Below are 72,089 nucleotides of genomic sequence, written 5' to 3'. Positions count from 1 at the left end.
TGACGGCATTATAAGTACGCAGGAATTTATCTACATATAATGATGCAGTAGTTTCGACAAAATTGGAAACCGATGCCGTAATCACTATATGCAGCAACAATACACAGGCATGTATGTACTACAAAGAAAATATACGATGCCTGACTGAGCGATTGATACTAAGATTAGCAGAATCAGAAAAGATGAAATAGTAATCTTAAAATGAAACAACACGAGACAAAGTGTAATTATTCTTTCTTTCTTTCTCTCTCTCTCTCTCTCTCTCTCTCTCTCTCACTCACTCGCTCACTAATGATATCTTTTTCTCGCTTTCTATCTCTCTCTCTCTATATATATGTGTGTGTGTGAGTGTGTGTGTGTGTGTGTGTGCGCGCGCGTTCTATCAATATTGCATCTCTCAATTTATGTAGGAAACTAATTTGAATAGAAATGTGTGAGTTGAATCAATATTTTGACCAATAGCGTAAACTATAACGAGACATTTTTGAATTATTCTAAGCAGAATTTTTAAAAATATTATATGTTTAGTTGCGATATGTGTCCCTTCTACTGTGTAGCACGGATTATCACACCTTAAATTTAATAACAAAAAAAAACATATAAAATACTTCTGCATTTTTAAAGCGATGTTAACTATTGTGCCATAATGAATATTATTGATAAAATATTAATGCGTTTTAGAAGTAATCGCAAAAACAATTTTATTAACTAATCGGAATAGATGTTTCTTATTTCATTTTACGTTAGTGTAAAGTCTGAAAAATAAGTGACTCTATTCAGAATGCGGTAACACTATATTTCGACATGAGAAACACAGATATCTGTGTATTCGAGTTTCTCCTATGCTTCACTGATATTGAGTTAAAGAAGTGAAGGATATTACTTTTCTGTTTTTTTTTAAGTTACTAGATAACTATATTTTAGTATATCTTTTCTGTAGTCTCTAAACCCTGTATATTTATTGAGCAGATATTACTCTAAACCCTGTATATTTATTGAGCAGATATTACTTTTCTGTTTTTTTTAAGTTACTAGATAACTATATTTTAGTATATCTTTTCTGTAGTCTCTAAACCCTGTATATTTATTGGGCAATATTTTTTTAAATTTTGAAATTGCTATTAGACGCAGGTAAATGAAATTCCATTCACTGGAAGGGCATAACAAGATTCCTTATTTACCTAATTTTTGTGAGATTTGAAGAAATATTTTGAAAGTTATGTTAATGTATCTATTTCAGGTAATTTTAAGGCTGGGTCACTTTATTGCAAGAGTATTACAATATTTCCAGTAATGAAACAATATTCTAACTTCATATTGTATTTATATGAAATAAAGAATATATCCTGTAACAATATTAATAAAAAATAAAATTACATTATTTTGTTTAAGGAAATACTTATTCATCCAATACTTCCATACTTCAAAATCAACTGATGAAGACAATTGGCAGATTTGAGATTATGTGATTTCATCAAAAACTTTTAAAAAATCTTCCTCCAAATTTCATCCTCGACGAAAATTGAACACCTCCTTCATAAACTTTCATTTTTATTATTGACCAGGGCTGCTCAGTTGGTGTTATATCTGGAGACCAAAGTGGTTATGTCATCAGATTTTCTCCACTAACTCTTAATGAGAAGGTATGGTGTCGTAGCACAAAAATAAATGTGCCGTGACGCGCCAATGAAAAGTCACAAATGCTCATTTAAAAATAAAATATAAGACTGGCTAGTCAGATTGACATATTTTGGTACTCCCAATTGCTCAATTAGTTTATAGCAGATTATTTCAGCCCAAATCATAACACTTCAACCTCCCTGTTGACGACAGAATCGATGAGGGGTAGGGATCCAAGAGGACTCAAAACTTTGGCGCACCCATCAGATCCATCAAGGATTGCTCTGGCCTCATCGGTAAAAAGAACATTTTCAAAGCTAGTTTTTATGTATTTTTGAGCGCAAGCCAGACGTTTTTCCTTATGAATATGGTTTAAAATAGGTATTGCTATGCGCTTAATGCTTCTGGAAATTTCGTTTTAAGACATTGCAGCGTGTCTTTCTGGACACGGATGGTATCCCAGCCTTGTCAAATATAGCATCTTTGTTGCTGTCCGGCTGCTATATAAGCTGACGGCGAATTTATCTACCATCGCGAGAAAAACTGACTTTCTTGTGTTGTTGTCCGTCCTTACTTTGATGTTTGGATTTTCACCGAATGAAGATAATGTTCTTCGATCTCTTTCAAGCTCCTTGGCGAGATCTACGAGTGATAAATCTTCTGCAAGGCCTAGAACAACACGTTCCTCTTCACTAGCTGTCAATCGACACTTTTTAGGCATTTTGGAGAAGACCAGCAATAAAGTGACACATACTTGAAATTACCAGATATAGAAAAATTAGCATAATTTTCAAAATGTTTGTTCAAATTTCAACAAAAATCAGTGAAATAAGGCACCTTGTAAGGCCTTTCCAGTGTACTAAATTTAATTTATAAATTTAGTGTACTAAATTTAATTAATAAAAATTTTACTTATAATACCTGGTGTTGTATTAGCCTTGGTCTTGCTATATCCGTTTTTTATTCTCGATAGAGGAAGTTTATAAGGAATATCAAATATGAATATCCCAGTCATGTAAAACTTATATACAGCACCTAGCATTTTTAAATATTCACACATCTCGTACTGAACAAGATCAAAGTCACTTAATATTTATTATCTCACTAGAGCCAATGTGTTTCAATGTGATTTTATTAATAAAAATAAATTATATATCGCAATGTCTATTTTAGCAAATAAACTACTTGCTACTCAACGAACTATTATTTCCGTTATATTAATTAGCGCGCAAAACGTTTAATTAAAAAGTACTAAACTATAGTGTTCACATTTTGACGTGAGATCTTCCCAGTCACTCTCGTGCAGTTTACAAGCAATCATTAAATTGTATGGATCAAACTGCGTATCAATGTGTAGAATTCTTCTGACTGGTCAATGAGACAATCTCAAAGCCAAAGCACTTGTGTGAGCTGAACGGTAGAAGACTATGTAACAGAAGGTCTAACAGCTCGAATAATGTGTGGCTTTCGAGCCCTTGAAGCATTCCTTAAAGTGGCTTTCTTTTAATGTCGAACCTATAATTCTTTAATTTTCACCCCATAGATGTATTGATTTTCTATCTGAAAGCGCATCAAACCGATCAAACGTGCAATGAATTTGAAAAGCTCACTGTGTAGCAGTTACGGATTCAACATTTTTCAAAACCATTTCTACAACAAAAACAGGATGCGCACCAATCCAAAATGTATCATTGATGAGACCCCTAAAAAATGGTAAGTCATAAGTTAAAAGAAAGCGTGATTGCTACTAGCAAAAGTATATTAGCAACATATACTTGCCAGTTTAAAATGTTGGAGGAATTTCTGTTTATATTTGTCAGTATTTGGAGAGCACATATCGAGAGTGTTTATTTTTATGGACTCGAAATAATTGAAGAAATCGAAATGGAGTGATGAACGATTATTATTGTTAATAATAGTGTATGGGATTCACGAGTGAGTGAGTATGTGAATAAAGAGTAGAGAGAGAAGCTAAATGATTAATTCATTGCCATACTCTTTAGCTAGATATGCTGAATAGAGTCTGTGTTAATTTTTGATAATATTTTCAAGTTAAATGCAAGTTTAACGACGCACTTTCTTTATTAAGTTGTTAAGTGAAAGTACAGAAAACTTACAAAACACTTCTTCGCCGTGTTTAGACTGGTTTTCTCAATAATAACGTTATTATTTTATCGCATCCGTATTTTACATAAGAACGCACTATTTTTATTACGTGGTAAAGTCCGATGGTTTTAGCGCGCACCAGTACTTCGAATATTTATAAAAGTGTGTGCATAATGAAATATATGCAATTATAAAAATAATAAAGAAAAATATTATAGATTAATGCTTAAGGATTACTTGCTATACATAGTAGAATGAAATATGTCATTGAACCTAACATATCCATTAATTTTGCATTAAATATTTGAGATAAATCTATTGCATATATGTATTGGCGCAGTTTATGTATCAATGAATTTAGTTTTTTAAAAGCTGTTTTTGTAAAAGCACTATATAATATTCCTTGGTTTACAATTTCCTCCTCATCGCTAATTTTGATTTGGTGGCTGATATTCTGTTTCCTTAAATAATATTCTTCATCTGAGCCCAAAGTTGTGCAATGGATTTAGAATAATCAATTCCAAATGAAAGTTTCTGAGACTTGAATGTTCAATTCCCAGTGTGAGCAACACTAAAACTATAATGACGAGATACTTCAAACGTATATATAGGCTTACTACCTGAACGAAATAGGCTACCCTTGCAGATTTAATAAATGATTCTCATTACAAAGACGCATGGGAATAAACTCTGCTGATACGTTTTAAGAATAACACCCAAGCTAATAAAAGTATTACGAACAATACTAATAATACAATCATTCTGAAAACCTCCGAAAACTAAAAATAAAAAATAATGCATAAATATTACCGTATTTCATTAGATTATTGTATACTTTAGGTGTGAATATAGAAATCGTTGATTGCATTTTGTGAAAGATGTTGAGTAACGGGTTACACTTTTCATTGATCTGTTATAATTGGTGTCTGACTTCCATAGTGCACAATGGAAATCTTGAAGAGAGAGTTTACAATATGCGTCTGAAATGAATGGTATTCTATGGTCGTCAAAAATGAATAGTTACAATATTTAATGAATAATTTCCAAATATTAGCTTTGTAGACAATATTCACTAATCAGTTACAACGAATAATTCTCGACGTTTTTGTAGAATTTATTATTTTAGAAAATACCCTAAAACTAACCGCTAAACTTCTCATCTATATAACCTATAAGAGTGAAATTGTCTATGTGTATATCTGTGTGTGCATATTTCCCTACAAAACTACCCTGTAAAGTTACAATCTCGAGATTTGCCATAAGGGGTATTGAGATTTCAGGAAAACTTTTTAATCAGTTTTCGGCCAGAAATTTGAGTGTCTAGGATATAATTTTTAAAAACTCTACTTAACTCCTCCGCCAATGTTGGGTCTTAGCATTTGCAATTTTAGATGTAGGTTACTTGTATGCTAAATGTGTCGCTTCTAGTCAATACTAGAACACTATATGTGTGCAAAATGACATTCGTTAGTCATATGAAATCAAAGAATTTAATTTGAAATTTTTCACGCACACATGGGCATTATTATCAATGCTAAATAAAATAGCGCCCGCATTTTTCTTTCATTTATAAGCAGGAAATTCGTTTCAGAATCGATATCCATCAGTGGATAGGCTTTGGGTGGTTTCCGTGTTTGCTATTCTGATTTGACGTGAATTCACGTCAAAATTTGAATTCATGTTTTTTCAGCTGTTTTCTTTTTCTTGGGTAAGTAATAAAAGATGATACATAATTGAATGACAAGTGGAGTAAATGAAATTTGGAAACACGTCTCTTCTGCGAAAACATTGGAAATATTTCCATGGTAATTATGTGACGATTACCCATTGTATTTTAATTTACCCGATTTTTTTTAATAAAATCAATGTTTTATTTTACAATTTGATTCTTTTTGCAAAATAGTTATTACTATCTTACTTTATTTTTTGGTTCCCCGGCAAAATGAAGGTAGCCACGCGAAATTCATTCCTTTCTGTTCGTCCGTTCGTCCATTTGATTGTCTTCACTTTTCTCAATAACTACGTCTTAGAATTTTTGAAACTTTGCAAAAAATATTAAACATGATATGAGTAAAAATGTAACAGAAGGTATTTTCCGGGAAAACCCGGTTGCCCTCCTAAGGATTCCTTTTGGTTTGAAATGGCCAAACTTTATACTTTTGTTCGTATTAAAAAAATTGATGCCTTGGATTTTTATAAAACTTTCTGAAAAGTTGTAACTAAATAATCAACGTCAGACGAACAAAACTCAACTGTCACCATAATAAGTTACTTCAGGCAAAACTCTTCACAACACTTATATTAAAATGAAAACATAGAAAATGACGAAAAAATAATTGCGATAATATTCACTATTTCTCATATAGAAAGTATCATTATTATTTCTTTAAACCTATAGAAAAACACAAAATGCTTATAATTTATTAGAAGATCAAGTTTTCTATATGGATTCATTCCGAGTTGCAGAGTTTGTTTCAGTCGCCATTTCTTTTCTCCCTAATCGTCACCACTTGAAATGGTTATATCTGCAGCCTACAAATATAAATGTTTTATTCGATTTCGTTGAGTAAATGAATGGAATGATTTATATAGAGATTAATGCACATGAACCTTTAATATAAAATTAAAAACACTCTTTTCTTCAGGCCATACTGGAATATGTACGACATAAAAAAGGCTGTGTAATCGAAAATGAGTCATCCTAAATTAATCAATACGTGAGTCATAGAGCAAGGCAAATGTAACGTAGTATATTTTAATATAGCAAGCAGTCATGCCAGCAAGATGTGTCAATCATAAACTTACTACTAAAACAACACGTCACGGACGGGTTATTGATAAGTCATAAACATTTTTACAAAGGTTAACGATCGTTGCATTTTTATCGACAACTAGTATTCGTAAAATAATTCGGAACACAAAAATGAGACGAGTTGAATCAGGAAAAGCTTAAGGAAAATTCAGAAAATAAAATTACTACTAAACGTTTAAGGATGTAATAGTAGAATCACACAACTTATTATAAGGAACAATTTGCAGTTATTTGTATATAAGTAAATATATGAACGGTCGAATTATCACTCAAAAGATTGCGTGAAAAACGCATACTTTTTCTTCAATTGCAGATTAGACCGTTTTTATATGGTGAGATAAAGCGAGGAAGCAAATAGTAAGCACGAGATCCACCCTAGAATTAGAATAATTTCATACACAATCTTTCACTCTAAAAATGTCAACTAAGGGAATTTACTTCAAGGTCATTAGAAATCATAAGTATATATTTTATATAAAAACTTCATTTATTCACTAAATTGAATGATTTTAAATGAATGTATATTTCAGTAAACCATATAAGCTAACAGCGAATGTGAACACTGCCGAAGCATATTTTCTCTCTTTTTTTAAGGAAAGTGTTCACTCGTATACATTGTATATTACCAATGAGTTAAGCGTAAATGAACATTAACTTAACTGAAATCTCTTAGAGTTAATTTGAGTATTTTATGCTCTTCTATGACTATGAAATCTTACAGATGTAACTGTTTAAACTATTTGCTGTTTAATACAAATATATAATAGCGTAACTAATTCCTTGTCTTCATTAATGATATTACACATAACCGTATACAGTCATGTTATCTCTATCATTTCCTTTCATCAGCATCGCCTATAATAACCGATTATGGTTCGTATTAAGAAAATTAAGCAGGAGTAAATAAGATAGTTCTGTATAATAAATAATATAGATGATTTGTGTAGGTATTTAAAATAATTATTAAACACGTCACACGAGTAGTCCAGTACTTAAATGGTAAAAGAAAACTTTAGAGAATATTAAACTTAATTAATTAATATAATCTCCAAAAAAGCGATACACTAATTACCATATTTCTCTTTTCAAGGATTTGCGTAGAAAATAAGCTTCAGATTGCAATATTATTTCTTCTTTTTTGTAAGATATATTTCCCTATGTGTTCCAATATATTAAGCTAATACTCTTTGTAAAAGACCACCAATCTCTATGGAATATACCTACAAAATATAATAAGTGCAGAACGAATTTTTAGTGCAATCCATGTCATGTTTTAGTCGTTATAATCAGTTTATGATACAGTATATTGTCCTGTTAAAAATAATTGCTTTTTTTCTGTGGTTGTTTTATGGTCATTTATGTAAAACATATTAATAATACTATATGATATTATCTATTATTTCTTCTTTCTTCTTAAAAAATCATTGAAATAAAAAACCTTATATTCCTAATACATTGGTTATAGGTACGTGCAAAATGAATGCCGATGCTCAAAATAAATAAACATGTTGACCCCTCCCATAACATACAAATTCACCATAAATAAGGCAATTAATCAATTTTAATGAAATTTTCAGTATTTATCAAATGATGATCACAGAATATATTGAATGCATTAATTTTATTTAAATCTTAGTGAAAATGTATTCTTTTCTTTAAATCTAAGTGAAAATGTATTATTTTTATTTAGATCTTAGTGAAAATGTATTATTTTATTTAAATGTTAGTGAACATGTATTATTTTATTTAAATGTTAGTGAAAATGTACTATTTTTATTTAAATGTTTGTGAAAATGTATTATTTTTATTTAAATGTTAGTGAAAATGTACTATTTTTTAAATTTTAGTGATAGTATAATATGTTTATTTAAATGTTAGTGAAAAGGTAATCTTTTTATTTAAATCTTAGTGATAATGTATTATTTTTATTGAAATGTTAGTGAAAATGTATTATTTTATTAAAATCTTAGTGTAAATGTAATCTTTTTATTTAAATGTTAGTGAAAATGTATTATTTTTATTTAAATGTTAGTGAAAATGTATTATTTTATTTAAATCTTAGTGAAAATGTACTATTTTTATTTAAATCTTAGTGAAAATGTATTATTTTTATTTAAATGTTAGTGAAAATGTATTATTTTATTTAAATCTTAGTGAAAATGTATTATTTTTTTAATCTTAGTGATAATGTATTATTTTTATTGAAATGTTAGTGAAAATGTATTATTTTATTAAAATGTTAGTGAAAATGTAATCTTTTTATTTAAATGTTAGTGAAAATGTATTATTTTATTTAAATCTTAGTGAAAATGTATTATTTTATTAAAATCTTAGCGAAAATGTAATCTTTTTATTTAAATCTTAGTGAAAATGTATTATTTTTATTTAAATGTTAGTGAAAATGTATTATTTTATTTGAATCTTAGTGAAAATGTATTATTTTTTAAATATTAGTGATAATGTATTATTTTTATTGAAATGTTAGTGAAAATGTATTATTTTATTAAAATCTTAGTGAAAATGTAATGTTTTTATTTAAATCCTAGTGAAAATGTATTATTTTTATTTAAATGTTAGTGAAAATGTACTATTTTTATTTATATGTTAGTGAAAATGTACTATTTTTATTTATATGTTAGTGAAAATGTACTATTTTTATTTATATGTTAGTGAAAATGTACTATTTTTATTGAAATGTTAGTGAAAATGTATTATTTTATTTAAATCTTAGTGAAAATGTACTATTTTTATTTAAATCCTAGTGAAAATGTATTATTTTTATTTAAATGTTAGTGAAAATGTATTATTTTATTTAAATGTTAGTGAAAATGTATTATTTTTATTTAAATGTTAGTGAAAATGTATTATTTTTTAAGTCTTAGTGATAATGTATTATTTTTATTTAAATGTTAGTGAAAATGTATTATTTTATTAAAATCTTAGTGAAAATGTATTATTTTTATTTAAATGTTAGTGAAAATGTATTATTTTATTTACATGTTAGTGAAAATGTATTATTTTTATTTAAATCTTAGTGAAAATGTATTATTTTTATTTAAATCTTAGTGAAAATGTATTATTTTTATTTAAATGTTAGTGAAAATGTATTATTTTATTTAAATCTTAGTGAAAATGTACTATTTTTATTTAAATCTTAGTGAAAATGTAATCTTTTTTATTTAAATGTTAGTGAAACGTATTATTTTTATTTAAATGCTAGTGAAAATATATTATTTTTTAAATGTTAGTGAAAATGTATTATTTTATTTAAATGTTAGTGAAAATGTATTACATTTTTAATCTTATTTATAATGTAATATTTTTATTTAAATGTAATCTTTCTATTTAAATCTTAGTGAAAATGTATTATTTTATTTAAACAAAACGTTTACTAAAGTAAAAAAAATGAATGTATTTATTTTTGATTTTTATTAAAAGAAAACATCGCAAATATAATAATTGAAAATTATTTAATTTTTACATGAGCATTAGGATAAAATCCCATAAAGTTTTTAATAATGAACTTAATATAACTGGAAGAAAAATTAATTTCCCGAACTACCGATATTATCATTGGATTAAGCATTGTTTTTATTATATTTTCACATCATTATTTCTGATTTTTTAAAAATTACAGGTTTTGCATAATTTTTATATGTAAGATTTTGATATTTTCCTCGCTTACCTGAATGTGAAACTTTAGGAGTAACGTAATTTTTATATAATAATGATAATACTTTTAAAAAAATAAATTTAAAATAGGAACATAGAAAAATAATTAAATGTAAAAACGGTGAAAATTTTTATAAACTTTAAAAATACGAATGTACGGATACACGTCTGGGGAAAAAAGGAAACTAGCTTCCCTCATCCTCCTTCTTTTAGTACATGACGTCATGTTCACAGTCTTTCGACTGGGTCAAATTTTGGGCTTCCGTATATTCCGTGTTTACAAGACTTTCGTTTGCTGCGTTTTGTGAACCGTTAGAATAACTCGATTTTGTGGATAATTAATTTGTTTTGTACCAACAAGGTGTTTTTATTTAATTATATATCTTAGGAATTTACTTTACTAATTATCTTTGCAATAGCCCCAGAAAACTAATATATATATATATTTCAAATGAGTTTTACAATTAGTTTACTTAACTTCAAAATGTATCTGAATTAGTTAGCTCGCCGTGAAAATATTTTTCATAACTTTTTTCACGTGTACTAATATTTTTCCTGTCGGAAAGTAAGTTTATCCTTTCAAATATAATCAAAAAGTAGTCGGGAACCTACAAAATCTTTCGCTTTGAGAATTAGGCATCCCTATCTTTATCCGCCCATTTTATCCTTTACCTATTTAGTAAAAAACTAGCTTGCTGGGTTTTCCGGATTTCTACCTGCTACTCTACTTATCTGATTTCAGATTGTCGGAGTATAATCCTGTTTGATAATTTCTCGCATATTGGTGGAAGCAAATATTTGCAAACAAAACTAAATTGTCCATAGGCCGTTGTTCTTATTGACAATGAGACAAACGCAACAATTACTTAACAAATATTTTATATTATTGAAATAGTCATTCAAAATAGTGTGGACATTGCTTTTTTAATACTTTTGCTATCCCCGCCAACTTTACGATTGATCAAATAGAGGCTGCTGGGACACCTGTTAAAATTTGGTGACAAAAACTTTTAGTGTCATTTGTACGTGCGTCCGCGATTACAGTCAGCGTACTACTACCTCTGAACGGTTGTTTTTGACAGAATAATGTCAGTATGAAACTTATCAAGCACAATGCTATCAAGGACACATAACAAAAAGCAATGATTTATCGACACCCGGATTCAGGTTATTTCGTTGTGTAAAATTTGTTTCAGTTAAATGAAGAGCATTAAATAATTGTCTTAATCTGTTACACTTTGGAGAGCGAATATTTCATAAATAAATATGTGCGTTTTCCTATATTATTGAAAGCATCTATCTGTCCTCTCCAGACCAATTGAATGATATGTTAAAATAGTTTGGGTTTAATATTTTGGGGTAATAACTGACTATAATAAACTAAATAGATATTCCGATTTGCGTGGGAATCATGTACCAAATGCGTAATAAATACGGTTTTTATTTTTTGAGATAAGGATTGGTTAATATTATTTCAGCGTCATTTGTATGTGCGTCCGCGATTACAGTCAGCCTACTACAACCTCTGAAAGTTGTTTATGACAGAGTAAATCATAATATTAATCTGATTTAAGAAATTGTTTTTGCATAACAATATAGCAAACGATTTTTATGTAATATTTAAAGGAACCCAACATGTTATAAGAGAGTACGTCGTAAGGAACAGAAGACAAGTAATACTCCATCTCTTTTTATTTAACAATGGCATTTATTTTTTAAGCTTTCCGGAATAACTTGATTCCGAACGTACTCCTCGACTATGACGTCTGTCTGCTCGAACATCGTTTCGAACTTGCTCTGAAACGTGCTCCCAAGCGTGCTGCACATTATCGTATGTCTTTGCACACGCTCTATTTATAATCGATTTAATCGCACATGGCTCGGCATTTGCATAAAGGCTGGAAAAGTGGGATTGAAAAGCTAGCGCTTTCTAGTGGAATAGCACTGAATACTGCTTGGGCAGCTACGTTTATATTCCCTGTGAGAAGGCTTCAGATGATTATCGATAAATTAAGCTGTTCTCAAAAGGTGAGACAGTAAAGCTTTGAGGATATACTCCGTAAAACTATAAAAGATTAGCCCCAGAAAACTAGAGAACAAGCCATCTTAAAACTGGCTTAGCATCTACCGGTCTGGTTTTTTGAGGAGTTAAGTAGAAACAATTTTATATTGTTCAAGTCATAACAGATAAATTAATCCTGGTTGTTATAATTTAAATTATGTTAGGCTGTCAAAAATATTACAGAACTTGAAAAGGATATATACTATGCAAAAACAAGAAACACTACAATTAAGAGTTCGGAATTTGTTTTCGTCTTGTAAACTTGAAATTCCAATCAAAAAATAATATTTAAATGCATTATTTACCCCACGTAAAATGTTTATGTAAGAATACTTATACTAGTGTGATTAAACAAAGCTGGAATTTTCAGCTACAAGCAGACTAATTGTTCCCATAATTATGCTCTAACATTATGAATTTAAGCTCATTTAAATATGTCAAATGATTGATTATGTTTCACAGTAACCGAGAATAATATGTTTGACCGTTGTAAGAGCAGTTTATGTTTGCATAAATAGCCTACGTTTGTCGGGCATATTACAAAATACAAACAATCCGTCAGATTCTCGTCATCTGCAAAAATTTAGCTACAATGACAGCTGTAGATTTAAAACGTCAGCATAATTGGATTAGCGTGCACACACAATACCTTACTAAATACCCACTTTGATCATTTTAGAAAATGTAAGTCGGGCTATGAAAGCGTGTGTGACACCATCGTGTAAAACTTCTCTCAAAACGCTATGGTTTCCATCTATCCCGAGGCTGTGGTTGTCCGACGGTATATCTATTCATTCCCCCATCTGTCCCAAACTACGATCTGTCTTTAGTTATGCAATGCTATTCACCCCTCGGCACTCGCCAATATATGGGAGAAATGTCACGGCAAAAGAGTGAAAATCCACGGCACAAAACGTTGAGGTTGGCGATCGTTGCGCCACGTGGGTTTGCCACAGTAATGCTTTCAATGATAAGAAAGAAGAATATCAGAACCTTACTTGCTGTTCTTCAATATTATTTTACTTTGTCAATAGTGGATGCGAATTGAAATCTTGTCATACACTTGTAATATTCTTCGTCCCATAAAGTTACAAATTTTCCCGAGTGAATAGCAGCACTATCATTTTGATAGATGACATTTTCGTCTGGATATATTTCACTGACCAGAATACAAAACTGTTCGTCCGAAATTTACAAATAATCTTGAATATTGATTCTTCCACGCATGAAAACTATAAGAACAGCGTATTTCTAATACATAGGCATGCGAAGGCATTACCGCTGCACCTTCGTGTCTAACAATTTAAAGATATCAGTTTGGATTAAGGCTTCTTCTGTTCGTTTCAAAACACACACGGCCAGATATTGGGAATAAAGTAAATGATTATTCATGTAATAAAATAGCATTCTTCTACTCCCATGGAGAAGCATTTTTTACCTTTTCTCATATCTGTAAACAATTTGCAACCTTCGTGTTCGGAAACGGTTGTTTTCTTATGGCAGCTATCATATAAGCATGTCAAGCTTGCGGCAAACTGTTTTTGTAGAAATGGCTTATTCCGGTGATTGTTAAGCTTTGCTGTAATTTTAGATTCCGTAGTTGTAAATCTTTACTATATTTCTACGATATCTTTTAGAGAGCTTTCTTTCAGAATTTTGTGTAAATGAGTAGATGTTCTCCTTTTTCATAAGTTGCCATCGTCTTTGAGACAGTTTCTATTGATACGCCTGCTATTCAGCCACTTTTGTAACGTCTGAACTTACTATACGACCACCAACAATCAATCGTCTTTAGAAATCTAAAATACCTACCATTTTATATATATATATTATTCCTTATTGGAATTTTTTTTTTTTTTTAGATGAGCATTGTATGTTAATTTTTTATTTTATTTCGGACTACTAGTCTCATCTTATCTTTTTTTATTTGGTGCACAACGTTTCGGCCAACTTCCTCTGGCCTTCGTCAGGTGGTAACCGCGACGGATAGGAACTTCGAATCTCCTAACTGCATTCTCAGCCATCACTGTCATCCGTAGTTGTTGTCGTCTCACCACATTTTTGACCAATTACCTCTGGCACGCTTTGGGTGGGATTGAAACCGCTATCTTCAGACACTGTTTATCTGGAACCGTAGAGATTCAACGTCTCTATCAACTGCACAACGCGCCCCGAAGGGCGATCAAGGTTGGATTCTTTGATCTTATAAATCCACATTTATTTTATTATCTGATCTTCCATAGTCGGGTCCGTACCGATTGGTATATATATATATTATTCCGTATTGGAATTTTTTATTTTTTTAGATGAGCATTGTATGTTAATTTTTTATTTTATTTCGGACTACTAGTCTCATCTTATCTTTTTTATTTGGTGCACAACGTTTCGGCCAACTTCCTCTGGCCTTCGTCAGGTGGTAACCGCGACGGATAGGAACTTCGAATCTCCTAACTGCATTCTCAGCCATCACTGCCATCCGTAGTTGTTGTCGTCTCACCACATTTTTGACCAATTACCTCTGGCAGGCTTTGGGTGGGATTGAAACCGCTATCTTAAGACAATGTTTATCTGGAACCGTAGAGATTCAACGTCTCTAGCAACTGCGCCACGGGCCCCGAAGGGCGATCAAGGTTGGATTCCTTGATCTTATAAATCCACATTTATTTTATTATCTGATCTTCCATAGTCGGGTCCGTACCGATTGATATATATATATATATATATATTATTCCTTATTGGAATTTTTTATTTTTTTAGATGAGCATTGTATGTTAATTTTTTATTTTATTTCGGACTACTAGTCTTATCTTATCTTTTTTATTTGGTGCACAACATTGGTCAAAAATGTGGTGAGACGACAACAACTACGGATGGCAGTGATGGCTGAGAATGCAGTTAGGAGATTCGAAGTTCCTATCCGTCGCGGTTACCACCTGGCGAAGGCCAGAGGAAGTTGGCCGAAACGTTGTGCACCAAATAAAAAAGATAAGATGAGACTAGTAGTCCGAAATAAAATAAAAAATTAACCTACCATTTTATTTTTCTTACTAATATGCACTATTTGAAATGCAAGAATAAACTTACCCAATAACTTTAAACAAACGATAATTTTTTTGTTTTTAAATTCATACAGGTGTTTCAAATTTGATGCAAACATCTACAAGTTGGTTGCATTACTTTGTCTAACCTCTGTATTAAAGCATTCTCTTCGAAATCAAGTTGGAGATGACTTCGCCTATTGTCACAGAAGGCACGTTGTGCGTATTTTGTATTCAGCGTTAGTGTCATGGAACGTATTTAACTCATCTCCAATCTCTGCTCATCCTTGTGAAACAAACAAACTCTAACTCGTCTATCACAACTGCAAAGAACATTACTTTTTTCTCTGTGTGTCTATTATCAAATAGATTTTCCATGAACATATTGTATTCCCAAGAATTTCTCATTGATTTACAAATTACCGTAAGAGCATTTATTTGCAGATTACTGCATAGCTGCTTTCAAACTCAGTAACAGAACATGATTGTCATAAAGTTCCCCAAAATAGTCAAACGCCGTCTTCACGTTTATCTAATTCAATCTTCTCATTATATTTTTCAACATTCTAAGAGTCTAGCGAACTAATTTACACTCATGATAAAGTGCATACAGTTTTTATAAATAGTTACTCATTGATAAAGCAAAAGCAATTCTTTCTGAGTAAATTATAATATATATATATATATATATATATATATATATATATATATATATATATATGTTTGTTTTCGTTCTTTCAAATGCTCGCCTGTGATCTTTAACACATGATTTATACTCTTCCGGTTATTATAGCCCAACGAGAAAGGGTGATAGAAGACAGCGTTGCAAAAATAACAGAGATTTTAAAATGCAGGGGAAAAATCATAGTTGTGCTACTTACTTTTTTCTCTATCAAGGAATCAACAAGATATCATCGTATTTGATTTCATTCCATATAACAAAATATGTTTGGCACATAGAAATATGTTTATAACAAATGAATTACTAGTTGAAGTCAACTTATAGGTCTGAATGGATATCCTGGATAATAAGTTTATACTGAAGGTAATTATGTGCACATTGTAGCCCTTACCATCGCAAAGTGGCTCCAATGTAATGACCAATATTGATTATTTCAGCGCCAGTTGTAATCGCTTTCAGATTAATAATCGACATGTATCGAGGTAACTTGGTTTAAAATGTTTCCCGCCAAAACATAAAATGTATTGTTGCAACATGTAATAGACAGTTGCGGCTGGGTTAACTTCTTGTAATACTGTTGTCTATGTTCGCGTTTTTATCGCGAGTGTGAGAATTAAAATAAATTATCTCATACTTTTTTAATATATACAGAAAATCTTCTAAAGTTCAAAGCGAAAAAGCTGAAAGCAATGCAATATTTTAATTTATGAATTAAATTGATTACAATGAATTTCTATTTGATCCTAGACATATGAGCCATCAAATATATTGTTATAAGATTAATAAACAACATAACCTATTGAGATATTGTATGTAAACCAATCAACCCTCTTAAAAGAAGACGGTGTGTCATAGAATAATCTCTGGGGAGCTTAGTAAAATACGTCTTTCACCCACCTTTCACACAGCCACAAAGTATTGTGTAAGAATGAGCCAGAAAACATAAACTAAACATTGATCGTTACTGATAGCACAATTTTGACGATGCACGGTGGCTGCATTTCCTTGCATCAATAAAACTGGGATATTTCTACAATTTAGAATAACGGTCTGCTCAGACAAAACGAGTCGAATGATCACTATTTTCAGATCTCTTTTGCTTAAAAAGATGACCATTTACGACAATTTACTGTCTCCAGATATGTCTTTGTTGTTGATTATACAAGAGATACTTTTAGACGATAATGAGATTTTTAGTCCTATTAGAAAGAGGACTGGCAAAGTATCGGTCAAGCGCTGTCACTAACCGCTTCGGCGCCAGATTCAATCAGAAACATGAGTGTCTCACTTCGTAAACACTTGTTTCCATATCAACGCCTACAACGAATTCGACGATGGCCGTTTTTCTGTGTCGCTTGCGTCATTAGCAATTGAATTTTTGTATATTGCTGTCTTTGTAAGTAAGATTTCTTTCTTTTTTTTGTATTTTCTACATGAAACGAATCGATGGCTGGTAGAGAAGGAAAGAAAAATATTCTGTTTCATATCTCATATGACAAGATATATAAAACAAACTACGTTTGCAAGAAATACAAAACTTTAAAAGATAAGACAGATCAGTTCATTATAAAATCAATTTGACTATTTCACATATGCAAATAAGTATTATTACTTGAATGCATGTATATATACATATATAGAGATGTACGCATAAGGCATAATAACGTTGACACACGGTTTAACATTAGATCATCGAAGTTAAGTAACATTAAGTCTTGTCAGTACTAGAATGGGTGACCATTAAGGAATTTTAGGTGTTATACGTACTCTCTGCTTATCTCGGCATTGTTTCCAGTCATATTGGACTTCTCCTTTCTACTGGACTCGATCAGTGTTGATTCAGCAGAGGTTAGAGTGTGTTTGTGCAACCTTTGCCTTAAAATTACACGAGAAACCACCCTTATGGGGTATTCATTATATTTCTAGACTGAACACACGTGTATATACAGAATATATTCTTAAAATATTATATATATTTACATAGAATATAACTCTACTATGAATTATTTGTTTAAAACCAAAAGTAAAACAATTATACCCAGCTTATTTACATAATTTCACTTAGGTATTTGAACAGTCGTATTCTTCCGTCAACTGTAATTCGTAGTAAAAGATTACGAGATAAAAACGGTTGGAACACTTGTTTATTTCTATCACCAGTAAAAGCACCCTACAGTTTATTTGATAGACATTATGCCAATTACAAGATGTAATGGTAGAAAATAAACAAGGAAAGCAGCTCGAATTCAGAATTTCGAACGGCATTTGAGAGATTTATTAAAAAGCATACTTAATAAAGGAGATATGTAACTTCTTTTTAAACCATGTATATATAAACGTCTATCAAAACACTCCTGCGCCATATTGGGGCACTGCAAATTATGGACCAGATTTACGTATAATAATCTGAGAATAGGTTACGTTTCATTTAAAGAAATTAAAACTTCAATAATACTGAGGGAATTTGTTTCAGTGTGTTAATTATTGATATTACATGTAAAACTTAAACATGCATATAAAAAAGTTCATATATGCCTTTAGACTAATATTCACTGCGTACATTTACTGTGATCACAGAGGTTACAAAAATATCACAGTGCCTATATATATATATGTATGTATGTATGTATATATATATGTATGTATATATATATGTATGTATATATATGTACATATATGTATATATATGTATGTATATATATATATATATATACTCTAAAACTATTTTACCCAATAAAATGTAGACAAGTATATTTCATTTTGAACAACGTGGCTACAAAATATTCTAAGGTTTTGCAATACATAAAAAGAGTTACTCTTTACAATTAAGACGTTCTTGTTTCGACACATGCATATGCATTGTACATGCGTATTGTTTAAGTCCTGAAATATATCAGCCATGCATCAAGAGCTAGAAATGGCGCGATATTTATTTCAATTCGATTTTACCTGACATTTCTGCCCAATCGCTATTGATTATATCCTTTCCTATACGCGATGAAAATAGAATATAATAGAATGTAAAACATATAAGCATAAAAACCGTAGTATGGTCTGATGTGTTCGACTCGAAATCACAGTGAATTAGTAATTTAATTTCGAGCAACGCCGAATAACTCTTCTAGTTAATTAATTGTCAGTTTTTAATTCTATTTTCTTACGTTTCATCTTTTTTATATTCATTTCCTCTTTTTACTATATTTCACTTACCCTCTTTTTAAATGTTTTTGTTGCTAAGAGTGAGAATTTCACTATGGCTTATCGTGTTATTATTCACATATATCTTTTTTACTTTGCCATCGATTTTCTTTTCTTTTAATGTTTATTACCGGGGTTTCTTCTTCTCTCTACTCTTATCTTTTTTTTCTGTATTTTCCTTTTGTATGTAACATTTCTTTTAACTCTTGTCGAGTACACCAGCACTTTCGTAAAAGAAACAAAAACTCAATAAAATTGGAATAATGGCGTCCAGTCAGCAATAATTGACGATAATGAGCTAAGAAACAATCCCAATAAGAGCGTTACACCAACTGGCCTCATTATTGAACGACTGTTCAGTCGGATTTCCGTTTCCGGTGTTCTGTAGGCGGCTAATAAAGCGACAAAATGGCGTCACCGGAGTTAATTTTCTATCAAATTTACAAGAAAAAGAAAGATACATTTATCAAAAAAATACATTTGAAATTGAGGATGGCTTATTTAATTCAATAGTAATTATTAATGTCTTATGATTTAGATCGTCTCTTTTTTCTGTATTGGATTTATCTAAATATTTAGATAAAGTCTGAAACTGTATCATTTCGAATGTTGTATTATATATGCGTGATTTGCTGGCTTAACTTTGTATAGCATAGCGCATCACTAGAAAGATACGTATAAAAATTACTAGATATATAAATGGATAAATGGATAAAGGTAAACTAAAGGTGAGTTACAAAGTGTATTCAATAAGTTTCAAGACGTTTGTGTACAAGAATTTCAAATTATCGTATAGGCTTACAAATTCAATGTTTTATTGCTGTACATCGTATGAGATAACTGATCAATTTTTATGATGTATGGTTCAAACAAACAAATAGAAGTGGAATGAGAATGCACCCTACTAAAGCCTAATTTTCGCAGGGTTTTAATTTCGAAAATGCAATCTGGACGTGAAGACATTTAAGAGGAACGGCATACAATAAAATTGTTTTAAATTTAGGAAAAATGTCATAGAAACGCCAGGAATGCTTTAGACTTCTTTGGAGCCATCTTGTATGAATCGGGAATCTACTTTTGTGTGGTATAGATATATATATATATATATATATATATATATATATATATATATATATATATATATATATGTATATCTGGCGCATCTTCTATTAGCTGTCCCTTCTTTGATAAGGTCCAAAAAAAGAGTGTTCAAGCTTAGAGGTCCCACTTTGTCAAGTTGGCTCCATCTGCTGTCATATGGCCGCAATGCATCATCTCTGTGTCGGTTTTACAGATGTTTGAATAGAAGGTGCTCTGGGAAATTTGTTGATATTGCGCCCCCGACGTACATATAACCGATAAACCCGCTTAGTAACATAATCTCACCCCTTCACTGTTGAGGTCCCAAAATGCGAGAAGGATTTCTCATCTATTATTTTTTTCTCGAAGAGCTAGACTTTGGAATTTCCCTCCTGCTACCTACTTCCATGAATGTATTGATATGCACAGGTTAAAATTCAACCTAACTGAACATGTTTTCAAGGGATGGTCCACGTAATAGTCCCTTACGAGGGGTGTGCAATAACTAATGCTCCTGGCCCACTTACAGTTGTCTGATCTAGCTGGAATTTTGCATGTGCAATGATTTATACATCTAAGGGTAATGTGACAAATTACAGCTCTGAACTAATAGTAGTTTCTGTTTTACAGGTGTTTGAACTGAGCAAGGTGTGAAATGGAGCCTGTTGAATGTCGAGAAGTGATCCGGTTTTTGTATTTGAAAGGACGCACACCACAGGAGACTTTTGATGACATGAAAGAAACTTATGGTGATAATGTCCCATCATATGACCTTGTAAAACGCTTGCATACTGAATTCAAACATGGCCGGAAGTCTGTGGAAACAGCTCCCAGACATAGTCGCCCCCTTCTGTCATTGATGAGGCATCTGTCCGTCAAGTTGACACTGCCATTTTGGAAGATAGGCGCATTAGAATTCGGTAAATAGCCAAAGATGTCAAGATTAGTACAAGTTCTGTGGAAACTATTATTCATGACCATTTGCATATGCATAAGGTGCCTGTCAGTTGGATTCACAGGCTGCTCACAACATTCCAGAAGCGAGAACGCTTCGAGTGCTTGATGATGAATTTGGGGATGTGACAAGAAGATGAGTCAAAGTTTTTCAAAAGATTGATTACACAGGATGAAACCTGATGATCCAGAAACAAAAACCCAGTCAATGCAGTGGAAGCACTTGGGCTCACCACCTCCAAAGAAGGCAAGGGCGCAGCCCTCCGCTGGTAAAGTGATGCTCACAGTGTTCTGGCACCAGGACGAAGTAGTGATGAGAGATTTCCTGGCACAGACTACCACAATTACAGAACCCGATTATGCTTCACTTTTGAGGAAATTAAGGGAAGCTATCAAAATCAAGAGGCGGGGCAAGATCAGCAAAGGTACCATTCTCCTGCAGGACAACGCTCCGGTGCACAACTCGCATGTCGCCAGATTAAAAGCACGGGCGTGGGGTTATGAAATCCTTCCCGATCCTCCCAACTCTTTGACCTTACTTCATCTGACTTTCACCTCTTCTCAGCAGTGAAGTTGTTTTTGAAAGGAAAACGTTTCCCAGATGATGCAGCCTTGATTTCTTAAGTCACGTCGTGGTTGGAGGACCAACCTGTGATGTTCTTCAAAAACGGTCTCCAAAGCTGCACCAAACGATGGGAGAAATGCATAATTTTGTGTGATTCTTATGCAGAGAAAGACTAATAGCTGTGTCAAGTTTCGTTGCTCTACTGCTATGGGAAGTGGGTCAGGGGCATTACTTATTGCACGCCCCTCGTAAGTCCAGGTAGACTCATATATATATATATATATATATATATATATATATATATATATATATATATATATATATATAAATATGTGTGTATACATATATATGTGTGTGTATTTATATATATATATATATATATTTATATATATATAAATATATATATATTTATATGTATTTATATATATTTATATATATATGTATATATATTTATATATATACTAGCAAAAGTGGCCGTTGTTGATTGGGTTCAAAAACAGCCTACGGACAATGGACTCTGATTTATGAAAGTATGATAGGTTATAAAAAAAAACAGTTGTAAAGAGTTAGCATCGAATTTGGGGGTATCAGAACCAAAGCAAAATATGATGGAAGTAAAAATAAAATAAATACACCCCATAATTTATTATACCATACCTCTTCTCACTGAAACACTTATCACAATATTCTCTGGATCTATATTAAAAAAAACTTGTTAAACTTTGAGGCATATTTCCATTCTATGTAGGTCAGGCGCAAACGAACACCCCATAATTTTATAATACCATATTTTTTAAAACTGAAACATAATTAACAAAGTATACTTACGCAGATGGATATGAAATGTCTTTATTAAAGTGTGTGCCTATTTCATTCTATAGAGGCCAGGCGCGAGCGCAGACCCCACAATTTTATTATACCATCCCAATTTAAGTTAAAAAAATACTTATCAAAGTATTATTATGTACATCTATATCTAAAACACTTGTAAACGTTTTTGTTTTTTTTTAATTTTTATTTTCATACTTTGTGGACCAGGCGCGTACGCAGACCCCAGAATTTTAATGAATAATCATTATGCCAGATCAAACATACGCATTCGTTTCGATACAACTTCTATGATTATATGTGATGAGTTTTCCATAATAGTCAACTATATAGGAACATATTCGTTACCAGCCACACACACAGACGTTCAGCTTTAAATTATATATATATATATATATATATATATATTTATATATATTTATACATAAATATATATATATATATTCATATGTTTATATATATGTATTTATATATATATTTATTTATATAAATATTTATATATCTATTTATATATATATATATATTTATATTTATATATATTCATATCTATATTTATAGATATCCATATATATTTATATATATTTATATATATTTATATATATATGTGTATTTATATATATAAATATAAATATATTAATACATATAAGTATATTTATATAAATATATATATAAATATATATTTCTAAATATATATATATATATATATATATATATATATATATATATATTTGAAAATCTTTCGAGGTGTACAGAATTTAATGATGACTAAATACAGACCAATGTATATAATGATTATTTAAAAAATAAAAAATGAAAATAAAAAGCCAGATAATCAGCTTTCGATCCTCGCTCAACAGAGCCAAATCGAGGACAATACGATTAAAAAAAAATAAATAAAGTCATGAATATGGCAAGGAGAAGGAAAAAAAAGTATCAAAAATAAACAGGGGAAACAAAATTACATGGAGACTACATTAAGTCCGAAAAGATTTTCTTTTTGCTTGCAAAGAGAAGGTCTCATCGACTTAATATAAATAGTCTCTAGAATTTTTAAATGATACGGAGAGTGCGACCTGCTCACTGCTTTACTTCGATATAAGGCGTCAGCACAAATATTAATCGTCTCTAAGAAAGGAATGCATGTAAAAAGACTAGAAATATCAAAGGAACACATAAATTTTTTGAATGAGTGTAATGTTTCATAAAGTTAGCAAAGCTAAAAGAGTCTTTAATGCAAAATGAACTGAAACGTTCCAAAACTGGTTCTAAAATACTTGTCAACCATTTTGCTAAATTATTTTGACAGGACCCAATCATCGATAGTATGGGTCTCAACAGTACCCCCTCTTTATGGTCTTAGACAATCCATACAATCGGGGGCGTATGGAACCCGTGGGACGAATTAAATTAGAAATGGAAGTGGGAAGAACACCACTTTTAACCCATTTTACAATTTGCTTTTGGAACTTTGTCTCGATAGCAATAGTAGAATGATGAGTATCTACCGGACCTAATTAAACAAATTTAGACGTGACCCCCCAGGATGGTCATCATGTTATTGACATAATCCTGATGATCCATTATGACTAGCCAGAACGTTTATCGGGTTTTGTGATGACTAAAGATTTATTATGACGAAGTGCTTTAATTGTACGATAATGTTCACTTCGCCATTTTGCTTCACAAAACGAATTTGACAACGAGACTTATTTGACAACGAGACGAATGCGGATGCTTTTTTGTGTCTCTTAATAACGTTCATCCAGTTTACGGTAGATAAGGAAACGAATTCTACTCTTTTGTTCGTAGATGTACGTGTGTCTAAGACATTTTTGTGTTTTCTTACTTCGGTGTATCGTAAACCAACCTTTACGGGTCTCTATACTCGCTGGGACTCTTTCTGCCCTATAAACTTTAAAAATAATTTAATTAAGCCTTTAACACATAGGGCCTTGATTATTTGTTCTAAAGTTAATCTGGATGACGAACTTATATTTATTACAAGGATCCTCTGTAATAATGGTTACCCATTGGATATTGTTGAAACTACTATTAATAAGAAAGTTTCCAATTTCTATAAACTTAAAAAATTACTGTTAATAGATGTCCTGTTTACCTACGTCTACCTTGGCTGGGTAACATTAGTGGCCGTTTTGCTAAGCAATTTTCTGTGTCTGTACAACATTGTTATTTTACATCTAATCCACGTGTTGTTTTTTCAACCAGCCTATGTTGCCGTCTATTCGCAAAGATGTTCTCCCCCCCATAATAATTCTCTTATTTATTTATTTAAATGTAGTTGAAGTGCGCACTATGTTGGGCGAACATCGCAAAGATTAGATTTCCGTTTGAAACAGCATGTGCCTTCGAAAATTCGTTATGCAAATTTCTCGCTGTCGGGTGGTTTGATAATACGTATGGTTCTGCGATTTGCGACCACCTTATAAATAACCATGCGTGTGCCACGAATTTCAGTGTCGACATGTTCACTATTTTGAGCAGGTCGCACTCTCCATATCATTTAAAAATTCTAGATACTATTTATATTAAGTCGATGAGACCTTCTCTTTGCAAGCAAAAAGAAAATATTCTCGGACTTAATTTAAACTCTATGTAATTTTGTTTCCCCTGTTTATTTTTGATAATTTTTTCTCCTTCCACTTGCCATATTCATGACTTTATTTATTTATTATTTTTTAATCGTATTGTCATCGATTTGGCTCTGTTGAGCGAGGATCGAAACCTGGTTAGCTGGCCTTTTATTTTCATTTTTTATTTTTTAAATAATTATTATGTATATTGGGCTGTATTTAGCACTCATATATATATATATATATATATATATATATATATATATATATATATATATATAAATATATATAAATAAATGAAGAACTAGCTAACACTGGGAAATATTTTTTGTACTTTTTAATTCTCTCTAATTGTGTACAGCTGTTATATTCTTCACTGCTTAATCGAGAAATAGCACCCGTTTCTCTCCGTATATTTAAAAAACAGATCTTGTGACAAAATCAATTATATTATTTTTTATGTTATCAGCTGCTTTTTGTCAACAAATTCTATTCTAAATATACTTTTAAGGAAAAAAATGTTTTCAAAATATATTGATAGAAACACCGACTACTGTACCGTGAATGGTTTATATTGATAAAAGTAGTTGCATGTTGCTTCATTACTTTTAAAACATCATGGCTTGAATTTCCGTTTTTCTTAACTCTTGGAACGCTCAATAGTGTTAAATTCTTTATTCAGATTCCAACTTTTATTCCCCAACATGACTGCGTACTATCGACACTAGTGATTAGGCTCTATCGCTTTCAGGATGTTATAAATCTTTTCTCTTGACCATCACTCATTGATCTTTAGTACAAAATACATCTATTTATATGTGAAAATAGGTAGTTCATCTTAACACTCTTCTTGCACTCCAGTTATCTTATTAGTTTCTGGCATTATTATAACCAAAAAAAGTATTCATTTCCGTAACAATTGCATTCCAAGCTTCCAGCTCTACTTCGTTTTCAAACTCTGGATCTCTGATGAGCTCTCTTAAATGGGGATCGGCAACGATGCTAGCTTTTAACTTCTTAGAGAAGACTGGTACAAGTAAGTGAAGCAACCACCATCCTTGTCCAAGCTTTCGTTAACTGTTTGATTAAGCCGAACTTGATGTGCAGCGGTGGGAAGAGTATTCTGTCTTTTTCCAGCATGGGTTCGTTGATGACAATTCTTTCTTTGCAAGACACATATTCCTCCCACACAATACATTTCAGTTTTCGCATATGCTGAGTACCATCTTTTGGTAAGATTTCGAGGTTTTATGACTACAAACTGATTAGTTTTCGGCATAATCAACCTGAAATATGGAGCTTAATTACTATTTATCATTAAAATAATAATTTCCCATCGAAACGTGGCATTTTACTCAAATTAACTTGTAAAGAGTTCCAGATATTTGTTCGTGTAAAGAAAAACATAACAATTTTTTTGAAAAACTTCTGATTAAGCAAAACCAATATGATTTTTGCATTCAGTTTATCAAAACTAAACAACTACAGACACTTAATATATTGTTCACCAGTATAATTAGAGATGACGACATGCGTGGATAGATTAAGAAAGACATAAATATGATGGCCGTCCCAAAATAATTCCTGCTATTTTCATTCCGCCTGTTTTTACCAGAGATAATTGCCAATTACATTATTATGACGACTAAATTTATGCATTGATGCCGCGAATGTTCTCTCTTTCGTAGATATTGACGATGTGAGAATCTTAGAAAGCAAGTCCTTACACATACGTCTGTCAGAACCAGGTATGCGTTATCTCATACCTCAATATCGAAAAATTGAACAGACTAACATTTACCGGCGCCTGTTGAACGTTTTTGAAGCTGTCAGCGCAGTTATGAAATGGGTTTGTCGTTTTCAGAGTGGTGACAGAGATGTGCATTAAAAAGTCTGCTCCGAACTTTTCCGACCTCGACATTTTAAGCTGCTGACAAAAGTTAACTGTGAATGGTGGTGACTATTTAGAAAATATAGATTCCGGAGAACAACATTCTGGTTCAGTTTATCGGTATACCTCTCGTCTCTGTGTTTTTTTATTGTTTTAGATTTTTAGTTAGAAAATATGGGCCCTTTTATATCCGGGATTGCATGATGACCAACGAATGTTTCACAGTCCCATATTTTATAATAATCGAAATCGGTGAAATCGCCCGTTTTTTCAGATCGATTAATTTTTTTGCTCTAATTGGTGACCCATCTCAGTGCGCCTGAATGAATCTTCACATACCTCTCCGTAGTGACTTAGTTCACAATAAATTGTAGTCTACATTGCACTATAAATAACCTACTATTGATTTTATTACATTCATTTTTTAATATAATGGTTTGAATTAAAGTTTAAAATGCAAAAGTCAAGTATCATGCTTCGATTGGGCTCTAAATAGAAACATACATTTTGAACTCGCCCCTATCATATCAAAGAATTGACTGTTGATTTTATGTCTGGTATTGCTGGTTGTGCTGTGCTAATAGCTTTGATTTAAGTTTAAAATGAAAAAGTCAAGTATCATTGTGAAAAAAAGAAACATAAATTTGGAACATGCTCTTATATATAATATATCTTATAATAATTATATATCTTATATATAAAAAAACTACTGTTGATTTTAAATGTGTGGCCTTTCAGCTTGTGCAATAATAAAACTTCTTAAATGCATTTGTGATGTTAGGCTGTGTAAGGTGGTAACTTCTGTCAAAATCGTATGTTTCTTTATTCATCTAGGTATTTCAATCATCGGTTATTGATACTAATTAAATACATTCCAATAGAACACCTATTAAAGAACACTGCAAGGTCCTAAAAGTGGAAAAATTATTAAATATCGTCCGGACTATTATCGATTCCACAGTGAAGAAACTCAGACAGTCACACATACAGAGAGGCACAAAGGTTCTTTCTATAAAATTGTATTTATATACAGGGTGACCAAAAAAAACAAAACAAAAGCTAAATGGAGGCCATGTAGAACATATGCTGTAGAACGGAGAAAAAAGGGTAAAGACCCTAGTGTTTTGATGTGATGTTTTGAATATAATAAACTAGTTATGAACAAAGTTTCATTTCATTCGGACAGAACACTAAGAAACAGGGCCTAATTAGAGTTGGGGCCCGTTTTGGGGGGTCACCCTGTATGTATATATATATATATATATATATATATATATATATATATATATATATATATATATATATATGTCGTAAACTCCATGCTCAGGAGATTACATGCAGTTTTGGATTATGATGGTGGCCACACAAAATACTGAGAAATTACATGTTGTATGTTAATATTTACACTTTTCGTAAGGAGTGTACTTATTTTTGTGGCCAAAAATTTAGTTTTAATTGCTATATTTTGAGTTATTTGAGGGGGAAATAAATTTATTCTGTTACCTATGCCGAAAACAGACTACTTTTATCTGTGTCCCAAATCTTGTTTGTGCTTTCCCATGAAAACAAATACTTAAATATTTAAAGAAATGTGAGGGGTGTATTCACTTTTGTGATGCACTGTATATAACGTGTGTACCTATTTACAATGCCTCCCCACGGGACAGAGTTTGACACCAGGGTCGTTTTTTTAACGTGGAGAAAATGTACAAAAATAAAAAAAATTGTCTCAGTCGTTAAGAAATAACACTCCACCGAAAGAGAACAAGAAATGAAAGTGTAGCATCTGAAGAACAGGTACTACACGTTGATCTTTGCCAAAACATACGCATTTGCTATAACTTTTTTTATCCTTAATGCGACGCTGTTATGCATCACGTAGAAAATTGACGTATACAGAACAGAGCGTTAAATAAAGTTAACCATCCAGTAAGGAGTATTAGGTCCATGACTAATTATATTAAGAAGTTCGATTGAACAATTTTTAAATAGAAAACATAAGACATGGCCTTCAGACTAAAATTCAAGTTTACTTATTAAAAACGATTTTTCCCAAATTTTATTTTTAACAGTAGGTATACATATATACAACAATATATGTATACATGTATATATATGTACATGTATATATATATATATATATACATATATAGTGTCTGTAGGTATTTAATTATTATAGTAAAAAAAAATTATGACAGCCCCTTTAAGAATTTCGTTGAGCACTTTCAGTTGAATTAAAGTCGGTCAATTTAGCTCTTATGCATAGATCATCGTATAACGATTAGATCACTGTCTGACTGACGTAAGTGAACATTTAAAATTAAGATGTTAAAATTCAACGTTATTTCACGCGGTTAATTGTAGCAGAATGGATAAGGTATCCGCTAATCGAGCCAGAGATGTCTCGTGTTGCATGGTTCAAATCATTCGACTGGTATTAATCGTGACACCCTGCACTGAAGATTCCCAAAAGGATGAAATACTAGTGTATGTAGGTATTTAGTTATTATAGTAAAAAATAATTATATATATATATATATATATATATATATATATATATATATATACCTACATAAACGACTTGATTTGAAACTTTAGCTAGGAATATCCTACGCAAATGAAAGTTACAGTGGAAAGGATGGTCATTGACCCCCTCCACACGGTTTGATTAGCTATTTGCTATATTTTTTTGTTTTTATTAGATATTTTTGCGAAAAAAATATATATGAATCCGAGTGTAATATCTTTCTGATACTACACTTAAGTGAATGTGTCCTCAATCAATATGGAGGAAACCCATCTATACTACGGATTTTTTTTTTACTTTTTTCTACTGTCAGCGTGCCCCTTTTGAATGGTTGGTTGGTTGTTTTTTTTACGGCATATCAATCCTTTTCAGTTTATTTAATGCCGAATCCAAAAATTTTGAAGATGAAAAATGTTAATAGAAAATATTTGTTGTTTTCAAGTCGGTTTCTATTTAACCCATAGTTGGCACCCTACCAGGTACTACCACTCCGGGTCAGGATAGACCTGGGAGCAATGGCAATGAAAGGGTGGCTCCACACTCCCCAAAGCCCGACAGCTGGGGCCTCATCACTGGATATAGTTTAAGGTGATATCCCTGCCTTTTTTGAAGGAGCTAATTTTGTCCCGTATCAAAATCATTTTATTATTTCCAGAGGAAGCAAATAAATAGCAATAAAAAAGAAGGCGTTTATTATCAATGTACGTGCAACAATACCAGCAAGTCGTAAATTTACACGAATTTACACTTGGATTTTAATTCAGGCTAAAATTTTTATGCAATATTCCAAACAACGGAATTCATATGACTATGTTTCGTCCAGGAAAAAGAGCAAAACCATGATCTTCACTTCATAATCGCACACTATTATTTGAATTGTTATGACTACGGTTTGTCTGAAAAAAAAAGTTTTATATTCACGTAATACCAGCACCACCTGCTTTCAAATGCTATAAATTTATTTTCTTAGTCGTCTTGAGAAAGTCTAGAAATAACAGTGAAACATTGACAGAAGTAAAACTAATCCTTTTCTTTCTTTTTTTCTATTTTTAACACACAAAATCATACGCACATATATGTGTGTATATACATGTGTGTGTCAACGTTTGGCTTTTTCTAATCTTTAGTAACGCATACATAGATATAAATACAAACGTATAAATGTACACACACACCCACACACACACACACACACATATATACATGTATATATATGTATATACATATATACACAGTGATGATCATATTTATTGGCACGGTAAAATAAAAGTTAAATTTTGTCTAATAAATTCTAAAAAAGGGATTAAATTAAAGAAAATAACAAAGTATATTATGTATTTTTAACTGGCCTTTCCGATGCAGCAATCGGATTTTAGAAATAATAAATAACAAAGGAACAACAAACATAATTGCAAAAAACCCTTGTTCAAAATTATTGGCACGGCTTTGTTTTTCTTTTAGTATCAGTATAATATCAATCAATTTCCGGTTTACGTGCTTTCTGAACTTTTTTATAGCCATATTATGCTTGTTCAACGCTAATTCAGTGAATAATTTTTTTCAGATAATTTTTAGATAGCGATTTATTTAAACTATTATAAGTGACTAAATTATAATTTTCAATCGCCATGGTTAAAACTAAGGAACACAGCGAAGACGTCAGGAAGCTTGTTGTAACATGCCATACCAATGGGGAGGGCTATGATAAGATTTCAAAGAAGCTAAACCTTCCCAAATCCACTGTTAGAGCCATAATAAACAAGTTCAAATCGCAAGGCCACATTATGAGTTTAGAGGGTAGAGGGAGAAAAGGGATTCTTTCCCCAAGAGATGAACGGAAAATTGTTCGACAAGTAAAACAAAACCCAAGGATCTCTGTTGGGGAGATTGTTGATGAACAGAGCACCTCTGGAGTGAATGTATCTCGACATACAGTTGGTAGAGTTTTGAAGAGAGCTGGTTTAAAAGCATGTCGTCCGAGAAAGACTCCCTTATTGAAGCCTATGCACCTGAAAGCAAGGCTAGCCTTTGCAAAACGTCATATTGATAAAGATGTTGCATTCTGGAAACGTGTTCTATGGACTGACGAAACGAAAATAGAGTTATTTGGCCATAATAAAGTGTCTTATATTTACAGAAAATCTGGCGAAGCTTTCCTGCCTAAGAACACCATACCCACAGTGAAGCACGGTGGAGGCAGTTTGATGTTTTGGGGATCCTTTGCTGCCTCTGGACCAGGGCGACTTGTTAAGGTCACAGGTAGCATAAAAAAGGAAGATTATGTTAAAATATTGGATGAAAACCTGAAAGACTCTGCTAAAGAGCTCTCACTTGGTCGTCGTTGGTGGTTCATGCAAGATAATGACCCAAAGCATTCGGCTAAACTGACTAAGAAATGGCTTGAGGACAATCACATTAATGTTTTGGAGTGGCCATCACAAAGCCCAGACCTTAATCCAATTGAAAATTTATGGAGAACATTAAAATTGAGGGTAATGCAAAGGAAGCCTAAGAATCTTATTCAATTGGAGGATTATTGTCAGGAAGAGTGGACTAAAATTACTACTGAAGAGTGCAACAACTTGGTTGTAAACTATGAAAAGCGACTGAGGAAGGTAATCAAGGCCAAAGGCTATACAATTGATTATTAAATAAATCGTGCCAATAATTTTGAACAAGGGTTTTTTGCAATTATATTTGTTGTTCCTTTGTTATTTATTTTTTCTAAAATCCGATTGCTGCATCAGAAAGGCCAGTTAAAAATACATAATATACTTTGTTATTTTCTTTAATTTAATCCCTTTTTTAGAATTTATTAGACAAAATTTAACTTTTATTTTACCGTGCCAATAAATATGATCATCACTGTATGTATATACATATATATATATATATATATATATATATATATATATATATACATATATATGTATACATTTTCTTTTTAATTACATTTTCACCCCAAACAAGGCAAATTGCTACTTTGGTGTAGGGGGCTACTATCAGGGGCAACAACTACTGGGGTACTATGTAGGGATTTGGGCAATAAGATGTTGGTTCACGTTACACTTGAACTTCTGCACGTCAGTATTGTTGGGGAAGCAGGGACCTTGAATGGAATTCATTAGTCTAGCGGTTCTGGGGAAGAAACTATTGGAGTAAAAAGATCTTTTACATCTAGGGATCTCTACAGTGTGGGGTGGGATTTAGCAGCCTGTCGGGTTTGTCGAGGGTGCTCACGTCGTGGGGGCACTTTTGTCCCCTTCCACCACAGATTGGAGGTCTTCCTCTAGTTTTTCTGCCATTTCTTTAGAAATGTGTTTATTCATCTTCCTGTCGTGCCTGCCATAGAGTGTAGTGTCATCAGCATATATACCCATCTCACAGGGGACTTTGTCGGGGAGGTAATTTATGAATATCAGGAACAATAGAGGTCCAAGTATAGAACCCTGGGACACCCCCGCATTTATATCATATTGTTTAGATGTACGACCGTCGAGGACAACCTGGATTTTTCTCTATCTAAGAAGGATTTAATTATGCTAAGTATTCTACCAGTGATACGGTATGATCTAATTTTCCTAAGGAGACCCTCATGCCATACCATGTCAAAAACCTTAGATATATCTAGAGCTACCGCTCTGCCCTCCCCTGCTTTTTCCAGTGAATGGTATATACGTTCAGAGATTACAGTAAGGATGTCTGCTGTGGAACGGGCTTGTCTAAATCCATATTGTTTGTCAGTCAGAAGTTTAGCATCTGTAAGGTGATGGACTAGAGCATGGTTAATTAAGGTCTGAAAAATTTTTTGGCAAAAAGTGGGAGGAGGCTAATGGGGTGATAATCTGATGGGTCAGTCCTTTCGCCAGAATTCTTGAATACTGGTACAATAGAAGGAGTTTTCTAACAGCTCGGAAAGCAAGCTTCATTAAGGCATTTGTTGTAGAGTTTGGAGAGAACTGGACCTACTTCGGCTGAGCATTTTTAATAGCACAGCTGGAATAAGATCGGGTCCACATGCTTTTGAAGTGTCAAGGTTTTTTATGATAGCATGCGCCTGAGCAGGGGTGATTTTCAAATCGTCTAGCGTGGCGTTTCTCCGCATAGGAAAGTCAGGCAGGGGGTGATTGGAAGCGTACAGTGTGGAGTTTGAGGCAAAACGACTGGCAAGCATGTTAGCCTTGTCGGTTGATGAGGAGACAATTCAAGGTTAACACTTCGTCAGACCAAATAAAAAATCGATATTGGAACAGGAGTAAAAATTGCATTAGTTTTTATAAGATATTAGTTTACGCTCTGGACGAACGTGGGCTGTGTAATTTGTTAATGTGAGCAGTAGAGTTTTTGGAGGGAGATGTGGTTAAGAAATGAAGTAAGGGTGAGAGATTAGAGGAGGAAAGAACGATTTCGCGTGGTTAATCTTTCACAATGGAGATGTGTTAGTATTCTCTTCACTTGGCGATTGTTTATTGGACTTAGTTTTAACTTTGATTTGAAGTTATATTATACTCTTAGCGTTGATACTTCCCTATGTTAGGTTTTCACGGTTGTTTTTTTTTTCTTTTCTGGTAAGGATTTTTTTTTCCTATTTTCACGTTTCCTTTTTTATTTCTTAATTTATTTATTTAATCTTTTTCTTTACAATGCTTTTTTATCCGTTCATTTGGTTCTAGTTTTTATATTCCCTATTTATTTATTTGTTTATTTGTACATTGTTTGTTTACTGTTAAGATATATGGTCAACTAACGGTATGTTGAACAGATATATGGGTGTATTTATGATTTAAACCAATGCAGTATACCGGTAGTTATATTTTCTCCTCTACCACGGTGTTTGAGGTTATGATCGTGGCAAAGATTGTTGTATCTATATATAAACATAATTTCGAAGGTTGTCATTTTACATTCGTGTTTTAAAAATGGGCTCTTTTCTGTCCTACTTCCGGATTTACTTATCAGTCAACTGACAAACTCCATTTCTCGAGTGTCTTTTTTTCATGTCAATAATCCTTGAAATCAACAATTATTCCTCATCATCATGATAGATTATTTACTACCATTTTGTATTACTCAAACTGGACCGTTTATAGGGAGGACAAAAGAAGAACTGAGACAACTCGACCAGAAAACCAGGAAACTCATGACCATGCATAATGCACTACACCCAAAGGATGATATTGTCAGGCTCTACGGGAAAAGGAAAGACGACGGGAGAGGACTCATCTGTATAGAAGACTGTGTGAAGGACACGAAAAATAGAACTAGAAAAATACATAATGCAAAACACTGAAAGGATAATTATGGCAGTGAGAGACACTGAAAAAAACACCAAAGCAGAAAACAGAGAGACAAATGACAAAAAGAGAAAAGAGAAATGGGAAGAGAAACAACTCCACGGAAGATTCATAAGAATGACAAAAGATGAGAATAACGAAAACACCTGGACATGGATGCGAAAATGACATATAAACCGAGAAACGAAATATCTAATAACTGCAGCACAAGATAACTCGATAAAAACCAACCCTATCAAAGCGAGAATCGATAAAACAAAACGTAAACCATATAGTAAGTGAATGCAGCAAACTGGCCCAAAAGGAATACAAAAATAGGCATGACCAAGTGGGGAGGGCGGTGCACTGGGATTGTGCAAACGACTGCATTTTGAGCGTACAGACAAATGGTACAAGCATAAACCCGCAACAGCACTCGAAAACGTGAATCACAAAACCCTATGGGACATCGATATAGAGACGGACAAACCCATCCAAGCAAGAACACCAGATGTCGTAATGATTAACAAGGAAGAAAAATCGTGTCAAATCGTAGACTTTGCTGCCCCAGCTGACCACAGGGTGAGTATGAAAGAAAAGGAGAAACGAAGCAAATACACAGAATTAGCCAGTGAGTTAAAAGGGATTTGGATGATGAAGAAAATCAAAATAGTACCGATAATAGTAGGCGCACTAGGAACAATTCCGAAAAACCTCGAAAAAAGTATGTCAGATATTGGAATCTGAGGAATCTGCAAAAGTACAACGACTAACGATAATGAAAACGACTGAAATATTAAGGAAAACCCATGAATGCGAAGAATAATACAAGACAATATAACCAATAAGTGTTACAGGGAATGAAGAACACTGAAGCTGCATATCTACAAGTTCTACACCTCCATCATGCATCCCCCCATAGTTTCACCACCGCTCCTCCCAATAAAAAAGTGACACAAAAAGCTGAGAAGGGTCAAGAAGGATTGAAAGACCGAGGAGAGAGCGCCAGTCAGACCTCGGTTGGACAAGCGCAAAGAGAAGTAGGACTTTGGGGAGGCTTAGTGCCATTCAAATTCCAGTATAAACCAATGGTCACTGCAGGCGAGAAATCAATGGTAAGAGGCTGTTGCGATGATGTAAATTCATTTGCAAATGCTATCGAAGGAGGTGGAGAGAACTGGACGTCTGGGGAGACTTGTTGTCACTCAGCTTCCAGAGAACACCACAGATTTCCAATCAGATCGTTTGTTGACTTGTGTGAAAGTTCCATGTGAGCCAATAATAATAAAGTGTAGTATTATACTACCAGTATATGACCAATTTCGTTTAAGATATCCAAAATGGCCATCATCCCAACCAATTGTAGAAAACAAAAGAAATATTTTGACAGGTTCAATTATTAATCAGTCTCCAATAATCGAATAATATATATTTGATACGTTTATATGTTTCTGTTTTAGTGATCGGTTCTCCATGCTATACATATGTAAATAGGTGCATAATAGCATATATTTATCTCTATTTGCGGAGTATTCCGTTCCTAGAGTTCCCTGGTTAGAGTACTTAGTTATCGTTTCGTGTATATTATCTAGTTGGTTTCCTTATATTAAGCTGCTTTACGATAATACTTCTTATATGTACTTTAAACATTCCAATTACAAGTGTGACAGGCCCATACATTATTTTATTTAATCATTTTCAGATGTTTAATTATTAAGTACACAAACCGTACTCACCTTCATCAAATTGGTGGTAAATTGTGTTTTTGTTCATTTAGTTTAGGATTAAACGGTAACGCTTGATGTGGTGTTTAGGAGTAACGAGAATATGGCTTCTTCCCTAATTTAGCGGTTATTTTTCTGGCGTCTTCGTGGATGCCGTTATTAATTAGACGTGTGTCGGTAAACCGCAAGTATAGTTATTCATTTGTGCTGTATTAGGACCACATTACATCCTTTCACATCTTACCTTTGTTTATTTATTGATTAATAAGGATATAGGGAGTGAGGGTTATGGAGTCTGGTGTTACTACTATGGGTGTCTCTATTTGCGTTTTACAACTTACTTAAAGCGTAGCCATCAAAGTGTTTGTGGTTCATTCTACTTTTACATTTTATAATTTATCACTGTCCTTAAAACTAAGAATCTCATGTATCTCCGCTAAACATAGGGAAGAAGGTAAAGTTATTGAACTACATGTTTTTGCCTTCCTTACTATTTTCTATTCGGCTAAAGGTGATTTGTTCGCTTCGATCAACTTCCAGTAGTGTACTAAGAGTGATGCACCCGTATCATATGCTTTATTATTCGTTGACATTGTATAGCCATATAATCTTATTTTTAAGTTAATTGAGGTGCTGCCCATATAGAGTGTTTCCATTTTCGGGTTTTCTACGATGCATATTCTAGCCTGGTAAACGACCAAAATTTGAGGCAATTATTTCTTATTGGGCATTAGCTCGGTCTTTGGCAGTTTAAGGTATTTCTAGTATCACAATTATTATTAGCCGTAGTTGGATTATTTCCCTTAATATATTTTTATTGTGCTTTTTATGATTCTCTCCAGATTTACACTGCAGCTGTAAATAAGTTTTATAAAGATATTATGTAATTCACTGTTAGAAGGGAAGTGTTTTTTTTTTCTATAAGATAAAGAAACCAATTTCCAAGTTTAGTTCTTACCATCTGTATGATAGTTGGGGGATAACGGGTTATTTTTCTACCTCGGTTATTAGATCTAATCATATTAATATTGCTTATATTGTATTTAATGTCGGCATTTTTGTATCCGCTGTTTTTTATTCTTTCATTGGAGGAATTATTATTTATAATACGCTCGATTGGTTTAGGTATTCGTTTAATAATAGATAGTATACATTTACTAGAAGACAACCCTGCGTCGTCCGGTCGTAATATAAGCTTTACTATTATGTTTTAATTCATGAAGTTTTCGTATTTGTTATAATAAAACATATTCTCTATTGATTCTTACATTGTACCAACTATACATAGTAAATGTTTTTTAAGTTAGAGATAAAATTACTTTGTTTCCATCAGATGAAATCAACAACAAAACATCAAATGTTCTAGCTATTGTCGTTATTTAGCGCTTCAGTTTTACTCAGTGACGTCTAAGATATCGCTAGATGGATAAAACGTCTACAAACAAAAAGAATTTAAAATTAAATGTATATTTACACACGCACATACTATAATTCATTTAGCTCTGCGACGATTAACACTTTAAAAAAAAAATCCCCTTACCAGCTCTATTTACAGACAAAATATCGTATCGAAAGTGCGTTACATGTCCAAATACCGTATATATAAAATGTTAGCTCTGTAAATCAGAAGATAAGATTTGCAGAGATGTATTGCACATTCACAAGCAATGTAACTCTTATATGCATGAATATATTAAAAGGTTCGTTTTAACATTGTTTAATAGAAAACGCGGGTGCTAAGCATCAGTGTCAGAGCAGGAAAAAAACTAACTTTATATATTTATAGAGGTATGCTGTCAAGAATTGTATTTGAAAATATAATTTTTCGATTTATTCTTTAATTTTAAACCTTTCCTAATTTAGATTTGGCTTTTGTCCGCAGCAAAAACGTGTAACAAGACTATTTGGCATAACGAGTTTTAGCGATTTCTTGTGATTATAAGACGAATGTGTTATATCCGAGCGTATTTTTTTTTTAGTTTATGCCTGACGGCTAATAAGATTGCCATTTAATTAGCCAATCAGACGTTGTAAACTTGTGCTGAATACTCAATGAGTGTTTGGCATATCATTCGGCCTAAATTAATTTGAATTTTCTTGTCTCGGTAAAGATAAAAGGAGTAGATAAATTGTAGATGAAGGTAGAACCTGTGCAGTTAAAAGTATAATCGGAACATATGAAAATTCTGGCAGGAAAAAAACACATATTATTTATATTTATGTATTTATATCAATTCATCCTACTCTTTCTTTCGTCAATCTCACTCTCTTATATATATATATATATATATATATATATATATATATATATATATATATATATATATATATATATACTAATAATGGACCGATTCCAATATTTTCCTGATTCAACCACAATTAAAAAATCCGTATTAAATTTCTGATTCCAATACCATTACCGATTCCGATTCCAATCCTTTATAAATATCTAAATATTTAAATATAAGTCGTTATTTCCCCGATTACCGTAAAAACACATTTTTAATATGCTGATAGTTTCCTTATCGCAAACAATACACTTGTAAAAATCATCTATTGATTTTAGTTTTACTCGTAGTTAAAACCCAATAAATATTTATTATTTTATAATTATATCCTGTAAAAGTAGATTTTCCTTTAAACATATTAAAATAAAAAAAGACAATTTGAAGAATCGTATTGGCATCGGAAAATATGCGCAAATTTTCCAATTCTGATATCTATTCGATACTCCGATTTTTCCGATTCCCGATTCAAATTCTGACTAATCGTGCAAACGCTTATATATATATATATATATATATATATATATATATATATATATATATATATATATATATTTGATTTTCTGAGGGTACAAAACTTTCTTAAGGCAATCCTGAGGGGAAGACGTATTCCTTCGGAATTCATTTTATATTAAAAAAAAAAGATCGAGGAGAAAAGGAAAATGGATAGCGACCAAAAAATAAAAGTAGGGAAATGGAAAAAAAGAATCACAACGAGTCAATTGACATGTTTCGCCCTCACTCATCAAAATTGGAATCGAGAGATTTATTTTTTCGTAATTTGTTTTCCTTAATGATAAAATCTTAAAAAAGAGACGGGAGCAAGAGCAATCGTATGGGGATGAATTTTAGAGACTGATCACGTTCAACCCCAACAAGCAGTCCGTTTGCTTACAAAGGGAAGGCTTCCTAAGGCGAACGTTAACAGTCTCCAAGACTTTTAGGTGATATAAAAACATGTCAATTGACTCGTTTTGATTTTTTTTTCTATTTCCCTACTTTTATTTTTTGGTCGCTGTCCATTTTCCTTTCCTCCTCGGTCTTTTTTTTTCAATATAAAATGAATTCCGAAGGAATACGTCTTCCCTTCATGATTGCCTTAATATATCTATCTATCTCTCTCCCCCTCCCTCTCTCTCTCTCTCTCTATATATATATATATATATATATATATATATATCGGATCACATTGTTAAAAATAACATAAAGCTTAATTTTACTTATTTTTATTTATTTGATCTTTCTAATAATGTTTTGTGTAAACCAGCATATTATCACGGCAGTTTTTCGATATTTTATCGAACCATCATCCAGTGCCAAAGTAAATAGAACACAATCTGGTAAATAAAAGAAAATTTCAAATTTAATTTTGAAACGGGTGACTCAAGTCAACTGCAAGGAAAAATTTTACAATCTGTTCCATGCCAAAAATTTCACGTATATGTATCATTTGTCATCTTGAGAAAAAGAATAGTTTACCTACTCTAGTGCAGGTATTACACAACATGTGTATCGAATAATTGTACCTTCCCTAGGGCAGGACATTTACAGCATGTATGTGGAAAAATACTCTTACATACGGCGGGTTATGTACAACAGATATTTAAAATAATTCACATAATTTTCTGATGTGCTAAATTTTCTGTATGTTCATTTTCAGGTCAGAGTTTGTTTGCTTTTACATCAAAGTTATATAGTGAAGAAGCACCAGATTCTTTTATATAAATGCCATACTGCTCGAACATATTACATGATTTTCGATTTTGATAATTTATGCACGTAACAGATAAGAATGTCTTTGCTTTTATATGAGTATTTCCCTGTACAAGTACCTTATTTCCTTGGTAGGATGCTGTACAAGTACCTTTTTTATAAAAAATTGAAGAACTTGATACATTTAAGTAATTTCTGTTCTGCTTAATTTCCTGTGCGTCTAGTGTAAGAAGATTTGTTTTGTTCATATGGGTGCTATAGTGAAGAAGAACCCTTTTACTCATTTAAAAGTCATGCGACTCGAATATATTACGCGATTTTCGGTTTTAATTACTTTTATGCACGTCACAGTTAGCATCCTTTGTTTTTTATGAGTACTATACTGCATTAGTACCTTATTTCTTGGGTAGGATAATATACAAGTACCTTATTTCTAATATATATATATATATATATATATATATATATATATATATATATATATATATATATATATATGAAATTACTCGATGATTTTACATAATTTTCTGTTGTGCAAATTTTGTCGCATGTCTCAGGTGTGAGTTTTTTTTATATTATATTAGAATGCTATATCAAAGAACCACCTTATTTCTTATATAAATTCCATAGTACTCGAAATACATTACATGATTTTCGGTTTGGATTACTTTTATGTACGTCATAGGAAAGGTTTTCTTGGTTTTTAATATGGGTACTATACTGTACAAGTACCTTATTTCCTACGTAGGATACTGGGTAAATACCGTATTTCCTGAGTGGTATAGTGTACAAGTAACTTTTTTCTAATTTAAAAATGAAAGAACCCGATACGTTTATGGAATTTTTTGTTGTGCTTAATTTTCTGTATGTCAGAGGTAAGAATGTGTTTTTTTTTATCTGAATGCTATAGTGAAGAAGCACCTTATTTCTCATGCGTAAGTCACGCTACTCAAATATTAAACGGGATTTTAGGTGATATTAACTTTTTATGTATACCACAGGTAAGATTTTCTTTGCTTTTTCATATGCACAAGTAACTTATTACCTTGATAGAATTTCTTATACACATAAATACATTAAAAAGTAAGTGATCATTGTATGTGAATATATTTGGAATATGACATCTATACAAATATACAAATAAATATAATGCATAAAATTCATAATTATCAGCTTATTAGTTTAGGAGTGGATCCAATCCATGCAAATATATTATAATATACGCATAGTAATCATTCCTAATGATCGGTTAATTAGTTATGGAATGAATCCAATACACAGAAATATATAATCATATACACATGATTAAAATTCATAATGATCGGTTAATTAGTTTAGTAGTGAATCCAATACATACAAATATATATATTCATATACACTTAATTAAAATTCATAATAATGAGTTATTAAGTTTAAGAGTGAATCCAATACATACAAATATATAATCATATACACATAATAACAGTTCATAATAATCGATTAATTTGTTTAGGAATGAATCCATCACATAAAAATATATAAGCATATACATATAATTAAAATTCACAACGATCGGTTAATTAGTTTATAATTGGATCCATACATACAAATATATAAACATATACAAATAATACAAATTCATAATGATTTGTTAATTAGTTTAGGAGTGGAACCAATACATACAAATTTTTAATCATATAAACATAATATTCATAATGATGGCTTAATTAGATTAGGAGTAAATCCAATACAAAATGACATTACTTGATCTATGTACGTGATTTTTTTTAATATAAGCCGATATATCATATATATATTTTAATATGGCATTTTCGTTCATAAATATTATTCTGTATTTTTAATAAAAGTTCTTGTTACATAATAACATTTAACAATCAAGAATATCGATATGTAAAAAAGTAATGAAGGAGCTCAAGACTGCAACACTTGTGCTTGTAATCGGTCACACTATCCAGTGCACCAAAGTACGCATGCGCAGAACGACGCCATTTTGCCACGCTCATCAAGGTGTCATTTCTTTCAAGTTTGAGCCTCTTTTTGATCCCCTTAGACATTATTATAGCCGAGTAAATATCTCTAATAAAATTCTGCACTAAAAATGCAATCTTTTTAGCTTCTGCAAGCCGTGTAACCACCATGCATCTAGGACGAGATACAATTTGAAAAACGGAGACCGATACATACACAGACATAGTGAGATTTATATATTCGATTATTATTAAAAAATTATTATTATAAAAACAATAATAATAGGATTGCCGACCAAAATAATTATAACAACAACAATAAACTTATTATTATTATTATTATTATTATTATTATTATTATTATTATTATTATTATTATTATTATAATTATTATTATTATTGTTATTATTATTATTAATAATAATAATAATAATAATAATAATAATAATAATAATAATAATAATAATAATAATAATAATAATAATAATAACTAGCGGGACCTGTGCAAATTCCACAGCAGCATTTTCCCCATGCAATATATTGTTGCTGGGCATGCGGTGAGCGTTCCATTCAGCATGAATGAAGGCACAATCATATTCTAGTTTTTTTTTTTATTAAAACTATCATCCCCTTACTAAAATAATAACTTTGATATATTCCATGGGCTGATTATTTCATTACAAACACACCGGTCAATTAACTCATATTTTATAATTTTTCATAATTATTGAATGTGTTATTATGTTCGTCAATAATTTTGCATAATTTCAACCCACATTATCGCCTCTCCCTTTACTAAAATAGTAAATTTGATATATTGTATCGGTTGATTATTTTATAAAAGACGCAACTATTAATTAACTCACATTTAATCATTTTTATTTTGAATAATTCTTGGATATAGTACTAATTTTGACAATAATTTTTCATCATTTAAACTCACCATATCGCACACCGTACTTAAATAATAACTTTGATATATTTTCTAGGCTGATTATTTCATTATAAACACATACATCAATAAACTCACATTTCATCATTTTTCGTAATTCTTGGATATGTTACTAATTTCGACAATATTTTTTATAATTTTAACCAATGTTGTCGCCCAACTTTACTAAAATAATAAGTTTGATACATTTGCTGGGCTGATTATTTCATTACACACACTAATCAATTAACCTCCATTTCATCATTTTTCATAATTCTTCGTATGTTACTAATTTCGACAATCAATTTTCATAATTTATACCCACATTATCGCCCTCTCTTAATAAAATAATAACTTTGGAATATTGTTTGGGCTTATTATTTTATTACAAACACACTAATGTATGAAATCACATTTAATCATTTTTCATAATTCTTGGAATGATTACTGATACAATAAAAATAAGAATTGTATCAGTAATCATTCCAACAACAACACTAATTTTTTTTAATATTTCAATTTCCTTTCAAGGGTGACAAGGTTTATTTGGAATATTCCACTTTTTGGAATATTCCCCTTTCCTTTTTTAGGGATGCACAGCATGATAACAGACGGAGCGATAAGCGTAGTAGTACTAGTAGTAGTAGTAGTAGTAGTAGTAATAATAATAATAATAATAATAATAATAATGATGATGATGATGATGATGATGAACACTAAGAGCCGAAAATAACAAATAACGGTCTGTTGTTATCCTATGTTTAGCACACCTTGGATAGTATATTCCTTGAAAATTTGCAAAACGAAATTAACATTTTTCCTTTCAAAGTAGTCGGAGAAAGAGCTTTTCAAGTCAACTTATAGCAATATTTCACAAGTGATTGAGATTCTAGGGAATAAAGTTTATATAAATAGCATTGAAATTTTGCAGAAATAAGTAGTTATCCAGATATAAAAAGTTGTTTTATACATTGTATTCTTTGGCAGCCATCTTTATGGCGCGCACGTACGCGCGTAAAAAAGATGTCCGCCAAAGAATACAATGCATAAAACAACTTTTTATATTTCGATCACTACGTATTTCTGCAAAATTTCAATGCGATTTCCGTATTTAGAGTCATCGAAAGTAGTCATTTAAAAGATCTAATCTAAAAATTTACTTATTTTTCTTTCATTAACTATTAATAGTTTACGCACTTGTTTGCCTATTAAATTATGAATTAATCAAAATTGTTATAAAGCTTTAATTTAAGGTAACCATATAACAGCTGGAAACTTCAATATAACAATAGTATTTGGTAAATAAATAAATCGCTATTTATGCAGTTTACGTAACTAATAACAGGTATTAGTGTAGTTTAACACCTACAAACAAATTTTCATTTTAGGAGAGTTCCACGCAACGTAAAAGTTAACAAAGCCTTACCTTCTCCATGTGCCGAAAGTGGCTTTTAAAATTTGCTTGCGAATGTTAAACTGCAAAAGTGCCTAATAAAGTTATTTATAAACCTATTCTTAATTTAAGGAGAGGGGTGGCTTACTTTATTTTCATCTAACAATTTAATAAGCAAAAAATAAGATAAAAAATTGGGAAATTTCTCTAAATTAACAAAAGTAAAAAAAATAAGGAAAAATACAGAAAAAAAAAAAATTTACGACCTGGCGTAGCATAGTTAAAAAAAAACCCAACCTCCCCATATTAAGAACGGCTTTCGGAATAACCCCCCCCTGAACCTCCCGATATTAAAAACAGCTTTCGAGGTTGAAGGTGTTTATTCCATTAGCCGTTCTTAACATGGGGAAGTTGGGGTGTTTATAATACGCTGGGGCACGTCGTAAAAATTTTCGATCTAAAAAATAGCACGGATCACTCTGCATTAGCACCCCCCACATATATATATATATATATATATATATATATATATATATATATATATATATATATATATATATATACTTAAAACCTGAAAAATCCCATGTATATTGCACAGTAAAATAGTTGAACTAAAAAGATAAATGATTTGTCTTATTTAGAATTATTTAAACAAGGAATTCCGTTTTTACGACATTGCTTTTATTAAATTGTTAGATGAAGGTACACAATATTTTCACCATACTCACCATTTTAAATAAGTTTCTAAATAATTATTTATTATTTCAGCACATAACTTAAATTACATGTAAAATTCATTTTTTATGTACATACTTTTATTTTAAAATACGTTCTAAAAAATAAATAACAATAAAAAAGCGCGTTTATTTTAACACTTACTCTGCTATATTTAGATGGAGTAAAATCCTTTGTTTTTATTTCATTAATCTACTAGTAAATTATTTCCTTGGGGGGGGTTAAAACACGGTAACTTTTGGTCCATTTTCGTAGTTACCTCGGCATTTTGGAACTATACATCTCGACGGCATGTTTAAATTTATTTAACCCTCCAAAACTTTAAACCAACTTTCGGTTTAGTCATGAGACACGTGACCAAAATTCACAGACCGATGTTTATGACGTCACCAGACTAAATTATAGTCGTCGCTAGGCCATCATATTACGGTAGCCACGCCTAAACTTGCATCGGAAAACTAGGTAAATGGGGCCGGATCTTGCGTGTCAAAAGTTCCAGTTAATTTTCGGTGAGTAGGTTTTAGACATGATAAAGACGACATATGAGAGCAAAGTTTCCTCGAAACGGGGCGTCGGTTTCTCCGCAGTCCAAGATCGCCAGTTAACTCAAGCCTGCTAAGAAATGCCTAAGGGGTGAATAAAAATTTATATAAAAATTCAACCATCGTCTTGAGTCTATATCTCGCATGCAACTCACGTGAGCAGAATCAGCTCACTCAAGATGATCGATGATGGAATCCTTCCAAATGCAGCACAACCAGGTACGTCTTGTTTATATATTCGTGTTATATGTACCAAACACATTCACATACAGAGTAATTTCTAGATGATCGCGGCTTTATAAGTACAGCTTAATAAAAGCTAAAAATAAACTATTGTAAAAACGTAAAAGTATAAGGCTTTTAAAGTCTACACCCGCCATATAAGACAGATCTTTGAAGTCCTAAGTAAAACAAATACAATTGCGAATTACTTGGGATCTCGACCATGTCATGGCTAATGAAACAATCGCACGCTACCCCGTCCAAATTCCACACTTCGATAGAAATATTCCCGAGTTCAACAAGATGCACCTGAAGAAAGTCAGAGATTAAATCGATCGAAACGTTGTAAAAATCACACTCGAGATGAGAACAGTAGTCCGATGAATCCAAATAATACTAATATCTAGGTATACATAACTATATAAATATATATAAATATATATGTAAATCTATATATATTATGAATATATATATATATGTATATGTATACATATATATATATACATATATTCATATATATATATATATATATATAAACATATGTCAAGACATGGATTTAGAACACATAATACAGGCAGAATAGAGAGAGATGATGACTCGGCTCTATTCCTGATATATGATAGAGAACGTTTGTCATCAATTGGCTATACGAACAGAGTATCTATATTTCTCTCATTATCTGCTGAATCCCTTGAAGACGCAGTTATTGTCACCGTAAGATCTGAAGTAAAAATAAAAAATAATATTTTGATGATGAACATTTTTATACAAAGTGGTATGTATTGGACACAGATGGACAAATCTATATAAAATGCATAAAGTATGCATATAAAAGCATACATTGCAGCGAAGAGACCGCTTATAGTGTACTGACTGATCGGATATGAAAACCAATCATAAATTAGTATCCCGTTGTATAGTTCTTGTTACGTAATAGTGATTTACAGTTTCTTAACATAACCGGAAATATTACAATATAACGAATGACGTAATCACTAGTTTTTCTTCTAACATGAAATAATTGTTAGGTAGGAGTTCTTTACTATATTGTAATAAATAATTAAATGCAATTTACGTCTAGTGAATTTATAATATTCGGTCAAACATTTGTAGAGGAGCATATTCTGACTGCATAAGTCCATTAAAAAGCGACTAAAGTAACTTACAGATACGGCCATATAAGAATTTTAGCAGGTACAAATTATCACCGGAATAGGACTGTTTCATATTTCATGGCATCAGCAGGAGTAATTATTTCCAGAAAGATCAAAATAGCGTTTAGTAGATATTTTCAAACGTATAGGAAACCAGTAAGTAGATAACATATGAGGAAAAGCAGTTTCAAAATGATAGCAAATATTTCTTTCGGATAATTAAACACATGAATACTTGATAAACGTATCGATTATATGAATTGCACGGTAAAGAGATCCGTTTATTGTCAAATCTACAGATAAACCAAATGTTCAGATATTATCGGAATAAATACACCAGATAGCGATATAACGTCCATCGCCTTTGACCCATTGGAGATACCAATTCCGCAATCAGACAATGAACAACGTAGATCCAAATTGGAAACGTATAATTATGGGTTTAATGTAATAAATCTTCAATTAAATAAGTATAGCTTTCATACTGAGCAATTTTAAATAGAGGGATTGTGATGTAATTTTAATCTCTCAGATCTTGTCATTGTATTGACTCTTCGAGTGAATATGCATTGATAAACTTACAAAGAAGTCTAAGCGCAGTATATCTGTAATCCATACTCCTATAAATTCGTTTTTCTATTTTGTGTATTGATATTCATATTAAAATCCTCTTTTCTATCAGTATTTATTTGCCTTCCCACCAAAGCAAAATGTGACACGAGGTCGTTTTTAATGTGGGGTTAAACCAGCTCCCCGAAAAAAAGGCAAAAGGGTTCTTTGGCTGAGACGAAAAATAATAATTGCCCCAGTATAGAGGGTTTCCCCTCCATTGATCGGGACAAATAACCTTGTGCAGCATTTGCAGAACAGATACTACATTTTGATCCTGGCCCGAAGGCCAAGAACAGCAAGGTATTATTTGCTTCCCCACTGAGCAAATTAGGCACAAGACAGTTTTTTAATGTGGAGAGATTGGGGTAATGGAGACCGGCGTCCCGGGGAGTAGGGGTGCTGGATAGTGACAATTGGTATGAAGGGTTTCCCCTACATTGACCAAGGTCTGATATGTGGGGTTACCCCCACATATGGTCTTTGCTTGCAGTATCTGCCGGAACAGATAATACACTTTGATCCCGGCTCGAAGACCAAGAACAACAGGGTATTTATTTGCTTCCCCACCGAGCAAATTAGGCATAAGGCTGATTTTTAAAGTGAGGAGTGAAGGGGAAATGAGGAAAAACTCCTCGGGGAGTAGGGGAGCTGGATAGTGACAATTGGTATGAAGGGCTGTCCCTACATTGACCAAGGTCTTATATGTGGTGTTGGTATTTATTTTCTTCCCCACCGACCAAATTAGGCACAAGGCCGAGTTTTATGTGAGGAGTGAAGGGGAAATGGGGGCCAACTCCCCGGGGAGTAGGGGAGCTGGATAGTGACAATTGGTATGAAGGATTGCCCCTACATTGACTAAGGTCTTATATGTGGGATTAGCCCCACATATGGTCTTTGCTTGCAGTAGCTGCCGGAACAGATACTACACTTTGATCCTGGTTCAAAAGGCCAAGAACAACAGAAAAGAGGCTTCCCTCTTTTCTATTTTCATTTAAATATTTTTTTAAGAAGAAAAATCACAAATTTTACAGAATTTTAGGGTTAAAATTATATAAAACAGGCAACTAATTCTTTTTAAATGTGGCATAGGGCCAGAAAGAGTGTGGGGGGAAGATGGGTGTCGGGGGTCGTCCACTTGTCTATTCCCTATCACTAGTTGCAATCACCACAATACCGCATTCACTCTAGGAGTTGGATCTACTTAAAGCCCCAGATGACAATATTTACAAGTTTTTTTTTTTAACAATAAAATTATATACAATGATTTTTTTTTTAACAATAAAATTATATACAATGACTTATTTTTTTAAAATAATGACTTTATATTTACAATGCAATAATGACAAAATGGAAATTGTGATGTGTATGATATATGCGGATGGAATTGTGATGTGTATGATATATGCGGATGAGGGGCGGGGATAATGAGAACCTTAAAAACACCCCAAAATAAAGAAAAATTACAGTAATAAAAAATAAATGAACCAAATAAACCGTAAAACGGTGAATGTGTTAGTACGGACCCACACTTACCTATTTAATTTTGAAATGCTTCCTGTTTTCCGGTATCGGCCGAAAACAAGGGAGCACTTTCTAAGAGGGAGTGGGCACAGCTACGGACAAAATAAAGGGGGGAGGGATATTCGGTGACCTCCAAGAAAAATAACATCGGGACGGGTTTGGACTAAAATAAATTAATCAGGACTGGGCTTCTTTGGAGGTATCCTAACACCTAAAAATAAAAATTGGGGGCATGGAACCCATTTATACCAACTAGCTAAGGGACTGATCCACTACGGGATTATCTTGATCTGGTCTGGGGGTTGCTTTTACGGTCGGCGTGTGCCATGCCTAGGCAGGGAACACGTACTTAAGCCTGTTTCGTACAAACGCACATAAACTAGCGGTAAGAATCCACCTCCTACTAAACTGTGAGCGAGATAACCTCCTTCTATCGCATCTGATTTTGATTTTAAGTTGGTGTTTAAAATACAAAATCAGATCTCGATGAGAAGGCGGCCCCCACGCCCTATCTCTATGCGTGAAACCCACACTAACAGTCTAGCTACGGCCAAGGTCGCTAGAAACACCATTCGTTCCTCCCTAGGCCACAAGGGATCTGCGTTGTAGACAACGGATGCTAAATCCAGGATCGTCATCTGATCGGGGACGATGCGAGCCTTGACCTCACTGACATACTCCCAGAATTCACGGAGCTTGGAACAAGTATAAAAAGCATGTTCTACGGTTTCTAAGCTATCTTCCTCGCACCGTGAACAAAAGGGACTAAATACCATACCAATTCTAAACAGTATGTCATTGAGGGGTAGAGCGTTTCTAACCAATCGCCAGGTCAGGGAAAATTTGGAATTGTTAAGGTATCCCCGGCCTGGCGCCCAATTCCATAGAGAGCGAACCTCCCCCTCCGACAGCTGCAGCCGCTCCCCAAGCGGGTCCGAAGCGGTCCCCACCACTAATCCCCGATATAATGACCTTCTAGGCTGTGCAAGGTCCAAGGACCCTGGAATCGCTCTAAGCGCATTTCGGCATTCGTTGAAGAATCTTGATTGCCCTCTCGACCTTCCTTGGCATTCAATTAAATGATTGGGGATAAGGTCGGGAAAAGCTGCACCGACCGCGGGACCCCAATCAGACTCCTCAATCAGAGTTCTACCCAGGAACGCCAATCTTTCGGCATTTTTGTGGCTAGCCAGGTCAGGCATCCCCAGGCCCCCATGTTCAAGACGTTGAGTGCAGACCTGTCTACGGACAAGCGGCCGTCGCTCATTCCACAACAGTAAGAAGAGCGCACGCGTTAAGGCCGCCATGCGGACCGCAGGCAGAGGATGTACAGCCAATCGGTAAAGGATCAGCGGAAACATATAAGTGGCGCATGCCTCCGCCCTACCTTTAAGGGACAATCCCCTTCGAAGCCAAACCCTCACAGACGCTTCGACCTTGTTCTGTACCTCCGACCAGTTTTTATCTAAACATAGACCGGGTCCAAACCAAACACCCTGAATACGGACCGAGCCATCCGTCTAGACAAATGCGCCAGGCAAAGCATTCGAGCCCCGCCAAGCGGCCAACCTCAGGCCAAAGGATTTGCTGAGATTGACTACGGCCCCTGTAACTTGTTCATAACGCTTGAGAGCCTTAATCACCGTAATAATATCAACGACGCTCGAAACAAATACGGTGACATCCTCGGCAAACGCGGAAACCCTGGCTCGCGCACCACCAGGAAGAGCAATTCCGCGCAGGGCCGGTCCAGCCACCGTAGTCCTCACTTTCCTAAGGAATGGTTCCAGCGCCAGGACATACAGCAAGGGCGACAACGGACACCTCTGTCGCACGACCGAGAAACCGCGAACGGCGCCGAGCGCACCCCGTTGACCTGCACAACTGCCGTCGGCCGAGCGTACAAAATGGAAATCCATCTGCAGAAGCCGAATCCAAATCCGGCGGTCTCTAAAACAGCCATCAGGAAACGATGATCCACCCTATCAAACGCCTTGGACTGATCCAAATTAATCAGCGCGGCTTCAGTGTCGTCTTCTAAATCTTCTATGACCGTACGTATCAAATGCAAATTATTTTGAATTGATCTTCCCGTCACAGCGTAATTCTGATCCGGTTCGACCAAGTCAGCGATAACAATCTGCAAACGATTCGCCAGCACTCGGGCCAGGATTTTTAAATCCGTATTCAACAACGTGATTGGCCTAAAATCATCTATCCCCACAACATGTGTGTCGTTCTTCTTCAGAAGTGTGACCACTCCTTTGGTAACCTGACTCGGGATAGATTCCGAGTCAAACCAATGGTTAAACACACCCGTCAGAATCGGATCAAACATGTGCGACATCCTCAAGTAAAGTTCGTAGGATAGTCCATCAAGTCCTGGTGATCTGTTATAGGCGACCTGCTTCATAGCAGCTACGACCTCACACTCTGTAACCCGACCATCGCAACCAGCCGCTCGGGCCGCCTCCAGGCGGGGCGAGCTAGCCAAATAGTTGCCAAACTCCTGGACGCGGAGCCTGGACAGCTGCGAAAAAGATCTTCAAAGTGCACTCGAAACCGCTCGCAAATCCCCCGAGCCGACACTAAGGAGTCCCCTTCCGGGCTCTGAATTTTACGAATGTAGTTATCCGATTTGCGCCCGAGCGAATAGACTCGTTCGGCTTTGTCAACATTCACAGCTTCGTTGGGCATCTTTTTAATTCTAGCCCTAACTACCTGGCCCTGGTATCGCTCGCTAGCCAAACGACTCAGGTCCGCCTTAGCTAAACCTATTTCTAGGGAATTCCCCCCCCCCAGCCACCGCCCGTGATAGTCTATCTTCTAGACGCTTCTCTGCCTTGGCCCTATCTGGCGCTAGGCGTTGGCCATATTTGACAGAGAAGTCTCTAATGCTAGATTTGGCGTTTACCCACCACTTACTCCCGGTAACCGCCCCCACTAATCCCTTCTGTATGTGTTTAGTTAGCCTTTCCCGAAAGTCACCTATCTCCAGTAAGGAGGTATTTAACTTCCAGTACCCAGCTAACTTGGGGTTGCTATCTAAGTCTAACCTGGCCACAAGTAGTTTGTGGTCAGAGTGGCCTAACCAGTGGAACGTGGGACAAGATATGTATTCTATATTGTCTCTTCTAACTAACAACCGATCCAAGTAAGTACTTGACGCGGAAGGCCTGCTAGAGAGCTACGTCCACGTCTCCCGCCCCGGGTGATCCACCCGATACCTGTCTACCAGATCGCATCTAGCCATCAGGTCTGACAGACTGGTTTCACACCCATCCGTCCCGCTAGTCCTTCCCACCTTATCTATCCTGGGATCAAGGATGGCATTCCAATCACCCACTAGTATTAACCGTTCCGAACCCCCGAGAAACACCTCCAACCGCCGGAAAAAGGAAACGCGCTTCCGTACGCAATTGGGCGCATACACCACGACGACTCGAAACGCTCTATTTGCCACGGCAACATCGGCCACGATCAGTCTACCGTTGCGGAAAGGGTGCGCCTAACTAACAAAGAAACCCCCCTACTTTGACTATCACCGTATGTTGAAAAGACATCATAATGCCCCTCCAGTACCCGATGATCGTCAACGCAATCGTAGTGAGTCTCTTGTAACGCAGCCACATCTATATTCATCGACATGAGGTCCCTCAGTACCCTAGCGGCTTTGCTTCGCCACCTCATGCCCCTAACGTTCAGACTACACAAGCTCAAGGACGTGGCCATTGTGTCTAGATATTCGCAACCACCGACCTAAAGTCTTTGCTAGAAAGGGTGCCGCAGCACTGGGCGAGGTTGCCCGAAAGCAACTCGGACGTTACTCGTACGTCTTGCGCAATACCTCCGACATCCAGGGGAAACGTTAATTTAAGGGCCCTATACAAACAAGGGTGGACGTAAATAGGAACCCTCCCTTCGCATCTCGGCGCCAGCTGATTGAGGGAGTCATGCCCCTCTTCCACCAACTTTAAATCTGGAATCGCCCCCCTGGCGTCGTCGATCATATTCCACATGCCCTTCGTGCGTCCAGTTTTTGTTTGACGCACAAAGGTCATGACTAGGGGGGGCGTCTGGGAAGTTTTTAGGGTTGGTAACACTTTTCCCCTCGATCATTTTCATTTCTCTAAGCGGCTTAATCAGACCCCAATGGCGCTGCGTTATATACGTGTCAGCGTGAAGGGGGTCTACTTCGCAAATCCGGTCTCCAGGAAGGTAGGGGAGCTTTTTCGTCTTTTCACTCCTTACAGGAGATACAGAGGCGGCTCTTTTACCGCTGTTGGTTTTTGTCGCCGGCTTCTCCCGGGACAACGAACGGGCACCGGTTGGGGGGTATCGAAAAGGGATGGGGATTTTGGTTCAGCCGATGGGGTTAGGGTAGGGGTTTTGGGTCGCTGAACCGTAGAGACAGTCTTCTCTACATTCATAAGGGATGGGGAACGGGACCCTGCCTCCTTGTTTTTTCTCGCCTTCTTTTTAGTTTCCTTTTTCGGCACTTGGTACTCTATCACAGTAGCCGTTTCCTTATCGTGCTCCCCTTCTGAGTCAGACGAGGAGACCGGATGCATTTTTTTCTGGCCGCTAACAACTTCTTTAGTGGTAACGTTGGTGGAAGAGATCGTTGACGATACTGTGGGAACCGGCCGACCTTGTACCTCAGGGGGCTGCTCTCTTGTGGAGGGGTCTTAGTGGTTCTGCCATTCTTCTTTACCACTGTAGTCCAGCCGTCCGACGTTGTTGCTTCTTTGCCCCCTCCGGTTAGCTTCTCAGGGGCTGCTGGTACCACTGCTGCCGGCTTAGCTACTACTACTACTGTCTGTGGGTTTCTTTTCGGACATTCCCGTGCCATATGGCCCTGCTGTTGACAATTCCAACAGTGGGGCTTGCGACCTTCTACTATAATACTCATCGACCATATATCGCACCTGAGCATGGGGGGGATGTTTTGTAGTCCTTCCTTGTCAACACGCATTTTTAGGTTGTAGTCCCCTACCATAAGGTTACGGGGACCACGGACAGGAATGACGGACTCTACGTCCCCACATTGACTCATAAAGGCCCCTAATTGCTCAGGGCCGAGAATACGGGGGACTCCCAAAATAGACACGTTCGTCCGCGTCTTACTTAAATATTCCGGCTTAAGTCGAATGTGTCGCCACGTGTGTTCCGATCTGAATATTTTGACGGCGTCTTCTCCTTTCGGCAGTAGTAAATCCCACACTGCATAGCTTCTACGGCAGATATAGGTTGCGGGGATATTAATTCCCCCAGAATTTTCGCCATGTCGTCTTTCGGCACACCGGTTAACGCTCGTTTCTTTGTGTCTATGGAGACTAACGATATTATTCTCTACGATAGTCGTTCCACAGCTGCCGGTTCAACTTTAATAACATTACCGTCGGTCAAATCCTTATATTTTGTATCGAATAACCGGCGGTAATCCCCCGGAGTTAGTTGCGACTGGGGGCCCCATTCTTTAACTGCTGCCGCGGCCGTCTGCGGTGTTGATATTACCGACGACGGCGACATCCTCGGTGACACTGTTAACAGCGGTGATTTCTGTTCCGGGGGGATAGTTGAGTCTGACGAGTCTATTATTTGTGAACTCCCTGGCAACGTCGGCCACTCTCCTGGTTTCTCCTTTGGGGACGACGGTTTAGGAGTCAGTGCCGGTTCTTTTGTGGCTGTGGTACCAACTGCCCCATTCTTGTTTTCAGTCTGAGCGGCCCCCTTCCTTTCTCATTGACGCGACTCTCTCGCTTGCCTAGCAGTCGTCTGTTGTTTTCATCTGCGCTGCTGTCGCTACTGCTAAATTCTAAGTCGGCTTGCCACGCGGCGTTCACCTGTTCATCTAGCAGTGTTAACATATTAATGGCGTCCTCCCTATCGTCCGGCATCTCGTTCGAAAACGTCTGCTCCGAGTCGGTGTTTCTCAATATTGAGATATCTCCAGAGGTTGCTGGTTTAATTCCCGACCCTAGGGGGTCCGTTCTCCTATGGGCGGGAGGGCTGACAGTTAAAGCCCTCTTCCTCTGGTGATTCCACCGAGTCGAAACACCTCTTTCAGCTGGCCTAAATCTACTGCTACTACTATTACTGCCTGGAACAGCAGTACGACTAGTTACGTGAGAGTCGCTGTCTAAAGCGACGGACTCTCCTAGATTAGCGGTGCGGGGGACAACACCGGGTTTTGTGCGGGGGGCAACACTAACCCATCCTAGTGGTCTGTCTACTGGGCCTGAACCGGCGGGCGTGTCGGGGACACGACCGCCAGAACCCGGGTTAGGCGGGGGAGCGGAACCCGGACCACATGGCGGTAGAATTTTTCCGAGGCCTAATCCGGTGCTCAGAGGTGGCCGAAGCCCCCTCTGGGAACCGGACCCCGGGCTAGGCATGTCTGCACTGGAGCCCGGACCAGCTACCCTCCTCCTCTGCGTCTTCTTCCCGGCTCAGAGCCGCCGGTTGGCCTAGCTGAGGTTTCCGTTGGATATGACTCCGAGCCACCTCAGACGCAGACCGGTCAGCTATTTAAGTCGAGTCGAGAAGAGAGACAACCTGAAATAAATCGAAAAACAAGACAGTGGCCTCGCGGGGAGGCAGAAAAATAAAAACAAGGCTCATCCGTCCAACAGGGGCCGGCAGCCGGTCTCTGGACGTCGGGGACAGCCAAAGCAGCAAACAGAAAAGACAGGCGAACTCTCTTTTCTATTTTTATTTAATTATTTATTCAAAAAGAATATTCCAAACTTTACAAAATTTTTACAAGAAAAATAGAATAAAATGTGGAAATAAAACTTTCCAAATGTGGCATGAGGCCAAAAGGGTGTGGGGGGAGAATGGGGGTCGGGGGTCGTCCACTTGGTCTATTCCCTATAACTAGTTGCAGTCACCACAATACCACATACACTCTAGGGGTTGGATCTACTTAAAACCCCAGATGATATGAACAATATTTACAATGACTTTTTTTTTTTTTTTTTTTTTTTTTTTTTTTTAACAATGATTTATTTTATAATGAAACAATGAGGGTGATGCGTATGATATATGAGGGGTGAAATTGTGATGCGTATGATATATGCGGGTGATGGGCGGGAGTAATGAGAGCCTTAAAACACCCCAAAATAAAGAAAAATAACAGTAATAGAAAATAAATGAACCAAATAAAACGTTAAGCGATGAATGTGTTAATCAGGACACACCCTTACCTATTTAATTTTGAAATGCTTCCTGTTTTCCGGTATCAGCCGAAAACAAGGGAGCACTTCCTAAGAGGGAATGGGCACAACTACGGACAAAATAAAGGGGGGGGGAAGGGGATATTCGGTGACCTCCAAGAAAAATACCATTGGGACAGGTTTGGACTAAAATAAATAAATCAGGACTGGGCTTCTTTGGAGGTATTCTAACACCTAAAATAAAGATTGGGGACATGGAGCTCATTTATACCAACTAGCTAAGGGACTGATCCACTACGGGATTGTCTTAGTTTTGTCTGGGGATTGCTTATCCGGTCGGCGTGTGCCATGCCTAAGCAGGGAACACGTACTCAAGCCTGTTTCGTACGAACGCACATAAACTTGCGGTGTGAATCCACCTCCTACTAAACTGTGAGCGAGATAACCTCCTTCTATCGCATCTGATTTTGATTTTAAGTTGGTGTTTAAAATACAAAATCAGATCCCGATGAGAAGGCGGCTCCCCCCCACGCCCTATCTCTATGCGTGAAACCCACACTACTAGTCTAGCTACGGCCAAGGTCGCTAGGAACACCATTCGTTCCTCCCTGGGCCACAAGGGATCTACGTTATAGACTACGGATGCTAAATCCAGGATCGTCACCTGATCGGGGACGATGCGAGCCGTGACCTCACTGACATACTCCCAGAATTCACGGAGCTTGGAACAAGTATAAAAAGCATGTTCTACAGTTTCTAAGCTATCTTCCTCGCACCGTGGACAAAAAGGACTAAACGTACTACCAATTCTGAACAATATGTCATTGAGGGGTAAAGCGTTTCTAACCAATCGCCAGGTCAGGGAAAATTCGGAATTATTAAGATATCCCCGGCCTGGCGCCCAATTCCATAGAGAGCGAACCTCCCCCTCCGACAGCTGCAGCCGCTCCCCAAGCGGGTCCGAAGCGGTCCCCACCACTAATCCCCGATATAATGCCCTTCTAGGCTGTGCAAGGTCTAAGGACCCTGGCATCGCTCTAAGCGCATTTCGGCATTCGTTGAGGAATCTTGACTGCCCTCTCGGCCTTCTTTGGCATTCAATTAAGTGATTGGGGATAAGGTTGGGAAAAGCCTCACCAACCGCGGGACCCCAATCACACTCCTCGATCAGAGTTCTACCCAGGAATGCCAACCTTTCGGCGTTTTTATGACTTGCCAGGTCAGGCATCCCCAGGCCCCCATCTTCAAGACGTTGAGTACAGACCTGTCTACGGACAAGCGGCCGTCGCTCATTCCACAACAGTGAGAAGAGCGCACGCGTTAAGGCCGCCATGCGGACCGCAGGCAGAGGAAGTACAGCCAATCGGTAAAGGATCAGCGGAAACACGTAAGTGGCGCATGCTTCCGCCCTGCCTTTAAGGGACAATCCCCTTCGAAGCCAAACCCTCACAGACGCTTCGACCTTGCTCTGTACTTCCGACCAGTTCTTATCTAGACACAGACCGGGTCCAAACCAAACACCCAGAATTCGGACCGGGCCATCCGTCCAGACAAATGCGCCAGGCAAAGCATTCGAGCCCCGCCAAGCGGCCAACCTCAGGCCAACGGATTTGCTGAGATTGACTACAGCCCCTGTAACTTTTTCATAACGCTTGAGAGCCTTAATCACCGTAATAATATCTACCACGCTCGAAACAAATACGGTGACATCATCGGCAAACGCGGAAACCCTGGCTCGCGCACCACCAGGAAGAGCAATTCCGCGCAGGGCCGGTCCAGCCACCCTAGTCCTCACGTTCCTAAGGAATGGTTCCAGCGCGAGGACATACAGCAAGGGCGACAACGGACACCCCTGTCGCACCGACCGAGAAACCGCGAACGGCGCCGACCGCACCCCGTTGACCTGCACAACTGCCGTCGGACGAGCATACAAAATGGAAATCCATCTGCAGAAGCCGGACCCAAAGCCGGCGGTCTCTAAAACAGCCATCAGGAAACGATGATCCACCCTATCGAACGCCTTGGACTGATCTAAATTGATCAGCGCGGCTTCAGTGTCGTCTTCTAGGTTTTCTAGGACTGTACGAATCAAATGCAAATTGTTTTGAATTGATCTCCCCTTCACAGCATAAGTCTGATCCGGTTCGATCAAGTCAGTGATAACAACCTGCAAACGATTCGCCAGCACTCGGGCCAGGATTTTAATATCCGTGTTCAACAACGTGATGGGCCTAAAATCATCCAACCCCCCAACATGTGTGTCCTTCTTCTTCAGAAGTGTGACCACGCCTTTGGTAACCTGACTCGGGATAGATCCCGTGTCAAACCAGTGGTTAAACACACCCGTCAGAATCGGGACAAACATGTGCGACATCCTCAAGTATAGCTCGTAGGGCAGTCCATCGAGTCCTGGTGATCTATTATAGGCGACCTGCTTCATAGCAGCTACGACCTCACACTCTGCAACCCGACCATCGCAACTAGCCGCTCGGGCCGCCTCCAGGCGGGGCGAGCCAGCCAAATAGTTACCAAACTCCTGGACGCGGAGCCTGGACAGCTGTGCAAAACGATCTTCAAAGTGCACCCGAAACCGCTCGCAAATCCCCCGAGCCGACACTAAGGAGTGCCCTTCCGGGCTCTGAATCTTACGAATGTAATTATCCGATTTGCGCCCGAGCGAACGGACACGTTCCGATCTATCCACATTCACAGCTTCGTTGGGCATCTTTTTAATTCTAGCCCTAACTACCTGGCCCTGATATCGTTCGCTAGCCAAACGACTCAGGTCCGCCTTAGCTAGGCCTATTTCTAGGGAATCCCCCCTGCCACCGCCCGGGATAGTCTATCCTCTAGACGCTTCTCTGCCTTGGCCCTATCTAGCGCGAGGCGTTGGCCATATTTGACAGAGAAGTCTCTAATGCTAGATTTGGCGTTTACCCACCACCTATTCCCGGTAACCGCCCCCACTAATCCCTTCTGAATGTGTTTAGTTAGCCTTTCCCGGAAGTCATCTATCTCCAGTAGGGAGGTATTTAACTTCCAGTACCCAGCTAACTTGGGGTTACTATCTAGATCTAATCTGGCCACAAGTAGTTTGTGGTCAGAGTGGCCTAACCAGTGGAACGTGGGACAAGATATGTATTCTATGTTGCCTCTTCTAACTAACAACCGATCCAAGTAAGTACTTGAAACGGAAGGCCTGCTAGAGAGCCACGTCCACATCTCCCGCCCCGGATGATCCACCCGATACCTGTCTACCAGATCGCATTTAGCCATCAGGTCCAACAGACTGGTTTCACACCCATCCGTCCCTCTAGTCCCGCCCACCTTATCTACCCTGGGATCAAGGATGGCATTCCAATCACCCACTAGAACTAACCGTTCCGAACCCCCGAGAAACACCTCCAACCGCCGGAAAAAGGAAACCCGCTCCCGTACGCAATTGGGCGCATAAACCACGACGACTCGAAACGCTCTATTTGCCACGGCAACATCGGCCACGATCAGTCTACCATCAGTATCCGCGTGAACAACGCTAACCGTTGCAGAAAGGGTGCGCCTAACTAACAAAGAAACCCCCCTACTTTGACTATCACCGTATGTTGAAAAGACATCATAATGCCCCTCCAGCACCCGATGATCGTCAACGGAATTGAAGTGAGTCTCTTGTAACGTAGCCACATCTATATTCATGGACATGAGGTCCCTCAGTACCCTAGCGGCTTTGCTTCGGCACCTCATGCCCCTTACGTTCAAACTACACAGGCTCAAGGACGTGGCCATTGTGCCTAGATATCCGCAACCACCGGCCTAAAGTCTTTTGGTCCAAGGGTGCCGCAGGATTGGGCGAGGTTGCCCGAAAGCAACTCGGACGTTACTCGTCCGTCCCGCGCAATACCTCCGACATCCAATGGGAAGGTTAATTTAAGGGCCCTATAAAAACAAGGGTGGACGTAAATAGGGACCCTCCCTTCGCACCTAGATGCCAGCTGTTTGAGGGAGTCGTGCTCCTCTTCCACCAACTTTAAATTCGGAATCGCCCCCTTCGCTTCCTCGATCATGTTCCACATGGCCTTCGTGCGTCCAGTTCTTGTTTGACGCACAAAGGTCATGACTAAGGGGGCGCCTGGAAAGTTTTTGGGATTGGAAACCTTTTTCCCATCAATGTTCCTCATCTCCCTCAGCGGCTTTATTAGGCCCCTATGGCGCTGAGTTATGTATGTGTCAGCGTGCAAGGGGTCTACATCGCAGATCCGGTCTCCAGGAAGGTAGGGGAGCTTTCTCGTTTTTTCTCTCCTTACCGGAGATGCAGATTTGGCTCTTCTGTTGTTGTTGTTTTGCATCTCTGGCCTTTCTCGTGATAGTGACCGAGCACCGGTTGGAGGGGTATCAAATAGGGATGGGGATTTTGGTTCAGCCGAAGGGGTTTGGGTGGGGGTTTTGGGTGGCTGAACCGTAGAGACAGTATTCTCTACGTTCATAGGGGACGGGGAACGGGACCCAGCCTCCTTATTCTTTCGAGCCTTTTTCTTTATTTCTTTTGTCGGCACTTGGCCCTCTGCCACAGTAGCCGGTTTTTCTCCTTGCTCCCCTTCTGAGTCGGACGAGGAGACCGGATGGTTTCTCTTTTGGCCGCTGGCGACTTCCTTGGTGGTGACTTTGGTGGTGGTGACGTTGGTGGAAGAACTCGTGGACGACCCTGTGGGAGCTGACCGACCTTGTACTTCAGGGGGCTGCTCTCTTGTGGAGGGGGTCTTCGTGATCTTCCCATTTCTCTTCTTGACCACTGTGCTCCAGCCTTCTGATGTTGTTTCTGTGCCCCCTCCGGCTGGCTTCTCAGGGGCTGCTGGTGCCACACCCTTCTGTTGTTCCGCAGCTGGTTTTGGGGGGACTCTCTTAGGGCAATCTCTTGCCATATGGCCTACTTGTTGGCAATGCCAACAGTGCGGTCTCCGCCCCTCGACGATGACGCTCATGGTCCAGACATCACTTCTGAGCAGGGCTGGTATACTCTGAAAGCCCTCCCGGTCACAGCGCATTTTTACTGTGTAGTCCCCTACCATAAGGCTACGGGGGCCACGGGCCGGGAGGACCGCTTCGACGTCCCCATACTGGCTCATAATTGCGCCTATCTGCACAGAGTCCAGAAACCAGGGGACGCCTAAAATGTTCACCGTTGTTTGACTCCTGCTCAGATACACTGGCTTAAAACGGATCTCTCTCCACTTCCAGTCACATTTGGAGAGCTTTATTGCGTCATCGACGGTCGGCAGCAGCAGATCCCACATGGCATAACTGCGACGACAAATGTACGTCGCAGGTATTTGGAGATCCCCCAGCATCTCCGCCATGATGTCTTTAGAGACCCCTGCCAGAGTTTTCTTTTTCCAGTCAGTGGTGACTAACGAAATAATCCTTGTTGCTAGTCTTTCCACGACACCTGGCAGGGGTTTGATGATATTACCGTCAGTATACTCCTTATATTTGGAGATGAACAGCTGACGGTATTCCTCAGGAGTAAGCTGGGACTGGGGTCCCCACACCTTCTCTGCTGCCGAGGGCGTTGGTGTTACTATTGCTGGAGAAATTGGAGGGGGCGGCGTTCTCTGCCCCGGCGGGATTGTTGAACACGTAGATATTGTTGCCTGCGTGCTGGATCCTGGCAGTGAGGGCCAATCTGCTGGGCTTTCCGCCGGGGACGATGGTATTGTTACTGGTATGGCACCAACTGCCCCACTTTTTTGGTCCGTTCGAACAGCCCCCTTCTTCTTCTTGGGACGGGATGCTCTCGCTTCTCCTGGTCTTGCTTTTACACTCCCTTCTTGGCCGCTCTCGTCGCTGCTACACTGGAGATCCTGGCCCACTGTCCCGTTCAACTGGGAGTCGAAAAGCGAGAGCATATTAATGGCCTCCTCCCGGTCGTCCGGCACGTCGCTTGTAAACGCCTGATCCAGCCCGGTGGTTCTCAATGTGGAGAAATCAGCAGAGGTGGAAGGTCTTAATCCCGACCCTAGGAGTTCTGTCCTCCTATGGGCGGGAGGGCTGACAGTTAAAGCCCTCTTCCTCTGCTGATCCCACCGAGATGGATCACCTCTCGCAGCTGGCCTATGCCTACCACCGCCGGGGACAGCAGTGTCAGAGATACTCCAGGAGCCGCCGCCTAGTGCAACGGACTCCTCTACAGTGATGGTGCGGGGGACAGCACCAACTGCACCTCTACGTCTATCTACCGGGCCTGAACCGGCGGGCGTGTCAGGGACACGCCCACCAGAACCCGGGCTAGGCAAAGAAGCGGAGCCCGGACCGCGTGGTGGAACCTTTTCTGGGCCTGATCCGGCCCCCAGATTGGGCCGAAGCCCCCTCTGGGAACTGGACCCCGGGCTAGGCATTTCTGCACTGGAGCCCGGACCAGCTACCCTCCCCCTCTGCGTCCTCTCCCTGGCTCAGACCCGCCGATTTGGCCTGGCTGAGGATTATGTTGGATGTGACTCCGAACCACCTCAGACGCAGACCGGCCAGCTATTTAAGTCGAGCCCGGGGAGAGAGACAAACCTGAAAGAAATAGAAAATGAAGGCAGTTAATGGCCTCAACAGGAGGCGAAAAAACAATAAAACAAAAGCTTTAACCAGCCCAAGAGGGGCTGGTAGCTGGTCTTTGGATGTCGGGGACAGCCAAAGGTAAATAGAAAAGACAGGAGAACTCTCTTTTCTATTTTTATTTAAAAAGAAAATACAATGTTCATATATATGGACTGTGGAATTGCATTCACTAGCAAAAGATCTAACTAATTTGCATATTCTTTTAAACATCCATTTTAATTAATTCCCTATTAGTTGCTTCGGTTTTCTAATGGGGTAATCATATTTAGTTAACTATTATGTGTAATTATATTCATGCAGATATTCTACATGATTTATACTTGCATAATATTTGCGTAAAAAGTTTATAGTAAACACAAAATTGTTTCTATATATATTTATGTATACGTCTATATTTTCGTTTAACAAATTTTGCCTTCCAAACTCCGCCTAGATGTTTTTGTCTACAGAGATGAAACTTCATATATAAGGTATTTGAATCAATGCAAATCTTTATATTTGAGTTTTAGCCCGGAAAAATATGTACAAAAGTGTGAAAATTTAAAAAAAAGGCGAAATGTTCCAGTGAAGGTCGACCGCCGACATTACGATTGCATAACGTAGTAGCTATTGTTTCATGTTTTAATTTTTAGCCTTGCAGTAAACATGCTTTCATAGCTCAGTCATTGACGGCAAAGGCAAAATAAATCGTGAGCTGGCGTTTTTATTTCGATTTTCGGTGGTTGCGCATGAGTCTTTTTTATACTTTTTAAATCATTACTATATACTGCATCCAATCTATCTATCTATCTATCTATATATCTATAAAAGTCTTTTATCTATGGTAGTTAAGGAAGACTATTATACAGAAATGCATTACTTTACATGTTCACATTTTTTAATATATACATATGCACAGTACATAGGGCCCAAGCAAAGCCAGGCGGAACTGCTAATATACTATAAATAAATAAGCACGGATGCCGGAAAGTAACTCCCTGCATCCATATAATGCAAAGAAAGGAAGGGTCGCTAGACTACAACATCAATCAAAAGCAATATGTATTAACTGTAACGCACATCATAAAGCGATTGACAGTTTAAGAGAAACCCTCCACCGAAAATGCTATCAAGACTCCGTGACTTCACAAAATCTGGATTAAACATAAAAGTATGCAATGCTAAAACTCATCATAGTTTATATTCCATGTATTTTAAATGTGTAATGTATATGGCACCAGGACAGTATTCAGAAGCGATTCCAATCTCCGAAAACATTTTATGTAAGTCAAACACCTGACAGAAACACCATGACTACGTACTATGCGTATGAAGTTTCATTTAAATTTGAAAAAGAACACAAAGGTTAGACATGTCGGCCACTAAAAGTAAAGTTATATTACCGAAAAACCGTAATATGTGGAGAGATTGAAAAAGTGGGCATAGCTTACAATATATGGAGGAAAAATGAATCCATCTTCCCCTCTTAGATGAAATAAACATTTATAAACCGAGAACAAGAGGAGTAAAACGACTTCTTAGTAAATGACGTCGCTAAATAAATTGTATATGTTACATTTCTGAAAATTTGTATTTAAATCCTCAGTGCGTTCGACCCAAAATACAATTGCAAGTTACTTAATACTTCTAGCCAGACAAAATGAGATAATACTGTTCTGTGAATCTAATAAAAGTGTCCGTTTGAAATTTCCTGCAGATTTCAACGTTTCGAGATAAAGATTTTAGAGTTCTACAGACAAAAAATAGTTTAACAAAATACACTTTAAGAAGTTCGGAGTTCGCATTAAATAACAATGCAGATTAAAACAACAGTCCAAAAAATCTAATTTGAATAATCAATCCCCATCTAAACAATTCAGAACCGTACTTATGCACGCTTGTTGATATACTGCCGTGCTATCTTATTGTTCTATCATCTGTTCATGTTCACTACACAATTTTCGTGTCATATATGACTTTTATATTTATAAGTTTAATTCCATTATAGGTAATACGATATCATAATACATTTTCTTATTTATGCAACCATGATAATTTGCTTGAGGTGCTTTAAACTAATTCTATGCATCCATTTTTGGTTCAATGATTTTAATGTTCTAAGTATCTAATTGTTGTGAAAGGTTGTCTAGTTTTTCTCCTGGAATTAATTCATAACTCGGGTAATCCACGTAAATTCGTTCGACACACAAGTCCTATTCATGCTCGATGAAACGTTTTTTGTTGTCAAAACAGGGAAAAAATAAAAAATATATATGAGATTTTGAATTCTTCTTTACAATCAGTGTTCTATTCTTTTTTCTAAATTATTTATCGTCTTATTTTTTGTATCGGACGGGTTTCAAGTTCAATTGCCAACACTTCTCTACACAGGCTAACGATTGATGCTTTTTGCTGTGGTTCCCTACATCGTTATTAAACCTCTCCCTGATCTCATGACCACGTTGGTGGCATCCCGGTGGCAGTCGTTTTTGTCATAAAATCCTTCGGAGAAATGTGCCTTATTTCCTCGGGAGTATATGCTTCCATTATTGCCTCGTGAAAATATTCCGGTTTTGTTTCATCGTCGTCGTATACATACTAATCTGACCACAACTGGCCCATGGTACACCGCTAGACGAAACTAGCACAGGCTACAACGTTACTTCTAAAAAAACAAAAAAAAACAGAAAAAAGCTTCGGCTAGAATTGTAACTTAAATCGTTTTTTATAACGTAATGACTCATTTCGTAATTTAATCTTTTCACTACGACACAAATTTGAAATCCTACCATCGAATTATTTAAAATTCTTTATAGAATGACGGATTTTACCAAAGTTTTCCTTGCATGGGTAGTGAATGCCAATCTGCCGAAAAACTGCTTTCTCTAAAGCTTATAAAAATCTATTAAAATCCGCTATCTATGAACGACTTTTAGATTTACATGAAATATGAAATCTCGAAGTTTCTTGTGTTAAAAGCAGAATATTATAATACTTTTCTATAATTTTTATAGAATGTTAAGTCTAAAATTAAAGAAAAACGCGTTTGATCCGTTTTCGACAAATATAAACAAAACAAATAATTTTTAATGGTCTTCGAATCAATTAAACCAACTTTTTATGGCTAAATAAAAGTTATTATAGTCTATAAGAATATGCAAAAATATTAGAATATGATTACCTTATATTTAAATACATTAAAATAATTCAAGTATTTAACAAAATCTGGTACATTTAAGAAACCATGTGCTTATCGCCGCCATCTTGGATTTAAGGTATGGGAAACCAGTCGCGCCTAAATATGTATTTAAGCATTTTCATGAGTTTTAATGAAACTAGACAGCCAAATACATTTAAAAGAATAATTAAATTGAATTTTAATTACAAACGCCGTTTATGGTGAAATATGTTATGTTTTTTATAATTTTCCTCATAATTGATCAATCATTATTGAAAATGTTTCTAATAGCTGTTAAAAGTAAAGAAAAAACTGCGTTTCTCTATTTTTACAATAAACATAAATTCTTGGCATTATATTTCTGAGTGTTAATATCAATTAACGCCAGTTTTTAATTTCATGATTAAAATCATTTTTCCATTTCGTATTTTCTAATTTATAATAACCGATGAGCCACACTCTTTTTTCAATAAACTAGATCATACTGTACTTTCCCCAGTTTAGTATTGGATATGTGCAGTTGCAGAGACTATCATTAGAATTTGGTGGTCCTTATAATGACCGTTTTTTGATAACCCTCTGGGGATGGCCCATTTAGGATTTCACAACCATTGCGTTCATAGGTATAGTTCATTTTCAAAAAGGGAGATAATGCGCTACCGTATCTTGACAAATATGTAATATGCTTTGTTTTTATTTTTTATTTACTAATGTTTTTTGGTATAAATTATTTAAAGCATACTTTATGTACTGGTACATGGAAAGTTTACACATTCTAAAATAAACTTTCAATTTTTTTTAAGATTTAAAAGTATGCCTATTTTAGCGTTTTAGTAAAAATCTATTTTTATCCTCACTTGTCAGATAATAATTATTGATGATATATTAATGAATCTCACACTGCAAAACGCAAAAGATAAACAAATTAAACTCATTCAAATTTCAGATTTCAAACTCCGATATCGAAGGCGCTCTGTGAATTTCTTTTTTGTTTTTCAACACTCGTTCACCCTCCTACCACAAAATGAGTGCGTGCTTAGAAGATCGCTTGAACGTTAAAGGCGTTGAACAAGTATGAAGTCCCCAAAAATATATTTATCCAACGATTATTAAAAAAAATTGGAACATATAAAGAGAATGTGTTACTTATTAATCGGTGAACATTTTATATTAAGAATTCGCTGATTTTCGTTAGATTTTTAAAGGCAGGCTTTGTTACGAAAATCAAATCCCTCCATATATTTGGGGGTCACTATGCATGGGAATATTTCAAATTCTCCATGGCATGACGAATTTTCTCTTTGACTTCCATATGCGTATTTAACATTCAACTAAATCGTATTTCAAGATATTGATTTCACGACGTAGAAAATTTCCAAATTCTACACTCAAATTGCAATTCAAAATTCTCTATAGAAAAAAATACATGTTTATAAAGTTTGATTACCAGGTGCATATTTAACCTTCACAAAGTCGGTCTTCAGAATATATATTCACAATTCTCCACAGCATGAGGAATTTTTACTTTGACTTTCGAATACGCATTTAACTTTGTAACCGACGCGTATTTCAATATATTAATTTTACGACGACAATTTTCGGTGATGAAAATACAAAAGAAAGACCCTGCTCACTTCAGTTGTATGAACGTTCGTCCTTCTCCAAGAAGAAGGTCAATGCACCCACTTCTAGATAAAATGGTAGCTAGCGCGCCAAATGAACTTTCTGAAGTCTCCCTACCAATCTTACTTTCTTAAGCTATGCAACCATATCTCCTTTGCCGGTGAGCGGCCTCACCATACAAGTACTTATTCGTCTTCGCCTGAGTAACAGTCAGAAATAGCTTTAAAGATTGTCTGTACTTTTTCTCATATTTTACTCACATAAATTAGTTAGACGAACAATTCGTTTTCGTGCTTGACGAAATGTTGGATTGATCCCCAAAAAAGAGAAAATCAAGGGGGAAAAAAAGTTCCGATTCGTAATTCTTCTTAACAAACAGTATTCTATCTCGTCTTCCTTGTCGTCGTAATTTTTTTTGCGTCCTCTTCTCAAATGATAGCAACCTCACGTGGGCGAGATAATCTGTCACAGAGGTGGAACAAGAAATACGTCATTTCATACTGCCGTCTCGAACCACGATAGCTCGTGAATTTGCATTTAGCTTATTTCTCGTATAGCACAGGTTTCGGATTCGAAGGCCAGCGTTCTTCTACAAAAAGCACACGCCAACAATTGCCGCCTATTCTTGTGCTTCTCAGCGCAGTTATTAAAGATCGCTAATATTTCATCCAGACAATGAAAACGCGTACGGTTGTGTAACGCAGATGTCAATCCCCTTTTTAAAATAGTACTTATTTATCTTCAGGTATACGTATACTGAAATATTTCTTACGAATATATGATTCGGTCAGACGCAAGAGTGTTTTAACCACATTCCTAAAACTATCGGATTAAAAGGGCATGTATACACACACACACACACACACATATATATATATATATATATATATATATATATATATATATATATATATATATAAACACTGATTTTGTTTAAGTATGTAGATAAAGACAGGTAGGTTTGTATAAATTAGAATATATGTATACACATGCACATTCTCTCTCTCTCTCTCTCTCTCTCTCTCTCTCTATCTATCTATCTATATATATGAATATAAAAGCGAAAATTTGCATATGTATGTTTGTATGTATGTATGTGTGTTTGTATGTCTCACCAAAACTGTCGACACGGGTCACGGATTTTTGCCTGATCTGTATCATTTTAAAGTTCCAACCTTCACCCGACAAATATCGAAAAATCGGCCAAAAACGTTGTTTCCTTCACCCTCACGTCGTCCTAGCTCAGTTGCTTAGAGCGCGGCCTCATTATCTAAAGGTTTGGGGTTCGAATCGTTTTGTGGGATGTCTTTTTTCGATTTTTAACATTTTAATATTGAAGCAGAGTTATTTAAGCCAATTTTCACGTGTTTTTTTGGGGGGGTGTATTTTTCACGTTCGTTTTTCTGTTTTGCGTTTTCTATATTTGATTTTCCCATTTTTACATTAAACGTCGTTCGTTTGCCTTACGTTATTTTTTTTTTACTTCGCTTATCCTTATGTTTTTATTAACACTCCCACCCTCGCCCGAGCACACACACCTGGAAACACCCGGGCAACGCCAATATCCCCCGCTAGTATATATATATATATATATATATATATATATATATATATATATATATATATATATATATAAAGATAAAGGAAGAGAATTATCTTAGTTGAATTTTCCTTATCTGTGGCGCTCCTTTAAATGAGTCTAGTAAATTTGTCTAGCTATATTTTTGTAACTCTTAATAAAGCGAAAAATAGATTTGTAATTATACAGTTTATTTCTCTTCGCCGACTAAAAGAGCCGTTAAGAATTTATGATCTCGTTTTTATCACATGAATCTATAAATTATTTATTCCCTCTGCTCTCCAGTCTCTTTCATCGACCATCCTTATTATGATGGTGAGCAATGACTTTCTCCAAAATGATCTGAAAATAAAAAGGACGGAACATAAGCCGTTAATCCCCGAACTAACATACACGCATTTATTTATGGGAATCAGACTCTTTAGGTGCACCCAAGCATTTACTAAAGAGGTTCTGTCTGTCTCACGCAAGATTACTGGTATTTCTCGCAATTTCTATGATGAGTAGTAATAAGTTGAGCTATTTTGGGCCTCATCTGGAAGGTTATTCTAAATAAGTTTTGGTTGGTGCAATTGCGGACCTGTTTAATTTTACTTTTCGAACGACAACCTTTATGGAATCTCGATTTTTATTTGATTTTTATTTATTTAATTTACATTACTTTCAAGGGGTTGGGCACAAAATCAAGTCTTGGTTTGATGAAAATGTTTCCATGGTTCGATTTGTGTCGTTAACAACTTAACAACTGTCACGCCCCCTTTGTTTATAACAAACACTATTTTGCTTACATACAGTAAGCCAGAACCTGGTGGAAGTCTTAAACTATTTGTAATTTGCACTTATGAATGATTAAACTTTGAACGTCTATAAATTTGTTACAACTAATTATTACGAGAAAAGAGTAATTTACCCCTGAGAATTAATATAAATGTTCCCGTTCGACATTTTGTAAAGTTACTAAATTTATATACAGAGGCATGGGTTAGAAAGATACACTTAAGCGTACTCGGAAGTTAGGTTTCATTTCTTGGCCCTTTGGTTAGGAAAAATGTATTATCTGTGCTGGTCCGACAGTTACTCTGTTCTGTCTTCCGTCAGTATAAAGATTCTAGATTGATCCAAATTTTTATTTTTATTCCAATATACATTGGTATATTTTAGGTGAACAAGATATCTATCAGATTAAACAGCGAAAATGCCTAATATTGTTTTATAGGTAAATAACATGAAATTTGCAAACAGTAGAGAAAATAAGTGAAATGACACTCATTATAGGCTTAAGTATTCAATGACATTCTCGTTGTTGTAAATAATATTTTATCAATTAGTCACGTAAAGTTTGAAATACAGGTTTAATAGTAAAACTCAATATAGGTGATAGCATTTTCCCCCTGTAGCCTCTTCCCCATGGAAGTAACGTCGCGAGCCTGTCCCAGCTCTATCGCTCTTTTCATAGTTAGTACTTGTTTGAACTCTATATTATCTCCTTGTCAAACTTTCACAAATACACTCGATTAAATACAACCACTATATGATTTTCCCCATTATCTGTGCACAGATCTACATCTAAATCTAAACACAGATTCGACGACCAAACATTCTTTCTCTGAACTGCACGTCCTTGGAACACTGTTTGTCTGGATTGCTTCCTGATTGAATACAACATGGTTGCCTTCAAATGTCATGTAAAAAAGTTCATGTTAAGCGGTACTAATAAATAATCAAATTCTACACAATTTACACAATTAGTTATTACTACACAACCACTTTATATTCTTAACCATCATCCTCGAGTGTTCTTTGGGCCTTGATAAGTGGTGACTGTAAGTAAAAAATATGATTTTGCCTTATAAGCTTAGCAACAAAATTCATGACTGTTTGTATCACATATGTTCCGATAATCAATCAATGGACCCGTTGTGCCTATTCCGGTTGCTATTGACATAAACCGTGTGAATCGTTTTATTACAGGTCAATATTTTGTTTAATTTTTAAATTGCTATGAAACGAAAAGAAGTGAACTTTGCTACAGTAGAAGAGCATTAGAAAGTGCCTTATTTTCCTGGGGGGTTTCGTGGAATTTTAGCAAATATTTTGAAAATGATGCTTATTTTTCTATTTTTTAGTATTACTTTAGTCTCCCAAAACGCCTAGAAAGGATTCATTGACAGCTAGTTAAAACGAGCGAGTTGCTGCAGGCCTTGCAGGACGTAGATCTAGATCTTGTCACGATCCTATGCCCTTAGAACGCCAG

Source organism: Euprymna scolopes, chromosome 20 (genome assembly GCF_053919585.1).
Source record: "Euprymna scolopes isolate OS-2025 chromosome 20, ASM5391958v1, whole genome shotgun sequence".
Taxonomy (NCBI): domain Eukaryota; kingdom Metazoa; phylum Mollusca; class Cephalopoda; order Sepiida; family Sepiolidae; genus Euprymna; species Euprymna scolopes.
This window is presented reverse-complemented; position numbering follows the sequence as displayed.